Raw genomic sequence first — 72,089 nt, 5'->3', positions numbered from 1 at the left:
AAAAAAAAGGGTTGTCTCAAAGAAAGCCATGGCAAAAACTTGAACATTTGACATTCATTGGCAATGAAAGGGAATAAGTAACCTATAGTGGGAAAAATAAGTATTTGATACGCTGCCGATTTTACAAGTTTTCCCACCTACAAAGAATGGAGAGGTTTGCAATTTTTATCGTAGGTATGGGTCGCCCTCCCAGGGCTGTGGGGTACTCGGTACCGGGCCGGTGTCAGGGGAATGTGTCACAGCAGCGGTGACCTGGTCCGTGGCCCTGGGCACCCAAGTAATGGGGGAATGTAAATGGTGGAATGGAATAGTTCGTGACGCCACCTGTGGTGTTCGGCAAGTAGGATGTTAGGCCGACGCCACATGCAGATCCTCTGGGGCTGGTGGTGTGTTGCAGCCTAAATGGTGTAGTTCCCCACAGGTGAAGCTGTAGCCCCAGGGCAGCGTGGACGCAATGGAAGAGGAGAGGTGCAGGCGGTGTGGAGAATGGTACCCAGCTATAGCGGTGCTGAATGTGTTAGCGCACAAATGAATGGAGGACACCGGGGCTTGTAGTTCCAAAGCTTTACTCACAGTCCGTTGTTCACACACACAGGTGCCTGCCTCCGGGCCATGTCCTCCGGGTCAGAGACTCAATCAACCTCCGGGCAAGTCAGGATTCTCCCCTCCAACACTCCGCCAACATGTACCTTTCTGAACGACTCCTCTATAGCGCCTTAAAGTGTGAAGATCTCCTAGTACTGAGTTACACTGGAGTTCCTCCTGTTAGATGTTCCCAAGAACTCTACTTGTACGGCAGACAGCTGTAGACTGCTTCGGGGACTCCCTTCTCCTGAGTCCTGGCTCTCTATTCAATTGCTGTTGTGCCCCAAGTCTTAGATGGGAGTAGTGCATTTACAGCCAACTACTCCACCGGTGTCTGCTGCAGAACCATAAGTGTCCATACAACCTCGGGGACCGGGCCCCGGCCTTGCGCTGAGAACCAATAGGCAGGGTTCCTGTTATGAACTCATTTTCTGGTCTACCAGTTGTGAGTTCTCCTTACGGGCTCCCTCTGATGGTAACAGGAGGTAGTGAGGTTGATTTAATTAGTAGAGATCTGCCACCTGATGATGAGGATAACGATTGGATCTCTGGAATCTCAGACTGGATTTAAGACAGCCGACGCCCTATTCTGGTGCTGGTGATTCCTTCTGGCTTTTCAGGTCTTGGTTTTCAGCTCTGTTCCAGTCATCTCAAGCTAAGTGTTTCTGCTAATGTTCACACTTGATTTTGTTGGTCTATTCAGTTTTTTGTGTGATCAGCCAGCCCCGGCTGGGGCTGTGCTGAATCTCCACTCTTATTTATCTGTATTTGCCAATTTGCTTTTTGTCCCTTATTAGATTGGCCTCTTTTTTGCTCTGTCTTAGAATATTTCAGAGTGCTGATATAGTGGGAGAAGTCTAGTGACTTCAGGGTTAATTTTGTTATCAGAAGTGTTGGACATTATTTTTGTAGGGTTTTTTGGGCAGATTGCAGACAGTGTCTTTCCTTACCTTGAAACGGAGCCACTCCTTAGTTGCCCTGGCTCTGTGTTTCAGGTCATTGTCATGCTGGAAAACACAGCCACGACCCATCTTCAATGCTCTTACTAGGGAAGGAGGTTGTTGGCCAAAATCTCGAGATACATGACCCCATCCATCCTCACTTCAATACAGTGCAGTTGTCCTGTCCTCGTTGCAGAAAAGCAGCTTCAAAGCATGATATTTTCTCCACCACGTTTCATGGTTGGGACGTTGTTCTTGTGGTTGTATTCATCCTTCTTCTTCCTCCAAACACAGAAAGTGGAGATGATGCCAAAAAGTTCTATATTGGTCTCATCTGACCACATGACCTTCTCCCATGCCTCCTCTGGATCATCTAGATGGTCATTAGTGAACTTTAAACGGTCCTGGACATGTGCTAGAATGAGCAGGGGAACCTTGCATGCCCTGCAGGATTTTAATCCATGATGGAGTAGTGTGTTACTAATGGTAATGTTTGAGACTGTGGTGCCAGCTTGGTCATTGACTAGATCCTCCTGTGTAGTTCTCAGCTGATTCAGACCTTTCTCAGAATAATAAGTCAGAACAGCAAGGAACAGAAGAGATGGATATGCTGGACAGTACATGAAACTGCCTGGAAGAGTAGAATTGGATATGCAGGATGGTACTTTGAAACAGCAGAATCAGATTGGCAGACAGGCACCTAGATATAGCAGAGTAGAATGTGCAGACAGCATTTGGAATATCACAGACGGATTTCCAGACAAGCACTTTAATATAGCAGATTTTGCGGAGAGTACCTTATGGAGAGTGACAAGCCAGGCCTGACGTGTGTAAGGAAGAGGACCGGGCTGTAGGTACCTCTAAGACGCCGTATCCAGAATTGCCGAGGCCGCGTTCAGTGTTGCAGGAGTTGAAGCGCAGAGCAGAGGCCCAGGACTGGGTCAGTGAGGACTCCCTGTTATCGTTGGGTGCACAGAGAGACGGACGCCAGGTAAAGCAGCGCAGTGCAGGTGTTCAGGTACCAGCTGGTGTACCGAGGGACGAGTGCCAAGTGAGACACCGTGATGCGTGCATCCAGCTGTTGGCGGGTGCGCAGGGGAGCACATGCCGAGAGACTTGTGCGGAGCCTTAAAATTCGGCTCTGCCGTTCAATGGACTAGGGGCTCAGCGGACAAAACCGCCAGAAGCGTGACCGTGTGTTGAGCAGGAAAACTTGAAGACGCCGTGACGGCCTCTGCCAGCATTACATCATCTATTGGACTACAGGCGACTAAAAGACAGCGAAGTCACGATAAGAGAGTTTATAGAGAGACTGTTGCGTTGAACCACAATTACACTGTTTAACTTGTCTTCCCCCTTCATGTTATCTCCCTGCGGCGAGTTCATTATTGTTATTTAAACTGCACTCCTGTTAACCCTTGTTCTTCGCCTTTGCGTTAATGCATCCGTTTACCTGCGTTACATATATCAGAGTGACAAGACTTATACGTCATGCATGCTCCTTACCATTTAGTTCTTAGTCTTAAGACTCTCACCCAACCAAATCAGTTCTCATACTTTGCACTGATGAAACACCATGTCTGCAAATTGAGATTCTGTTTTGGCTTATATCATAAGTCATATGGCAAGAGTCACTAAAGGCTTTTAGGATTCCTACTTCCAATAGGGTTCTAGTCCTCTTCCTCTCTGAAGAGACAATTTGCATAGAGAGCACCTTGTAACAGCAGAGTTTGATTGGCAGAAAAGGCACCTTGATATAGCAGAGCCGAGTGTGCAGACAGCACCTTGGAAGAGAGAACTTGGTTGATGGAGAAATAATCCAGGAAAGTTGGATTTCCCTAATAAAGTATAGTTTGGGTAACTACTGCTTTCAGAAATGGGTTTTTATGGAATGACTGGCAGATTTGGTAGCGGGGCCTGTCTTTCCCTTCACTGCTTTTCTCTGTAACCCTCAGCCAGTCCAATTGTTGAGGGTTTAGAAAGATATGCACTGTCTGTAGTTTAGTTAAACTGAAGGAACTAACTAAAGGAAGCTCATAAAATGGATCAGCAAGCGTAGCACACGTCCCTCATCATATGATCATCAGACTTTAACATTTCCATTTATTTTCTGACAAATCAGAAAAGGTAGACTTAATGAAGCCATTATTTTAAACATTCCATTATAAATCTAGTAATTTGACTAATGTCTTAGCCATTTTTGACACTTTTTAGGTTATGTTCCCACGGTCCGGAACGGCTCAGGATTTGACGCAGGTGAAATCTGCACCAAATCTGCATCTGAGGTCATTGGCAGGTCACCTGTGTTTTTGATGTATTTTTTTTCACATGCATTTTTGATGCGTTTTTTCATTGCATACTTTTTTTTGTCACTTGAAATAAAGCCAATTGAGGCTATGTGCCCACGTAGCATTTTAAAACGCTCACTAAAAACCGGACTCCTTCCCAGAAATCGCGCTGTTTTTTCCCCGCGCGATTTTACCGCGATTTTCGCGTGCGATATTCAAGCACTTTCCAAGCGATTTGAAGCATCGCTTGGAAAGTGATTGACAGGTTGGTCACACTCGTCAAACATAGTGTTTGACAAGTGTGACCAGCTTTTTACTATTGAGGCCGCCTATGCGGCATCAATAGTAAAAGATCGAATGTTAAAATGCTAAAAAAAAATAAAAAAATTGGGGTATATTTACCTTCCGGCGTCCCGCGCTGCCATCCCGGGCCTCAGCGTTCCCAGTAATGTCTTGCGAGACCTGTGATGTCGTAGTCTCGCATTGCTTTAGCGATCTCGCGAGACCGCTAGAGTCACGCGAGACTACGTCATTACAGGGCCTTGCAGCAAGGCATTACTGGGAACGCATAGGCCGGGAATGCAGCGCGAGACGTCGGAAGGTAAATATACCCTGATTTTTTATTATTTTTTTTTTTTTTACAGGGGTATGGTACCCAGGGCCTGGAGGACAGTCTCCTCTCCTCCACACCGTGGGTACCAACCGCACATAAGACGCTTAACTTCCTGCATGGTGGGCATAGCCACATGCGGGAAGTAAGCGATTCTCATGCATTCCTATGGGTGCGGAATCGCGGCAATTGTTTGCGATTCCGCACAAAAGAATGAGCATGCTGCGATTTTTTTCCGCAATGCGTTTCCGCCACGGAAAAAAGCGCAGCATTAGCACAGCATGTGCGGAATGCCAAAGGAATGCATGGGGGGCGTTCTGTACACGATTTTTAAACGTTTTTGCGCCGAAAATCGCGGCAAAAACGCTTAAAAATCGCTACGTGGGCACACAGCCTGAAAGTTGGCTTCTGGGAAGGAAAAAAAAAGTGATTTCCCATTTGCAGATATATTGGGGTACGTTCCCAAGGTCAGTAAACGCTGCGGGTTGGATGCTGCATACATCCGCAATGTCTAACCTGCAGCATCCAGCTGTTACAGCATAGTGCATGGGATTTCAAGAAATCCCATGCCCACTATGCGTGCACTCACTGGGCTCAAAACTGCAAGATATGTTAACTAATCCCCCAAAATCGGAGCTGCATCCAAAACTAATTGCTGATTTTCCTGCAGTGCCCTCATAGATGTCTATGGCATATATCTAGAACACAAAGAGTAACCACAATTTTATTTATTTTTTTCCATAAATCAATTACACATGTGAAAATACAGGAAAGATGTATATCTTTGTACCGTGTTAGCCAGTAGATAGAAAAATATTCAGGATTGAGAGTCCTCAGTAGTTGATACCTTTTAATGGCTAACTGAAAAGATGGTAACACATTGCAAGCTTTCGAGACTACTCAGGTCTCTTCATCAGGCTAACTAATACAAAATCTGAAGTGAAGTGACTTCAGATTTTGTATTAGTTAGCCTGATGAAGAGACCTGAGTAGTCTCGAAAGCTTGCAATGTGTTACCATCTTTTCAGTTAGCCATTAAAAGGTATCAACTACTGAGGACTCTCAATCCTGAATATTTTTCACATGTGAAAATAAGAAACTTTGTAATATACCTTGTCAGATAAATCTGCTTCTTTCTCCTCTCAGATTGATCTTGTATCCTCAAAATTCGCAATTCATGGGTAAAACCTGCCTTCAGTGAATACAGATTTTCCCATTACTGAGATTGGAGAAGACAGTTGATGCTCATAACGCTCTATGGAGACAATGTCTGCCTCTGGCTCCTCCCTTCTCCGTAGAATTTTCAAAGCACCAACTGTCATTTCAGTAAAAGAAAAATCTGCCTTCACTGTTTGCAGAAGGAGAATGAAAGATCAGTCCAGGAGGAAAAAGAAGCAAATTTCTCTAATAAGATGCATTACAACGTTTCTGATTGTTATGTGTACTATTGATTTGTCTAATAAAAAAATAAAAGTTGACAAAACCCACCAATATAGGCAAGATTAACCAACTATAAAATGTCTATGGGAGCGTTGGGCCAAGTGCTCCCGTGTATTTGGGAGTCGGGGAATAAAGTTGTCGGCCGAACAATTATTATGCCGACAGCTATCTCATGGGTATGGGGTCTTTACTATGATGCAGGTGGTGTTTGGTATCACTTTTTACAAAACAAGGTCTCCAGATTCATATACAGAAAAAAAAACTTTTAAATTGAGAAATATAAGTTTTTGTAAAATGCAGAAACACAGGCAAACATAGTGGCCACTAGAGGGCACCAGTGCACGTCAGACTTTCCCACCGATGTAGGGTTAATGTTTTACATGGAGATTGACCCAAAAAAACCTTCAGATTTCCTACACCTTTCATACACATATCCTTTTTTAAATTCAACACATTGGATCTAATAAATACTGATCTTAAAAAAATTAACATAATACAAAAATAATAAGAAATAAATAAAAGAAATGTAAATTAGCCTAAGGGCATGTTCACAAATTGTGACCTCGCTGCCTTCTCTCCGCCAAATGTTGGAAAATTGGGGGGAAAAAAAATACATCGATTGATTTACGTGAACATATTCTAAATCTGTTGTTTTTGTTGCTTCCTTTTAAATATTTTCATATTTGGATTTTTTTTCTGCTTTTCTCATTGAAAGTAATTGGGGTTATTGATCTTGTGATCGTCACAATCATAGCATCATAATGTAATAGAAAAAAACACAACAAATAAACCTCACAAAAGTCACATTAAACACGTGACAAAAAATGAGATTTTTTTTTTCAAAGGGTCATGAGTGTTATGTTTTCATGTGTCCCCATGATAAAGCGCTGTGGCTGTGGGAACCAACAGTTTGTGACTTTATTTATTTAGTATTATTTACAGATTTAGTATTGTGTAATAATTGAATGTAGGATTGAGCCTATAATCCCATGTAACCCTTTACAAGCAGCGATAATCCAGTAGAGCTGCAGAAGTGGATCATACTTAGGGGACAAGGGACTACGTCATTGTTACTCTCTGAATGATCATGGCATCCATACCTTTACTTATGCAATCTGATTCTAAGACCAAAAAGCCCTTTAAGTGCTCTGGGTGTGATGTAGCTCTTCCCTGGACTCTGCCTCACAGGATCTGTTCCCCTCCCTACCTTTCTGTGATTGACTGACAGCTCACTGGCTTGACTACACAGGACAGTCGTGCAATTAGTTAGGGTATGTTCACACGTGGCATATTTGCCACAGACCTCACCCCTTCCATGTACGCCACGCAAGAGTTATATGGGTGCATTATAACTGCCATGCAGGGGCTCAATGATTGCAGTCAAACAGGATGCAACTGTGGTGCCCCTGAGGCTCAGTCGCCACAGAGGTACTGCACCTTCTCCTAAGGTGTAGTGCCCCACCATCCAGGTAAGGTGGGAACTCCTTTCCACACTCCAACACTCGCACCCCACACAACAGGGTAGCTCTGCATAACCACATTGCGGCTCAGTGCTTAGAGAGTAGCAGAGCACCTCTGGTGGTTCCCTGCATGGAACACTGGATGTGCTGGAAGGTGGGTGGAGTTTAGATATATAAAAGAGTGGGAAAGTGTAGGATTTCAGGTCAGTCGGGGTGCAGTCTGACAGAAGGTCAGTCAGGAAGGAAGCCACTCGGGAGGAGTGGGGATCCCTGGAAGAAGGGATGCAGGAAGGAGTGCTGCAGCTGCCTCAGTGATCTGAGCCAGCTGGCACGGGAAAGGAACAGAAGTAGAAATACGTAGAACTGCAACCTAAGCTTCCATAAGAGAGAGAAGGAACAGTGCGGAACGAAGGATAGGAGAACAGAGAGGAGACGTGGTTTGGAAGAGGAACCCTGCCTATAGGTTCTCAGCGCAAGGCCGGGGCCCGGTCCCCGAGGTTGTATGGACACTTATGGTTCTGCAGCAGACACCGGTGGAGTAGTTGGCTGTAAAGGCACGACTCCCAACTAAGACTCGGGGCACAACAGCAACTGATTAGAGAGCCAGGACTCCGGAGAAGGGAGTCCCCGAGAGAGGCTACAGCTGTCTGCCATACGAGTAGAGTTGTTAGGAACATCTGACAGGAGGAACTCCAGAGTACCACGGTACTGGAGCTCTTCACACCTTAAGGCGCAATAGAGGAGTCGTTCAGGAAAGGTACATGTTGGCGGAGTGTTGGAGTGGAGCTTTCCATCTGGCCTGGAGGTTGGCTGAGTCTCTGACCCGGAGGACACAGCCCGGAGGCAGGCACCCTTGTGTACCGCAGACTGTGAGTAAAGCTTTGGAACTGCAAGCCTTGGTGTCCTCCATTCATTCTCGCGCCAACCCATTCAGCACCGCTACATCTGGGTACCATCTTTTACACTGCCTGCGCCTTTCCACAACCATTACAACTACACTGCCCTGGGACATCAGCCCTGCCTGTGGAGGGCTTTACCATCACTGCTTCATCCTACCATCTGTCCCAGAGGATCTGTCTGCAGCGTCGGCTTAACACCTCCCTTGCCGAGCACCACAGGTGGCGTCACGAACTATTCCATTTCACTTAAACTACATTACATCGCACCATTACTTGGGCGCCCAGGGCCACGGACCGGGTCACCGCTGCTGTGACACATTCCCTTGACACCGACCCGGTACCGAGTGCCCCACAGCCCTGGAAGGGCGACCCACAACCGTAACCGGGCCATGCAAGAGAGGGGCCTGCCGATACCAGTACCTAAATCAGCTCGATATGCATTCAAGGAAGGGGCCAGAATGGGGGATATTATACCAGGAAGAAGGCCAGGATGGAGAACATTATTATAGAAAGGGTCTCGAAATGGGGGGCATTATACCAGGAAGGGTCTCACAATGGGGGACATTATACCAGGAAGGGTCTCAGAATGGGGGGCATTATACCAGGAAGGGTCTCGGAATGGGGGACATTATACCAGGAAGGGTCTCGGAATGGGGGACATTATACCAGGAAGGGTCTCGGAATGGGGGACATTATACCAGGAAGGGTCTCGGAATGGGGGATATTATACCAGGAAGGGTCTCGGAATTGGGGACATTATACCAAGAAGTGACCTGGAATGAGGGACATTAACCCCTTAACCCCCAAGGGTGGTTTGCACGTTCATGACCGGGCCAATTTTTACAATTCTGACCACTGTCCCTTTATGAGGTAGTAACTCTAGAACTCTTCCATGGATCCCGGTGATTCTGACATTGTTTTCTCGCGACATATTGTACTTCATGTTAGTGGTAAAATTTCATTCAAATAACTGGCGTTTATTAGTGAAAAAAACGGAAATTTGACAAAAATTTTGAAAATTTTGCAATTTTCCAACTTTTAATTTTTATGCCATAAATCACAGAGATACGGCAGACAAAAAACTTAATAAGTAACATTTCACATACGTTTACTTTACATCAGCACAATTTTGGAACCAAAATTTGTTTTTGTTGGGAAGTTAGAAGTGTTAAAAATTGACAAGCGATTTCTCATTTTTGCAACACCATTTTATTTTTACGGACCACATCACATTTGAAGCCACCTTGAGGGGTCTATATGATAGAAAATACCCAAAAGTGACATCATTCTAAAGTTTATTAACCCTTCAGGTGCTTCACAGGAATTTTTTGAATATTTTAAAAAAATGAACATTTAACTTTCTTTCACAAGCAAAATAATTCAGGTCCTATTTTTTTCATTTTACCAAGGGTAAAAGGAGAAATTGGACTGCAAAAGTAATTGTGCAAATTGTCCTGAGTATGCTGATACCTGATATGTGGGGGGAGATCACTGTTTCGGCGCATGGCAGAGCTTAGAAGGGAAGGAGCGCCGTTTGACGTTTTCAATGCAAAATTGGCTGGAATTCAGATCGGATGCCATGTCACGTTTGGAGAGCCCCTGATGTACCTAAACAGTGGAAACCCCCCACAAGTGACCCCATTTTGGAAACTAGACCCCCCAAGGAACTTATCTAGATATGTGGTGAGAACTTTGAACCCACAAGGGCTTCACAGAAGTTTATAACGTACAGTCGTACAATTAAAAAATCATATTTTTTCCACAAAAAATGATCTCTTCACCCTCAATTCTTATTTTTCCAAGGGTAACAGGACCCTAAAAGTCATTGTGCAATTTGTCCCGAATAGGCTGATACCCCATATGTGGGTTTAAATGACTATTTGGGCGCATTGCAGAGCTCGGAAAGGAAGCAGCGCCATTTGACTTTTTTGGCTGGAATTGAGATCGGACACCATGTCGCGTTTGGAAAGCCCCTGATGTACCAAAACAGTGGAAACCCCTCACAAATGACACCATTTTGGAAACTAGACCCCCCAAGGAACTTATCTAGATGTGTGGTGAGCACTTTGAACCCCAAGGGCTTCACAGAAGTTTATAATGCGCGGGTGTGAAAATAAAAAAAATCGTATTTTTTCCACAAACATGATCTTTTAGTCCCCAATTTTTTTATTTTCCCAAGGGTACCAGGAGAAATTGGACCGCAAAAGTTGTTGTCCAATTTGTCCTGAGTATGCTGATACCCCATATGTGGGAGAAAACTACTGTATGGGGACACGTCGGGGCTCGGAAGGGAAGTAGTGACGTTTTGGAATGCAGACTTTGATGGAATGGTCTGTGGGTGTCATGTTGCCTTTGGAGAGCCCCTGATGTACCTAAACAGTGGAAACCCTCCACAAGAGACCCCATTTTGGAAACTAGACCCCCTAAGGAACTTACCTAGATGTGTGGTGAGCACTTTGAACCCCCAGTGCTCCACAGAAGTTTATAACGCCCGGGCGTGAAAATAGAAAATCGTATTTTTTCCACAAACATGATGTTTTAGTCCCCAATTTTTTTATTTTTCCAAGGGTACCAGCAAAAATTGGACTCCAAAAGTTGTTGTCCAATTTGTCCTGAGTACACTGATACCCCATATGTGGGGGTAATACACTGTTTGGGCGCATGGCAGAGCTTGGAAGGGAAGGAGCACCAGTTGACTTTTTCAACGCAGAATTGGCTGGAATTGAGATCAGACGCCATGTTGCGTTTGGAGAGCACCTGATGTGCCCAAACAGTGGAAACCCCCCAATTCTAACTCCAACCCTAACCCCAACACACCCCTAACCCTAATCTCAACCCTAACCCTAGCCCTAATCCTAATGGGAAAATGGAAATAAATACATTTTTTCAATTTTATTATTTTTCCCTAACTAAGGGGGTGATAACGGGGGGTTTGATTTACTATTTATAGCAGATTTTTATATTTGGCAGCTGTCGCACGCTAAAAGACGCTTATTATTGTAAAAATAGTTTTTGCATCACCACATTTTGAGAGCTATAATTTTTCCACATTTTGACCCACCGAGTCATGTGAGGTCTTATTTTTTGCAGGATGAATAGACGTTTTTATTGGTACCATTTTCGGGCACGTGACATTTTTTGATCGCCTTTTATTCCGATTTTTGGGACGCAGAATGAACAAAAACCAGCGTTTCATGAATTTCTTTTGGGGGGTGCGTTAACACCGTTCTGCGTGCAGTAAAATTGATAAGGCGGTTTTATTCTTTGGGTCAGTACAGTTACAGCGATACCTCTTTATGTCTTTTTTTATGCTTTGGCGCTTTTATGAAATGAAAACAATTTTATATAAAAAATAATTATTTTTGCATTGCTTTATTCTGCGAGCTATAACTTTTTTATTTTTCTGCTGATGATGCTGTATGCAGCTCGTTTTTTGCGGGGCAAGATGACGTTTTCATTGGTACCATTGATATTTTTATGCGTCTTTTTGATAGCGCGTTTTGCACTTTTTGTTCGGCGGTATGATGATAAATCATTATTTTTTGCTTTGTTTTTTATTTTTATTTTTTTAAGGGGTTCGCTAAAGGGGTTAACTAATGGGACAGTTTTATAGGGCGGGTCGTTACGGACGCGGTGATACCAAATATGTGTACTTTTATTGTTTTTTTTTTATTTCCAAAAAGTGAATTTATTAGGGAATTTTTTTTTAATTTATTTAGCGATTTTTTTTTAAATTATTTTTACACTTTTTTTTTTTTTACTTTATTACGTTGTCCCAGGGGGGACATCACTGTCATGTGACAGATCGCTGATCTGTCACAGGCACTGCACAGGCCTTCCTCAAGCCTGCGCTTTGCAGGCAGTGAGGAATCCAGCTCCCTGCAGGCCCCCAAAGGTCCCGACACCATTTTGGATTCGGGGACCTGTAGGGAAGGAGACCCCTGGAGCAGCGCTGCACATTGCGCTGCTGTGGGGGGCTCAGGGAAGCACAGAGGGAGCCCCCTCCCTGCCGATGCTTCCTTTAACCCCCGGTACACCACGATGATGTTTGATCGCGGTGTGCCAGGGGTTAACGTGTCGGGGGCGGTCCGTGACCGCCCCTGACAGATTGTGTCGGGTGTCAGCTGTGATAATCAGCTGACACCCGTCCGCGATCAGCGGCGTTCACTCTGTGAGCGCCGCTGATCGCTGTGACGTACTATCCCATTCTTGGGAATTAAGTCCCAGGGCACATGGACAGGATAGTATGTCACATGGCAGAAAGGGGTTAATAGAAGAAGGTACTAGGATGGGACATTTTTATGGGACGGTAGAATGAGAGAAATCATTATATGGGGGCAAACACATCTTTATAGGACCTATAATGTTAGAAGGGCCCATACATCTGACCAACATGCAGGTGGGGGCCCAAATCCAAGTTTTGCATCGGGGCCTATGGCACTCTAGTTACGTCACTGCTGCCGCGTACATAATTGGAGGTAGCAATAATACACGCAGGTTCATCAGTCAATACACAAAGGCAGTGAATTATGTACGGAATTAAGTGGAAAATCTTTGCTTATTATCAATAGCTGCTTACGTAACTTTACCCAGAGGATGTTGAGGGTGTTAAAAGTGAGTCACATGTGCAGCATAGATCCCCAGTCAATGATAAACAGGCAGGCACTTGACTCCTGTGAATCAGTGAGCGGGATGATGAGTGCTCCCGCTTCTCTCATTGCAAATTACTTAGAAGCAGAGACATTTCCTGTAAATTATTTTCCATCTTGCATGGTAAATGATTAGATCATGCACAGATTATGGTCGCTCCCTTGAAGTGTTTGCTGCTTTGAGAGTATGGTACGCAGGGGCTAGTTGTGGAAATACCTTAGATGCTAGAGTGCAATTCTCCAGTGTTGGTGTCTGTTCACATGGGATGTATTTGCTGCGGTGGTATCCACGGTGAACTCTGCAGTTTCTACGGTACAAATGCTGCAGATACAACACCTATTTTGCTTTTTACACAGCATGACGTTGGTATTGTCAAGTAGTTTACCTCAGGGGAGACCAAGCATCTTGGCCTTCCCCCGTTACCCCCCCCCCGCGTAACCATAAAAAACCCCACCCCCCTTACCGGCGCCAACTAAGACAAGGACACAAATATTTTTCTTTGGAATTTTTATGGCCACAGCAGCCTTTTATTAAACCAACAAAAACAACAATAAACACTGTATCATAAATAACATAAGTACAATGACTTGAACACTGAAAGGAGGAGTCCTTGAAGCCACAAGATCATGGTGAAGTAGTCCAAAATACTGTGGACAAACCCCATCCATTTGCTCCCAGCCGTTACCCCACAGGCTCAGGAGCACCAGCACACCAATAAATATTGTCCACAAAGTACTTGGAGATCCGCCCACTTCAGATGGAAAACTCCCCAACCACCTTTCACCAGATCACGACCAACATACCATTTAACGGAGGAGACCCTACACACCGAGTCTCCAACACCAATTTCCACCGACTTCAAGGACTCCCCCCTCCTCCAAAACCGCCATGACCCAAAATCCGATAACGCTCCCAGCTGTCCGAAAGAAGGGAGGGAGGGTGGGACTGTTTCGGTGCTGGGAGAGCGGGAACAGAGGGTGGGAACACCCCCGACCCTCTCCTAAATACCCCTTGGCTCCCCCTCCCTGTTAGCAGCTCCCCCCACTAAACCCTCTAACCCCCGCGTCATGAAGGCCTCCGCCCACGCCTCCTATGGGGGGCTGGGAGGCTCACTCCGGCCATTTCTTGACGTTGGTATTGTCAAGTAGTTTACCTCAGGGGAGACCAAGCATCTTGGCCTTCCCCCATTACCCCCGCGTGACCATAAAAAAAACCCACCCCCCTTACCGGCGCCAACTAAGGCACGGACACAAATATTTTTCTTTGGAATTTTTATGGCCACAGCAGCCTTTTATTAAACCAACAAAAACAACAATAAACACTGTAACATAAATAACATAAGTACAATGACTTGAACACTGAAAGGAGGAGTCCTTGAAGCCACAAAATCATGGTGAAGTAGTCCAAAATACTGTGGACAAACCCCATCCATTTTCTCCCAGCCATTACCCCACAGGCTCAGGAGCTCCAGCACACCAATAAATATTGTATACAAACTACTTGGAGATCCGCCCACTTCAGACGGAAAACTCCCCAACCACCTTTCACCAGATCACGACCAACATACCATTTAACGGAGAAGACCCTACACACCGAGTCTCTAACACCAATTTCCACCGACTTCAAGGACTCCCCCCTCCTCCAAAACCACCATGACCCAAAATACGATAACGCTCCCAGCTGTCCGAAAGAAGGGAGGGAGGGTGGGACTGTTTCGGTGCTGAGAGAGCGGGAACAGAGGGCGGGAACACCCCCAACCCTCTCCTAAATACCCCTTGGCTCCCCCTCCCTGTTAGCAGCTACCCCCACTAAACCCTCCAACTCCCGCGTCATGATGGCCTCCGCCCACGCCTCCTATGGGGGGCTGGGAGGCTCACTCCGGCCATTTCTTGACGTTGGTATTGTCTAGTAGTTTACCTCAGGGGAGACCAAGCATCTTGGCCTTCCCCGTTACCCCCGCGTGACCATAAAAAACCCCACCCCCCCTTACCGGCGCCAACTAAGGCACGGACATGAATATTTTTCTTTGGAATTTTTATGGCCACAGCAGCCTTTTATTAAACCAACAAAAACAACAATAAACACTGTAACATAAATAACATAAGTACAATGACTTGAACACTGAAAGGAGGAGTCCTTGAAGAAACAAGATCATGTTGAAGTAGTCCAAAATACTGTGGACAAACCCCATCCATTTGCTCACAGCCGTTACCCCACAGGCTCAGGAGCACCAGCACACCAATAAATATTGTCCACGAACTACTTGGAGATCCGCCCACTTCAGACGGAAAACTCCCCAACCACCTTTCACCAGATCACGACCAGCATACAATTTAACGGAGGAGACTCTACACACCGTGTCTCCAACACCAATTTCCACCGACTTCAAGGAATCCCCCCTCCTCCAAAACCGCCACAACGAGGGGGCCTTGAACACCTCAATGACCCGAGACCCCCCCAACCCGCCATGTGATGGCCCTCTCTTTACCGTCCTGAAGGGCGAGGGCCCAAACATCGGAACCCACTGCATTTAAATGGATCCCGTACGCCAACCAAAAATCACCCTCGCCCTTTTCCAAATCGAAATGACGCACGGCAACTCCCCCATTCCTAACAATGAAAGCAGACACTGCCCTGTTAACTTTTATCCTGGCCCGATTAACCTTCTCGAACGATCTCATAGACCGCCAATGCCTGCGTGGCACAATCTCGGACCACACAATAGTGACCCCCGGTACAACAACCACAACCTTAAGCAATCCTGCTTAATGTCCTTAACCAACTCCCGAAAAGGCCGAACTGCCAGATCGTTACCCCCAGCGTGAATAACGAGAATGTCCGGAACGCGGTCCAACCGTGCGCATTCGTGGATCTCCGGCAACACCCTTTGCCACACCAGGCCCCTGAAACCAAGCCACCGCACCACCGCCACGGCCCTGGGAATCCCCAGCTGTCTGCCTTCGTTCCTGACATTGGCTCGCAGTGCTCCCCAATAAATGAAGGAGTGACCAAAAATCCAGACCAGCAGCGGCTCAGCACCTGAAACAGAAAACGACACTAACAGAAAAATATACTTGCAGCATAAATTTAACACCAACCCACACAGACACCTATTCGTCCCATGTTCAAGACCACCCGTACCCCCCCCTCCCATTCCAAAATTAAGGCCGAACATAACTGCGGTACCGATCGGACCTCCACCCGCCAATCTGCTGTATTAAAGCAGGACCCAAACCACACGCTGCCGCCTCGGTCGCCGCCCCTATCCTGAATGAATGAGAGGCAAAGCGGGAATCATCCAACCCCAAACGCCGAATGGATTTTTTAAAAACCGCGCCGAACTGAAATCGAGACAAACTGCCACCGTCTGCGTGGCACAATAAGGAACCGCTCAAACTGGGACAAAGCTCCCAAAACTCTGCAAACACTGAACAGGGCACATTAAGGAACCAAACACGTGACCCAACACCACTCGGCGGCCTTTTCCAGACTGGTCCGTTTTGGACCGTCGCAGCCAGAATTCAACACCCCGAGAGGTCAATACCACATCCCTGGCTAATAAGCCACCCATCAACTCTTTTTTGGGAGACAAAAGCTCCCCCACTCGCAAAGCCCCAAAAAATGCAAACGAGAAAGCCAGGCGAAACAACAAAACCTCGTATTGAGCCGAACAAACCAACTCCAACTGGTTTGGCCGGCCTTAAGGACTTCCTCCCACATCCGCCACACTGCCCGGTAAGCCTCCCAAGTTTTTGGTGCCAGAGACGATTCAATCAGCGACTCTGCAGCCAGTAAGCCACCCTCCACAGTTCCTCCGGACAGGTTAGACCCTCGATCTCTGCTTCCGGAGCCAAAGAACGAAAACGATCCCACTGCGAACGAGAGAGTCAGCTATCTCGTTCCTGACGCCGGGAACGTGTTTCGCGGTCACATGAGCATTCAAAGACAAACACAAAAGCACCAATTGCTGTAAAACTCGAACAACTGGAGGGGATGACGCAGTAAGGCCATTAATCACGCTCACAACGCCCATGTAGTCGCAATTAAAACGCACACGCCGGTTCCTGAAATCCCGCCCCCACAAATGCACCGCCACCAGTATCGGAAAAATCTCCAACAACATGATATTGTGCACCAGACCCGCCGAAACCCAAGTGTCGGGCCATCGGTGGGCAGCACGGTGGCTCAGCTGGAGTCCTGGGTTCGAATCCCACCAAGGACAACATCTGCAAGGAGTTTGTATGTTCTCCCCGTGTTTGCGTGGGTTTTCTCCGGGCACTCCGGTTTCCTCCCACACTCCAAAGACATACTGATAGGGAATTTAGATTGTGAGCCCCATCAGGGACAGTGATGAAAATGTATGCAAAACTGTAAAGCGCTGCGGAATATGTTAGCACTATAAAAAAATAAATAAAATAAAGATTATTATAAAAAAATAAAGATTATTATAAAGATTATTATTGAGCTGCACACCATTGCCCTCTGAAATAGGCACCAAAGCCGATCCCGCCAGCCGCATCCGTAAACAAATCCAGTGCATCGTTACCTACCACCTCCGCCATTACCAAAGAGCGACCGTTGTACTCCTCCAAAAAAGACTCCCAAACCGCCAAATCGGCCCTGAGCACCGATGACAATCTAACAAAAGGGTGGGGAGCCCGAATCCCCGCAGTAGCGCTAGCCAGCCTACGTGAAAAAATTCGACCCATCGGCATAACATGACAAGCAAAATTAAGCTTCCCCAACAGCGACTGAAGATCGCGCAACAATATTTTCCTCAAACGACGTGCTCGGACCACTTCAGACCGCAAATCCGCCAGCTTGTCCTCAGGCAACCTGAACTCCCACTCAACTGTATCGATGACGATCCCCAGAAAACGCAAACACGTGCTAGCGCCCTCCGTTTTCCCAGGCGCCAACGGGAAACCGAAACGATCAGCCACCCACCCAATGGTTTTCAAAGTCCTAGAACAACGCGAGGAATCCGCCGGACCAACACACAAAAAGTCGTCCAAATAATGAATAACCAAGTCGAAACCAGAAACATCACACATGACCCACTCGAGAAAGCAACTAAACGCCTCGAAGTATGCACAGGACAATGAACAACCCATAGGTAAGCACGTGTCCACAAAAAACCTGCCTTCCCAAAAACAGCCCAGCAGCTTCACGCTTTCAGGGTGAACCGGTAATAGACGAAAAGCGGATTTGACATCAGTTTTCGCCATAAGGGCACCACGACCACATTTTCGCACCCACCGAGCCGCCTCGTCAAACGAAGAGTATACCACCGAACAAATCTCCGGATCAATACCATCATTAACCGACCTCCCCCGCGGGTAGGACAAATGCTGAATAAGCTGGAACTTATTCGGCTCCTTCTTCGGAACCACCCCCAAAGGGAAAACCACCTAGTCCGGAAAAGGAGGGGAAACGAAAGGGCCCGCCATGCAGCCCAACAAAACTTCTTTTCTGAGTTTCTCAGAAACAACTGCGGAATGCTCCATGGCTGAGCGCAAATTTTTCAAAACTAACGGAATTTCAAACGGAGGACCAGGTATACGAAAACCATCCTGAAAACCTGCATACAACAACACCGCTTTTTCCCTGTCCGGGTACCTATTTAGATAGGGAACCATCCTTTCCAGATTCAATGGAGTCTCCCCCTTGCGAATTTCTACCTCCGGTTCTGGGCTTCCCTTTCTTGAAACACTTCGACGCTCAATGTGAGACGCCATTACAATTGGAGCAGAGGTGTTTGAATTTACAATTCGCCCCGAATTTACACTGGCCATCATTAAACTGCCAGCACACCCCCGCCTTGTGCGTTCCTGTCTGCCCTTGACTTCCGCCACCCGTGGAGCTGGAGTTGCCGCTACTGTGGCTGGTGCTTCCAGCCCCCCATGAAAGGAGCTCCCAAACTTATTTTGGGCTATCACGCGCATCCACAATCCAATATCTTTTTGATCCCAGCGAATAGCCGGACGCACAGCCTTCCTCTGACAGAATTGCTCATCGTACCTCAACCACTCCTGGTCGCCATACACTTTGTAAGCCTCCCCTATAGGGTCCAGGTAACAAAACAGCGCTGAACAATTGTCAGGGGCCTTTTCCCCAATAACGCTTGCCAAAATGGCAAAAGCTTGTTGCCAATTCACAAACATCTGAGGAATCAAACGCCACCTGCGCTTTTCCTCCTCCTCCTTCTTGCTGTCCTCCTTCTTGCTTTTGTCTAAATTAAACTTCTCAAGAGGCAGCAACGAAAATATTTCGACATACTCATCCTTCCAAATCCGCTCTTTCACTTCTTTTTTTAAGTGAGCAGCTCGCCATGTGCCCGATCATCTAAATGCACACGACACTCCTTCTCTTTCTCGGTTTGTACCTACACGGACATTGGCTCGCCAGAGCAGGGGCCCGGCTCTGGACCGCTCTGACCGGATGACCCCCTGACCTGTGACGCGACCCAAGCTGCTACGGGCGACGATCCGACGAAGCCCCGCTCCAAGCGCGACAGCAAACTACGCACATCCGCAAGCATATCACACACTCCCCCAGCCGTACCTAGGCCGATCAACCCAGCCCCCACCCCGACACTACTAACTTCCGCCAAGGGCCCCCTTTCCACCACAGATGAAGACAAAAGCAGGTGACACACAAGGGACACGAACACATACTCACCAGGCTGCGAGGGGGCTGTGTGCCCTCCAACTGGAAAGCCTGGATCCCCCGAAGCCTCAAGACCATCACGACTCCCGGTGGCGAACTCGTCGGCGAGTTGCTGACCCCCGAAGCTCCCCGCAGGGAGGACCTTGGTGGGAGGCCTGAGCCCCTGGAACGATCCAGGCTGCAGTACCCCGAACCCAGATGCCGCCTGGCTCCCCCCGCCGAGGGCTCCTGCCGGTGTGCCATCCTGTCGCAGCTGGTCGTCTGGGGCCCCCCACGATAACTGGGAGCCCGAAATCGTCCTCCTGCCACCGTCCCTTCTTGCAGCAGGCGCCGACCCCGCCGTGCTACCTGCCACTCGTGCCGCAGTAGCAGAGCTGAAAGCGGCGATCACCGTGTCCAGGGCAGATGCAGCTGCGGGGCCTGCGCAGCGGTGCCCCCCCACAAGAACAGATGCCCACACCACTGGGGGATGCTGAAACAGGCCCTGCCACCCGGCAGGCTGCCACTCTGCTGGCAGCCGACATCCTCAGAGCTGGGGAGGCAGGCCGCGTGGCATGCCCATCACCACCGCGGCCCCCTGAAGGAGCAGGTGAAATGTGTCGCCCGGCACGTGCTGGCTCCGCCCCCCTCCTGACCAAGGCAGAGGCCCAGACACCGCGGCAGGGCCTCGCCGCACCCGAGGATTCCTCACAGGTCTCGACGCGCTGGAAGGAGGATTGCACGTCGCACGACCTGGAGGGTCCCGGGAGGGGCTCCTGCGGCGACGCGCGAGGCTTGGGGAGCGGTGTCGAGTGAGAGCCGTTCCGGAGGCCTCACCCACCTTGATCTGTGCTCCCTCACCTCGGCCTGCCCGGAGGGACCTGGGAGCAGGCCAGCGACATGTGCCTCCAGCCATCCCGGCGGCTGCGCCAGCGCTGCGGCCCGCAGCTAATCTAATGCCTCTTCCACACCAGCCATCCTGGTAAGTGCAGCTCACTGTTTCGGTGCTGGGAGAGCGGGAACAGAGGGCAGGAACACCCCCAACCCTCTCCTAAATACCCCTTGGCTCCCCCTCCCTGTTAGCAGCTCCCCCCACTAAACCCTCCAACCCCCCGTCATGATGGCCTCCGCCCACGCCTCCTATGGGGGGCTGGGAGGCTCACTCCAGCCATTTCTTTGAGTTAAATATCCGCAGCATGAATTGACATGATGCAGATGTCAAATCCGCTGCGCTCAATTTATGCCGCAGGTTTTCCCTGCAGTGTGCGTGTGAGCAGGGCCGGTTTTAGGCAAAGTGGGGCCCTAGGCAAAGTTTAAAATGGGGCCCCAAATGCTAACACATTGCACATCACACAGCATTTCGGTTGTATTTACATGCGCTGAGTTCAGGACGCTAAATGAGTGCGATCGACAATATTGAAGTCGTTCAACACTTGTTTCCCTGCCTCTTTCCACCGTCTGAGAAAGCATGATGGGGACAGAACAATCACTAATGGATCACTAATAGATCACCATACAGTATCATGTTATCAGCAGCACATCTACAGTTTACACCGGCGATGTGCTGCTGAGAACAATGATATTTGTTTGGGCGTAAACAATCCAATCACTTGATGAATATGCAGCATTTTGCTTGTTTAGTATAATACACCCCATAGTCCTCCATATATTATAATGTGCACCACAGTCCTCCATATTGTAAAATGCACACCCCATAGTCCTCCATATAATATAATATGCCCCATAGTTCTCCATATACAGTAGTATAATACACACCCCATAGTCCTCCATATAGTATAATACACTTCCTATAGTCCTCCATATAGTATAATACACTCCCTATAGTCCTCCATATATTAAAATACACTCCTCAGTCCCCCATATAAGTATTATACACTTCCCATAGTCCTCCATATAATATAATGATCATTTTATTTAAAAACTGACAACTATATGTTACAAAAATATTACATTAAAATCTCAAAGCAATAAATAAAGGAGATAAATAAATAAAGGAGATAAATATTGTGTTGTTACATCACTTAAACAATAGCATTAGCAAACATTACCTGGGTTCCTCTTTATATCCTTCTTATATACAGCCTTGAGACTTTCTAGCATCTTATACCTGACAGTATCACAGGACAGGACTTCCTTACTGATGAGCAGGCAGCACCGCGCACACCACAGATGGTAGATGGTCACAGGCCCGGACTGGGACTAAAATTCAGCCCTGGCATTTGAAGTTACACAGGCCCACTAGTCACATGGTGACTATATAATATCTTTTTACACTTGTAGTTTACAAGAAGTGAGAGGAGATTAACACGACTATATAACATGTAGTCACAGCTGTGCCCAGTATTTCAGCTCAGTCCTATTTATTGCTTTTAGGTACAGTACTCCTCCCAAATCTCTGTCCCCTTTTGTACACACGGTGACAGAATTCCTGGCAGAAGTGCTATCCATTGGGCAACCAGACCCCCCTGGTCATAGCTGCCCCTATCATACCTCCCAACTCTTGAAGAAGGGAAAGATGGACAAAGACTGCGGCGCACATAGCGCGCCGCTGCAAATTTTGACCACGCCCGGCCACACCCATTTCGCAACTAGTCACACCCATGTCCACACCTAATCGCACCCAATTAGCACTGCTGATCACACTGACTGGTACTGAGGGCACAGTGGCTGGCATTATGGGCACACTGACTGGCACTAAGGAAGAGAGAAAACAGAGAGAGAGAGAAAAAAGAAAACAGTGAGAGAGAGAAAGAAAGGGGAAAGAAAGAAAGAATAGTGAGAGACAGAGAAAGAACAGTGAGAGCCAGAGAAAGAATAGAGAGAGAAAGAAAGAGGGGAAAGAAAGAACAGAGGGAGAAAGAAAGAAGTAAAAAAGAAAGAAAGAACATAGAGGAAAGAAAAAGAAAGAAAGAGGGGAAAGAAAGAACAGAGAGAGAAAGAAAGAACAGAGAGAGAAAGAAAGAACAGAGAGAAAAAGAAAGAACAGAGAGAGAAAGAAAATGAGGGAAAGACAGAACAGAGAATGAGAAAGAAAGAACAGAGAAAGAAAGAAAAAGAGAAAGAAATAAAGAAAGATTCTATTAAGATACTATAGCAGCCCTGCTCACATTGTAGTGAGCACCTGAGCCTCCCGGTGCAGGACATATCATGATCCACTCACATGGCCGGCATCCCCGATTCCAAGGTGATCCTGCTGTCTGCGCTGTCGGAGGAGGACATGGTGATGGATCTGAAGCATTCCTAGTTCCGTCACAATCTCCTCAAGAAATTATCTCATTTCCGGTCAGCTTCCAGCACATCACTTCAGGTGGAACATCACGTGTGTGTTTTAAAATGCTCCTCGGGGCTCCGCCGTGTACTCCTGTGTCTGTGGGAAAAGCCCGCTTTGTACACACTTGGCTCTGCTCCGTACATCCCGTACACATATGGCTCCACTCCGTACACGCGTGGCTCCTCTCTCCGTTCACCTCGTACACGCGCGGCTCCTCTCTCCGTACACCTCGCACACGCGCGGCTCCTCTCTCCGTACACCTCGTACACGCGCGGCTCCGCTCCGTACACCTCGTACACGCACGGCTCCGCTCCGTACACCTCGTACACGCACGGCTCCGCTCCGTACACCTCGTACACGCACGGCTCCGCTCCGTACACCTCGTACAGATGGCTCCGCTCCGTACACCTCGTACACACGGCTCCTCTCCGTACACCTCGTACACGCACGGCTCCGCTCCGTACACCTCGTACACGCACGGCTCCGCTCCGTACACCTCGTACACGCACGGCTCCGCTCCGTACACCTCGTACACGCACGGCTCCACTCTGTACACCTCGTACAGACGGCTCCGCTCCGTACACCTCGTACACACACGGCTCCACTCTGTACACCTCGCACACACACGACTCCGCTCCGTTCACCTCGTATACACGGCTCCGCTCCGTACACTTCGTACACACACGGCTCCGCTCCGTACACCTCATACACACACAGCTCTACTACATCCACACTGTAAATCCTGACCCCACACATACTTACCTCAACCAGCACCATGACAACAGCAAAGCAGAGTCTTGCAGACATCAAGAGGCAAGGCTGAGCGCACAGGACCTGTGATGAGGTCACAGGAGGGGCGGAGTCAGGGGTGACATGTCAGGGGTCTGGACAAAGGCTCCTGATCATGTGACCCCTGACTCCTCCCCTCCTGTGACCTCATCACAGGTCCTGCGAACAGAGAGCAGGCAAGCGAATGCGGCACTGTGAGTGGCTGCGGGGGGGAGGGGGTCTTATGCTAAGGCGAGGATGGGGGGCGTGGCGGCTTATATCCCTGCAGTGCGGGAGGAACTTGAAACTATCACCGCCGTGCCCGCAGAGGGCCAGCGGCAGGAGCAACAGTGGCCGCAGCCGCTGGCAAGCGGCCAGATGTTCGGGCGCTGCCGCCCGCGGCCCACGTGACAGCGGCCCAGCGGGAAAATGCCCGGTTGGTTATATTGCCAATCCGGGCCTGGATGGTCACCACATTTATTATATACAGAGAGCTTCTGTTATACACCCTGAGCTCAGGTTGGAAGTCTCCTTACAGCAGCTGACCATATGAATGTCCCACCAGGTGCGGTAACACAGACTCCCATACCTGCATACTAAAGGGACACTCTAACAGCAGATGGTCCATCTTCTCCAGTATATGGGGGTACTCTTCTCTGGGAAAGAATCTGTTTGATACATTCCTGCACTTTAGATATCTCTAACGTACGTTTTACCATGGAGCGCCAGCCACCCTACGTCTCTCATCTGAGGGGGAACTCTGGGATGCAGTACATTTTTTGCAGCCCGTTTTACATCTAGACTCGGAGCACCCCTCAGTTGTACCTGGACATATAGTATAATACACTCCTCATAGTCCTCCATATAGTATAATACACTCCTCATAGTCCTCCATATAGTATAACTAGCTGAAGAGCCCGGCGCTGCCTGTGCATAGTAACTAACTGTGGTTAGTTATAGCAAATAATAATTATCCTCCATCCCATAGTCCCGCGCCCATATACCCATCATACATATCCACGATCCCATAGTCTCATGCCCATATACCCATCACACATCCTCCATCCCATAGTCCCATGCCCATATACCCATCACACATCCTCCATCCCATAGTCCCATGCCCATATACCCATCACACATCCTTCATCTCATAGTCCCATGCCCATATACCCATCATACATATCCTCCATCCCATAGTCCCGTGCCCATATACCCATCATATATATCCGCCATCCCATAGTCCCGTGCCCATATACCCATCATACATATCCTCCATCCCATAGTCCAGTGCCCATATTCCCATCACACATCCTCCATCCCATAGTTCCGTGCCCATATACCCATCATACATATCCTCCATCCCATAGTCCAGTGCCCATATACCCATCACACATCCTCCATCCCATAGTCAACCATTATGACATCATAATGAGCGGCGGGGCTTGCAACCTATGAGGACATCAGCGTCGCCATGGCAACCATTATGACATCATAATGAGGGGTGGGGCTTGATACACACACTTTTTCCCCATTATGTAGATAGGAGCAAAATTGTTTGGTGAATTGGAACGCGTGGGGTTAAAATTTCGCCTCACAACATAGCGTAGGACACTCTCGGGGTCCAGACATGTGACTGTGCCAAATTTTGTGGCTGTAGCTGCGATGGAGCGGATGCCAATCCCGGACATACACACATACATACATACACACATTTGAGCTTTATATATTAGATACACTCCTCAGAGCCCTCCATATATTAAAATACACTGAGTCCTTCATATAGTATAATACACTACTCAGTCCTCCATATAGTATAATACACTCCTCATAGTCCACCGTATATTAACCCCTTAACGACCGCCGATACGCCTTTTAACGGAGGTAATTAAGGGTACTTAAACCACAGCGCAGTGAATTCACGGCGCTGTGGAGTAAGTAAATAGCGCACCCCAGTGTCGGATTTTCTCCAGAGTCTTGGCTGCAGGGGGTAGCCGAGACCCCAGAGAACATGAATCAGGTCGGTTTTTACCGACCCCGCTTTGCGATCGCCGTTTTTAACCCTATAACGGCGATCGCAAAAAAAGCCACGATTTTGCATTTAATTTGTCTTTCTTTGAAGTGATCACACATGAGAGGAGAGAGAAATAGGGTTCCCGATCCCCCGGTACCTCTCCGTGGTCCAGGGTCCCGCCGACATCCTCCAGTGCGCGCCGCCATCTTGGATCCGGGGAAAATGGCGGGCACATGCGCAGTGCGCCCCCTGGGAATCTGCAGGCTCCGGCTGGCAGATTCCATTCATTCATTTTGATCACTATGATAAACTATCATAGTGATGAAAATAAAAAAATAGTGAATAACCCCCCCATTTATCACCCCCTTAGTTAGGCAAACATAATGAAATAAAGAAAACATTTTTTTTCATTTTTCCATTAGGGTTAGGGCTAGGGTTAGGGCTAGGTGTTGTGAGTTCATTCTCTGGTTCACCAGTTGTGAGTTCCCCTTCTGGACTCCCTCTAGTGGTGACGGGAGGTGGTGCGGATGGTTTGATCGGTGGAGATCTGCCACCTGAGAATGAGGATGACTATTGGATCTCAGGATTCTCAGATTGGATTTAAGACAGCCGACGCCCTATTCAGTTGCTGGTGATTCCTTCTGGCTTGTCAGCTCTTGGTTTTCAGCTCTGTTCCAGTCATCTAAAGCTAAGTTTTTCTGCTAATGTTCACACTTGATTTTGTTGGTCTATTCAGTTTTTTGTGTGGTCTGCCAGCCCCCGCTGGGGGCTGAGCTGAATTTCCACTCAATGAGTCGTCATTGATCGGCTCTTGGAAAGTTTGCTGCCAGCGGCGCATATTGATGACTTGTGTGTGCATGAGCATTCAGCATGAAAGAACATTCCTCAGACAGCCATTAATAGCATGCCAAGGCATACAAGTAAATTTATTTCCGCATGTAGTGCTGATACATGATACTTAATAAATTGAGATGCTTTGAAAATTTGCTTTATTTTGCTTTTCAGATTTGCATGTCATCAACATGTCTGTGAAGCCTTAGATTTCAACAATTCAGGGACATAAGTTGGGGGGTAGGTGGGGCATGTGACTTGGAAACAGAAGGGAATCGCTCTCAGGCAGCTTTTACCATGAGGTTACATCCAGATGACATAACCTATAAGATATCTTAATGTAAATGGGTATTTGTAATAATGACTGCATCTAATCAGTACTCTTGATTCTTATATGGTCCACAGTCTGATAATTGCTGGTAAAAATGACTCTCAGTATCTCCTTACCACAGTTACAGACGTACTGAAAGTTGTAGGTTAATGCAATATAAATGTATATGGGGATGACCTGAAATTGCAATTGATTTCTAAGCTTTATGATGTATTCATGCACTTATGGTTGTTGTGTTCCTGTATCCCTGCACTGATACTAATTCTGGGGCTGTATTCATGTATTGATGGTGTTTCTGGTATTACTTCATGCACTGATGGTGGTTCTGGGGCTGTATTCATGTATTGATGGTGGTTCTGATATTACTTCATGCACTGATGGTGGTTCTGGTGCTGTATTCATGTACTGATGATGAATCTGGTGATGTATTCATGTACTGATAGTAGTTCTAGGCATATGATCACTTACTGATAATAGTTCTGGTGGTGCATTTCTGTACAGAGGTTGTGGTTGTAGCGCTGTATTCCTGTGATACAATTGATTCTAATCTTGTATACATGTAATAATCCATAACTTGTTAGATAAAATGCTACATTGCCATATTAGTAAAGTACTGTCCCAGCTGATAAGTTCTGAACTGCTACATCTGTATTTATGTAAAGTCTATTAAAGGAAACCTGACAGGCCCCTTGTGCCCCCAGAACCACCAGCAGTTATGTCTACCTATCTAAATTGCATGCATAATAGCCCCTTTATGACATTGGATTTATAAATAGATATTTAGAAAAAATATTTCTAAAGTGCCTTTATGATATGTAAATGAACCCTTTGACTAGTAGATGGGGCGTTAGCTTCCCCAAACTAGTTGGCCTACTTAGCATGTTATTACACCATTGTGGGTGTGATAAAATGACTTATCAGAGACTGCGTGATCACTAGCGCTATACAAATCTCTCACAAGCGCCATCATTGAGCCTCTGAAGCAGGGTGTACATGGCCTGGCTTTAGAGAGGAGCCCTGCGCATGATTAGGAAGGCAGAAGTCTGTATGATGAATCCACAGAAGTCCCGCTCGATATTGAAACAGAAGATGCTACCACACAATGCCCTTGGTAGGTGCGCAGCTTTCCAACATGACATAGGTGGCATTTATGAAGAGCAGAGTGAATGTTATTCAGTGGTCAAGTATGTCTCCTGATCTGAATCCAACCGAAGCACCTATGGAGAGCTGTGAAGAAACCAGTTGAGCATCACTCTCCAACAAGCATTCAGACCGTAATAGAGGTCTTTCTTGGAAAATGAAAATAGAGAGTTGTTGCAATATGTCACCAGTTTGTTCATTCTTTGCCTAGAAGACTTGGTGCTGTTCTTAAAAATCAGAAAGTTCGTATAGCACAAAGTACTAGATGCAGTAGTTTGTATTGTGGGGTGTGTTCATTTTTTCATCAACTAGTTTGAGTAAAACTGAATATTTAAAAATGTTCTATGGCTCAGTTCTGTCAAAATGTCGTGTTCAGTGTGAAATGGATTAAAATCTTCCTTCTCAAAGAGGGTGTACTTACTTATGCTGGACACTGTAAATATATAAAAATATGTAGGCATTCATGCACTGTGTCCAGTTTGGTATATTCTAAATTCTGACTAACAATATGTAAAATATTATAAATCAAGAATTACCAAAGTATATAGCGTGCATACTCTAATATTATTGTCAATGTTTTCAGTGTTTGATCTTCATGTGCATAGTGTGGTAAAATGGATCCCATTATTTACATATATTTATAAATCCTCCAATACTTTATTATACAGGATTATACTGTCCTCTCATTGGCTGCAGGGACATTCTAAAATGCTGTGACCTCACAAGATCGGCGCTATGGGCAACCGCTCTACCAGAACTCCTTTGAGGGCTGCAGTAGGCGATGAGAGTGAGTATGCGTGTCTTGTGCTCCTGCCCTGTCCTTATTATTCCCCATTTCCTAGCTATATAAGTTTTTGATTTCTTGTGATAAGCTTCCTCCACTTCCCAATACTCATATTCAATACTTAATTAATGAGAAAACCTTATATTTGTTCATTAGTTATGGCAATATTTACCATTGATAAAATCTGTATTCAAGATTTAGCTATTTACATGGAAACCTCTCTATTTGTGCTCCTCAGGATTGTGCGAATAACACTAGGAAAATGTGGAGCAAAACTTGGACACCAAATCATGTAAGTCTGAAATAAATAAAGTCATGTAATTCAGAAAAGTGATCATCCGTCTATATAAAAATGAATTTCTATTATGTGATGTCCATTCTTTATGCATGGACCAATCAGGTCAGTACGATTACGATTTTTTTTTTTCATTTATTTGTGATGTCTGGGACTTTGTAAAAAAAAGGAAGTCCCCAAACACTAACTGTTAGGTAGTTGCTCCCTACCTGGCTGTTGTGCCCGGCGCCGTTCTTTGCTGGCATAGATCAGTCACAGACCCTTCCAGCCGGCGATTCAGCTGCTTCTGCTGACCTTCACAGATTGGCGGTTTATTCTCTGCCCTGCTCTGCTGACGATGCCATGTTGATTGACAGTTAGGCAGCGGGGATCCAGCCGTCACCCAGAATGATGTCGGCAGCCCCACTCTGTTAACCGAGCAGGGTGGAAAAGGTACAACAGGCAGATAGGTAGCAACAACTACCTGTCTGCTAGTGCTTAGGCATGTTTATTCTTCTTTTTACAGAGCCCTGGATAGGCCCTTTAAGTGCTGCCAACATTTCAGAAATTCATTAAAAAAAAAAAGTTAGCTTGAGTGACCATTTTCAAATACCCGTAACATGTTTATTTTTTTGTCAATGGAGCTGTGTGACAGCATATTTTTTGTGCGGTGACCTAATATTTTTATTGATCGCATTTTGGGTTAGTTATGATGCTTTGCTTGCTTCTTAATGCATTTTTTGTTGAGTTGTAGCAACCAAAAACCTGTAATTTTGACCGCTTTAACAGATTGAGTCAATTAATTTTATATTTTCCTAGAATGGACTTTTCTGTACACGCTGATACCAAATATGTTTTTTTTCTTTTATGCAATGTTAACTGGAGAAAAAGGGGGTGATTCGAATTTATGTTTTTTTTTTCATTAAAAAAATTCTTTACTTTTTACTTTACTTATTTATCAAGTATTGTCTGTTTGTGGAAAAGCTGGCAATTCATATCCTAATACAAACACAAATTCAGGCTTACATAATCATAGCCGATGAAGAGGACCAGAGAAAAAAATAGGTTTAATCCCACACAGGGTATCTGTAACCTTTTTACTAAGTGAGCACAGTTATACCTCCACCTTCTACATATTATTGATGGTAAACTCTTCCCACTTCTGGGCACTCTGCTTTTTTTATAGTTGTTTCCTATGTATGATTTTATTAAAATATGTAATAAAAAATTGATTTTATATTTTTTTCTCTGGTTCTCTTCTTTGGTTATGATTATGTAAGCCCGAATTTGTGTTTGTATTTTTAGGAAAAGGAAGGAGAATTATCAGACACATCAGACTTGTGAAATAAAAATCAAAAAACTTTATTTGGCATGTCACGCCATATTAAAAGGATGAAAAAACCTTTTACGTTTTTAGGTTTTTTTTATCCTTTCAATATGGCATGACATGCCAAATAAAGTTTTTTGCTTTTTGTTTCACAAGTCTGATGTGCCGGGTATTCTCCTTCCTTTTCCTGTTGTGGCTGGGCTTCTCAGCGAGATCGGCACTCATTTGGATGGGTTACAGCAATTTGTAGCTCCCTGACCGCCTCTCATCTTCCCTGTTTGCATTTTTACTTTATTTGTTAGTCCCCTGAAAGGGAAGATGCCGCGATATTAATTTTTGTATTAAGATTTACTGATTATATGATCTACTATTTGTAATACTAAACTAAATATACTGTTTTTTTTATTATTTATTATTCACTATCTGGAGGCTCACATTTCCATTTGATGGTATGTAACGACACTTACATACTTCAAATACAGCAGCCCCTGTACATAGGAGTGAGTGGTTGCTCACGACCGCATTTCTTTCACTGTGGCTGACTCCTGCAGTGACTTGGGTACGTCCCCGGGGCTGTCAAGGTAACACCTGTGGGAGGAAATCGGCGTCATTCTTGTGACGCCCACAGCATGGACTACATTTTCCCCCTGAACGTGGATGGTGGAGGATGGTGGATGGTGATGGACCGGGGGGGTCACACATTACACTACTGCTCCCATATACGTAGACAGAGCGGGGTCACACATTACACCACTGCTCCCATAGACGTAGACAGAGCAGGGTCACACATTACACTACTGCCCCCATAGACGTAGACAGAGCGGGGTCACACAGTACACCACTGCTCCCATAGACGTAGACAGAGCGGGGTCACACATTACACTACTGCTCCCATAGACGTAGACAGAGCAGGGGTCACACATTACACCACTGCTCCCATAGACGTAAACAGAGCGGGGTCTCACATTACACCACTGCCCCCATAGACGTAAACAGAGCGGGTCGGGGTCTCACATTACACCACTGCCCCCATAGACGTAGACAGAGTGGGGTGGCACATTACACCACTGCTCCCATAGAAGTAGACAGAGCGGGGTCACACAGTACACCACTGCTCCCATAGACGTAGACAGAGCGGGGTCACACATTACACCACTGCCCCCATAGACGTAGACAGAGTGGGGTGGCACATTACACCACTGCTCCCATAGACGTAGACAGAGCGGGGTCACACATTACACCACTGCTCCCATAGATGTAGACAGAGCGGGGTCGCACATTACACCACTGCTCCCATAGACGTAGACAGAGCAGGGTCACACATTACACCACTGCTCCCATATACGTAGACAGAGCGGGGTCACACATTACACCACTGCTCCCATAGACGTAGACAGAGCGGGGTCACACATTACACCAGTGCTCCCATAGACGTAGACAGAGCGGGGTCGCACATTACACCACTGCTCCCATAGACGTAGACAGAGCGGGGTCACACATTACACCACTGCTCCCATAGACGTAGACAGAGCGGGGTCGCACATTACACCACTGCTCCCATAGACGTAGACAGAGCAGGGTCACACATTACACCACTGCTCCCATATACGTAGACAGAGCGGGGTCACACATTACACCACTGCTCCCATAGACGTAGACAGAGCGGGGTCACACATTACACCACTGCTCCCATAGACGTAGACAGAGCGGGGTCGCACATTACACCACTGCTCCCATAGACGTAGACAGAGCAGGGTCACACATTACACCACTGCTCCTATAGATGTAGACAGAGCGGGGTCACACATTACACCACTGCTCCCATAGACGTAGACAGAGCGGGGTCGCACATTACACCACTGCTCCCATAGACATATACAGAGCAAGGTCACACATTACACCACTGCTCCCATAGACGTAGACAGACCGGGGTCACACATTACACCACTGCTCCCATAGACGTAGACAGAGCGGGGTCGCACATTACACCACTGCTCCCATAGACAATGAGATACAACAAGAAAACACAGAATGACAGATGTGAGGTCTCCCAAAACATGCTAAGCAAGGAAAAAAATGGAATAAAAACACACATGTGACATGCACAAATGTGAACACGTCGATCAGACAATGCTCACACCACCCACTAACTGAGATACAACAAGAAAACACAGAATAACAGATTTGCAAAAATACTCTGCAATAAAAAATTGCAGTAATCAGCAAGTGCTGGATAACAAATACAGGGTATTTAGTCGAAACGTTTTTTGAGCAAAAAAATGTACACCAAGCTGCTCCACCACGTTAAGGTAACCTCTATTGAAGCAGTCCCTATCTAATGTATTAAAAACCTGAACATGTGAACAGTGTCTAATATGAACAGGATTCAGACAGGCCGCTCCCTAGTATGGACTTGTGGTCTGAGACAGCTCTTATGTGCATGTCACACAAGAGAGGGGTGGGGTCTCCCAAACCATGCTAGCAAGGAAAAAAATGGATTAAAAACACACATGTGACATGCACAAATGTGAACACGTCGATCAGACAATTCTCACACCACCCACTAACTGAGAGTCAGCATAAGGGGGTCAGCATAAGGGGTTCTTTATGGATATGAGACAGCATAAGGTGTCCTTGTAGAAATGGGGCCGCATAAAATGTCCCTATGGAGATGGGGCAGTATAAGGGGTCCCTATTGAGATGAGGATGCATAAGGGGTCCCTATGTAGATGGGGCTGCATAAGGAGGTCCCTATTGAGATGAGGCAGCATAAGAGGTTCCTATGGAGATGGGGCAGTATTGAGATTTCTAGTTGGAGACAGGGCAGTATTGAGAGCGCTATATAGAGATGGGACAGTACAATGGCTCTGGATGGAGATGGTTCAGTGTAGCAGTGCTCTGTTTGTCACTTTCTGGATAGAGATGGGGCAGTCTAGCGGGCTCTAGATATAAATGAGGCAGTCTATTAAGGCTCTCTATAGTAATTGGTCAGTCTATGGGGTTTATGGATGGAGATGGGGCAGTCTAGGGGGGTCTCTAGATGGAGAGGGAGCAGTGTAGAGGGTTTCTGAATGGAGCCAGCATATGGTGGTTCTATATAGATATGGGGCAGTGTTGGGGGTCTCTGTGTGGAGATGAGGCAGTATGAGGGGGACTCAGTGTGGCACTGCAGCAGTATGAAGAGGGTCTCTGTATGGACATGGGGCAGTATAAAGGGGCTGACATCTACCCAGTGCGGAGTCAACTTTGCTTCTGACCCTGCGCCAAAGTCCTAGTGTAGCATACAGTAGGCTGGTATACACACAACTCTTTCTTACATTAAGTTTTCCCCATTTTTTAACAGAAATAAGTATGGAAAAAAAGACTTAATGATTCATAATACGCAACTAAGTTCTACATACAAGTGCATCTCAAAAAATTAGAATATTATCAAAAAGTGAAACTCTTATTATATAGAGTCATTACACACAGAGTGATCTATTTCAAGTGTTTATTTCTGTTAATGTTGGTGATTATGGCTTACAGCCAATGAAAACCCAAAAGTCATTATCTCTGTAAATTACAGGGTGGGCCATTTATAAGGTTAGACCTGTGTGGGCCATTTATATGGATACACCTAAATTAAATGGGAATGGTTGGTGATATCAACTGCCTGTTTGTGGCACATTAGTATATGGGAGGGGGAAAGCTTTTCAAGATGGGTGGTGACCATGGTGGCCATTTTAAAGTCGGCCCACCCAGGTGTATCCATATAAATGGCCCACCCTGTATCTTGGGCGATAATGTAACAGCCCATTCATGATCCAGTGTAATGGAAGCCTATGAGTGTGTGATGTACAGGACAATGTAAGAAGCTGGAATATTTCATGGACTTTTTATACTTCTCTGTTTTACTTTTACAGCCTGCAGACAGCGACATTGCATGTAAGTAGTCACATTCTTACACGTATTTATACCTTGCCGCAGTGGCGTAGCAACTGTTTGTGGCGCCCGGGGCGGTCGAAAAATTTGCCGCCCCTTTGGTCGTTGATAATTCGGAAGCATCCGAAGAGCCCACACTACACTCAAAGATCTAATTTTTAGTCTGCTACTAACTCTGCTATTATTTCTAAATTTCTAGACTTTCAACTTCTTGCAGTTCTCTACACTCACTGGCCACTTTATTAGGTACACCTGTCCAACTGTGTGTTAAGACTTAATTTCTAATCAGCCAATCACATGGCGGCAACTCAGTGCATTTAGGCATGTAGACATGGTCAAGACAATCTCCTGCAGTTCAAACCGAGCATCAGTATGGGGAAGAAAGGTGATTTGAGTGCCTTTGAACGTGGCATGATTGTTGGTGCCAGAAGGGCTGGTCTGAGAATTTCAGAAACTGCTGATCTACTGGGATTTTCACGCACAACCATCTCTAGGGTTTACAGAGAATGGTCCGAAAAAAAAAAAAAATCCAGTGAGCGGCAGTTCTGTGGCCGGAAATGCCATGTTGATGCCAGAGGTCAGAGGAGAATGGGCAGACTGGTTCGAGCTGATAGAAAGGCAACAGTGACTCAAATTGCCACCCGTTACAACCAAGGTAGGCAGAAGAGCATCTCTGAATGCACAGTGCGTCGAACTTTGAGGCAGATGGGCTACAGCAGCAGAAGACCACACTGGGTACCACTCCTCTCAGCTAAGAACAGGAAACTGAGGCTACAATTTGCACAAGCTCATCGAAATTGGACAGTAGAAGATTGGAAAAACGTTGCCTGGTCTGATGAGTCTCGATTTCTGCTGCGACATTCGGATGGTAGGGTCAGAATTTGGCGTAAACAACATGAAAGCATGGATCCATCCTGCCTTGTATCAACGGTTCAGGCTGGTGGTGGTGGTGTCATGGTGTGGGGAATTTTTTCTGGGCACTATTTGGGCCCCTTGGTACCAATTGAGCATCGTTGCAACGCCACAGCCTACCTGAGTATTGTTGCTGACCATGTCCATCCCTTTATGACCACAATGTACCCAACATCTGATGGCTACTTTCAGCAGGATAATGCGCCATGTCATAAAGCTCGAATCATCTCAGATTGGTTTCTTGAACATGACAATGAGTTTACTGTACTCAAATGGCCTCCTCAGTCACCAGATCTCAATCCAATAGAGCATCTTTGGGATGTGGTGGAACGGGAGATTCGCATCAGGGATGTGTAGCCGACAAATCTGCGCCAACTGTGTGATGCCATCATGTCAATATGGTCCAAAATCTCTGAGGAATGCTTCCAGCACCTTGTTGAATCTCTGCCACGAAGAATTGAGGCAGTTCTGAAGGCAAAAGGGGGTCCAACCCCTTACTAGCATGGTGTACCTAATAAAGTGGCCAGTGAGTGTATATATATGTATGTATTAGCTTGATGATGCTGGATGAAGACCTAATGGCTTTTTTAATAATAATTTTTAATAATGTGACAGAAAAAAAAACAGAAAGTACAAATTATTTTGGCGGACAGGGGGAGGACACTGACAGCTTGGGGTCCCTGTGCAAGAAATGTGTCCGGGCCCCCCTCCTTTTATGGCGTCAAAGCTACGTGTGTGTGTATATATATATATATATATATATATATATAGATAGATAGATTATTGATATTATATAGCCACACACACACATACAGGTATATATTACATAGTCTCCTTTATTATGTATATTGCTGTCCCATACACAGTGCCTTCTCTTGTTATGTACAGTTCCGTCCCTTACATATTGGATTATATAGAGCCCTGTTTTTTATTACATACCGTCCTGTCTTGTTAGCTGTATAATGCAATGATGGCTGATGGAGCATGGGAAAGCTTCCTTTCTAATGGAGGAGCTGATGGACTGGTCGTCTGGTCACCGGCTCCTCGATCAGCAGTCATTTTATATCTAACAAGAGAGGGGACCATGTAATAAAAGAGGGCGCTGTGAATAACAAAAATAACAAAAATACACTATGTAAGAGACAGCACTATACATAACAGCAGAGGAAGCTATATAATAAGGGACGGCACCATATATAACTAGAGAGGATGGTAGGTAATAAGGGGCGGTGTTATACATAATAAAAGAGGAAACTATGTAACTAAGGATGGTGTTATACAGAATTAGTGAGTACACTATATACTAAGGGACTGTGTTAGACATAATAAACGATAATGTCTTCCTCCACCTCCCCCTGTTCCTAAGGCCATTATAAGTCCCCCTTCCTCCCATCCCAATCCCCCACACCCCTCATTGTCCTCCTCCCCTCGCATCCCATTATTGTCCTCTCCCCCACCTCCATCATTTTCTTCTCCACCACTATCTTTGCTTTCTCCCCCACCACTCCCATCATTGCCCATTCCACCACCTCCATCATTTCCTCCTCCTCCACCACCCCCATTTATTGCCCTTTCCACCACCACCATCATTGCATTCTCACCCACCACCCCATCATTGCCCTCTCGACCATCACCCCATCATTGTCTTCTCCCCATCACTGCCTTCTCCATCACCCCATCACTGTGCCTTCTCCCCATCACTCTCATCATTGCCTGCTCCATCACCCCATCACTCCCATCATTGTCTGCTCCATCACCCCATCATTGCCTGCTCCATCACCCCCATCATTGCCTGCTCCATCACCCCATCACTGCCTTCTCCATCACCCCATCACTGCCTGCTCCATCACCCCATCACTCCCATCATTGTCTGCTCCATCACCCCATCACTGCCTGCTCCATCACCCCCATCATTGTCTGCTCCATCACCCCCATCATTGCCTGCTCCATCACCCCCATCACTCCCCTCATTGCCTGCTCCATCACCCCATCATTGCCTGCTCCATCACCCCCATCATTGCCTGCTCCATCACCCTATCACTGCCTTCTCCATCACCCCATCACTGCCTTCTCCATCACCCCATCACTGCCTGCTCCATCACCCCATCACTCCCATCATTGTCTGCTCCATCACCCCATCACTGCCTGCTCCATCACTCCCATAATTGTCTGCTCCATCACCCCATCATTGCCTGCTCCATCACCCCCATCACTCCCCTCATTGCCTGCTCCATCACCCCATCATTGCCTGCTCCATCACCCCATCATTGCCTGCTCCATCACCCTATCACTGCCTTCTCCATCACCCCATCACTGCCTGCTCCATCACCCCATCACTCCCCTCATTGCCTGCTCCATCACCCCATCATTGCCTGCTCCATCACCCCCATCATTGCCTGCTCCATCACCCCATCACTCCCCTCATTGCCTGCTTTATCACCCCATCATTGCCTGCTCCATCACCCTATCACTGCCTTCTCCATCACCCCATCACTGCCTGCTCCATCACCCCCATCACTACCCTCATTGCCTGCTCCATCACCCCATCACTGCCTGCTCCATCACCCCCATCATTGTCTGCTCCATCACCCTATAATTGCCTGCTCCATCACCCCATCATTGTCTGCTCCATCACTCCCCTCATTGCCTGCTCCATCACCCCATCATTGCCTGCTCCATCACCCCATCATTGCCTGCTCCATCACCCCATCATTGCCTGCTCCATCACCCCCATCATTGCCTGCTCCATCACTGCCTGCTCCATCACCCCATCATTGCCTGCTCCATCACCCCATCATTGCCTGCTCCATCACCCCATCATTGTCTGCTCCATCACCCCATCATTGCCTTCTAGACCATCACTCCCATCATTGCCTGCTCCATCATACACACAGACACACACACACACAGACATACATACATACATACACACAAGACACCACCTCTCTCCTCTCACCTGTCCGCAGCATCGCCCGCGCTTCCTCCCTCACACAGCAGCGGCCGCTGAATGATGACGTCATTCAGCGGCGCTCCTCTGTGTGAAACAGGAAGCGCGGCCTCCGGGCAGGAAGCAGGACGGACCCTTGCCGCTCCGCTCCTGCTATTCACTCTTGCAGGCAGCGGAGCTGCCGTGATCGCATCGCTCCCTGCCCGCCGCTGCACTGCACTGCAGGGTGGAATTGCTGCTGCCGCGCCGCCCCCACACACATGCCGCCTGGGGCGGGCCGCCCCCCCCACGCTACGCCAGTGCCTTGCCGTGTCCCCCAGCACCCTGCTCCGGTCTCTCAACTCCCTGTCCGAGTAACATGTCAGTTTTGGGGCAAATTGTGGATTACGTTCAACTGTTGACCGAATACTAGGAGAAACTTGGGAAATAGCATTCAGGTTTTTTTTTGCATACAAGAGAATTGGATGACATACTGATGGCAAAAATGGACAAGGACCAAAAAAAAAGATGAAAATCGGAAGCAGCGCAAATTAGGTTACTTGGCTTTGTGCAGATGAGAAAAAAAAATTGACATGTGAATACGACCTAAAAATAAGTCGTCCGCTGCAACTGAGGGTCTGTTATTAACTACTTCAGTAAATCTAATTGTAAACTGTTGTTTGTTTTTCAGCTGCAGGCGTACATCCCAGGTAAGAGTCATTCTCCTCATTGTACAGTGTGTGGTGCGCATGCGCCATCTCAGCTCCATCCTACAGGGGAATCTCATAGGTGGAGGGTCCGGCGGACGGACACCCAGCAATCAGCAGCTTATTCCCTATACTGTGGAGAGGGGAGAACTAAGTCCTAGTTTAACCCTTACCTAATATATATATTGATGTGTTTTCCTTGTACGACAGGCCTGGGATCCGTAGACTACTGAAATTAAATCAGAAAAAGAGAAGAGAGAATAAGGAGATCACTGCGTAAGTGAAAAAATGTAACAATCTAATATAAGCAAACCTTATGGATTATATAATGATATACAGTAGATGTTTCCTTATCTCTGATGACTGATTATTTTATTCTGGTGCTTATGTTACACTGTAAATCCTGTCTACACACAACAGTGAACAGGACTGAGCAGCCTGCAGTGTATTAGAATGTATGGAGGCTGCAGAAGACAATACATGAAATTAGTAACGTGTGGAATAATCATCTATTGTAAATTTAATTAAGAGAAATAATATGGACAAGATAGGCAATCTGATCTTTCTCTGCCAACAATCTTCTAGCTCTCTAGATCAGGGTTCCCCAACTCCAGTCCTCAAGGCCCACCAACAGGTCATGTTTTCAGGATTTCCTTTGAATTGCACAGGTGAAGCAATTATCACCTGAGCAATACTCAGGAAATCCTGAAAACATGATCTGTTGGTGGGCCTTGAGGACTGGAGTTGGGGAACCCTGCTCTAGATAGCCCCATACAGAATCGTCTTCTATTGGCAGCTGCTGGCAGACAGAATTTGAGGATTTCAAGGGAATCAATCACCAGGTTTTTGCTATCGCATCTAAAAGCAACAATTCTAATGATGTGTTGCTTACTGAACTGTTTGTTGCAGTTTTGATAAAGTCACTGTTGCATCTGCTGCAGATTTAGCAGTTCTCTGAATGCTGAGCCCTTTATAACGCCGCCTACACCCCTGATTGGCAGCTTTCTGTGTACACGGTGCATGAGCAAAACACTGCCAATCAGGGGTGTGTGCAGAGTTACTCAGAGCTCATGAATATGGAGGACTTTAGACAATCTCCTGCTGATAAAAGTTATTTTATAATAAAAAAAACCTACAGCAAATAGCCCAACAAGGCACACATACCTGGAAGCAAGGTTTCCATCCCTACATTATGCTGCTCCCAGATAAGGTGGCAAAAACCTGGTGACAATTTCTCTTTCAAGAGAATCTGTCACCACATTTTTGCAATGTAATCTGAATACAGCATGATGTAGGGACATAGACCTTGATTCCTGCATTCTGTCACTTACTGGACAGTTTGATACAGCTTTAATAAAATCACTATTTTCTCTGCTATAGATCTAATTGCTGAACTCTGTATTACCCCACCCACAGCAGTGATTGACAGCTTTCAGGGTAAAGATGCCAATCAGTGGTGGTGGCGGGATACACAGAGTTCATGAATATGGAGGACTGCATGGCAGAAGGTTTTCTTGTCCTCTAATGATAATCTCCTGCTCACAAAAGAGCAAGCAGCCCAGTAAGTGACACAGTCAAGAATTTAGGGTCTGTATATCATGCTGCTCTCAGATTTCGTGTAAAAACCTGGTGACAGATTCCCTTTAATCCCTTTACCACCTTGGGTTTTTCCATTGTTGTTTTTCGCTCCCCTTCTTCCCAGTGCCATAACTTTTTTTTATTTTTAATATGGCCATGTGAGGGCTTGTTTTTTGCGTTACCACATCGTGTACTGGAAAATGGGGAAAAAAATTCCAACTGCAGTGAAATTGAAAAAAAAAAGTGCAATTCCACAACTCCACATCACTGGCTTTTAGAGGCACATCAGATCTGATCTGATCAGATCAGCTGTCAAGTGCTGGAAAAGGTGCGTGCTCGCACCACAGAGAGGGAGGTGACCTATGACGTACCTATACGTCATAGGTTGTTGTAAATGGGGATAAATCAGATTTGTGTATTGTAATATAATAAATAATGAATGAGTCATGATAGAAGGCCTCATGTATGAAAACTGTTTTCTGTTACAGATCTGATGAAAAAGAAACAGAGATATGGCTTTACCGGCGCCCAGCCATCACGTATGTATATTATATCAGAGAATAAAGTATTATATGTAAATTAGGATGCAAGTGCACCGAGGGTGGAGCGATTTCGGCCTAGTGCATATAATCTCCGCACTATTTCCTGCCTAGTACATACAAGTGCATCTCAAAAAATTAGAATATCATCAAAAAGTTAATTTATTTCAGTTCTTCTATCCAAAAAGTGAAACTCATATATTATATAAAGTCATTACAGAGTGATCTATTTCAGGTGTTTATTTCTGTTAATGTTGATGATTATGGCTTACAGCCAATGAAAACCCAAAAGTCATTATCTCAGTAAATTAGAATACTTTATAACAGCAGCTTGAAAAAATGATCATAAAATCTGAAATGTTGGCCTACTGAAATACATATTCAGTAAATGCACTGAATACTTGGTCGGGCTCCTTTTGCATCAATCTCCTCATCATTGCGGCGTGGCATGGAGGCGATCAGCCTGTGGCACTGCTGAGGTGTTATGGAAGCCCAGGTTGCTTTGATAGCAGCCTTCAGCTCGTCTGCATTGTTGTGTCTGGTGTCTCTCATCTTCCTCTTGACAATACCATATAGATTCTCGTTGGGGTTACGGTCAGGCGAGTTTGCTGGCCAATCAAGCACAGTGATATTGTTGTTTTTAAACCAGGTATTGGTACTTTGGCAGTGTGGACGGGCGACAAGTCCTACTGGAGAATGAAATTTCCATCTCCAAAAAGATTGTCGGCAGAGGCATGAAGTGCAAAATTTTGCATTTCCATGCTGTCGCCGCACACATCAAATCGCCGCATGCGGACGCATCCGCATACAACGCATGTCCCTGCATACCCAATGTTAAAGATAGGTATGTAGGGAAACACTGGACGCATGCGGCAGTAGGCGGAGCTTCACGGACTAAGGAAAGAGGAAGTAGGCCGCCATCCACAGCCCTCCTCAACACAAGTGTGACACTAGCCTTGCTGAGTTGCTTGCAGCAGTTTTGATAAAATCAGTTTTATCTGATGTAGATCTAGCAGTTCTCAGAATCCTGAGCCCTATTTACCCCGCCCACATCACTGATTGGCTGCTTTCTGTGTACACGGTGCATGGGCAAAAGACTGCCAGTCAAGAGTGTGTGCAGAGTTATCAGTATGGAGGACTACATGACAGCAGGTTTACTAGTCCATTATTGATAATCTACTGCTGAAAAAACAGCAAGCAGTAAGTGACCCATCCCTGGATTTAGGGTCTCTATAAAACACTGCTCTCAGATTAGGTGTCGAAAACCTGGTGACAGATTCCCTTTAAGTCAAATGTATGTACTGTAATATAGCGTATAATGACTAAGACATGATATGTGGCCTCATGTATGAGAACTGGTTCTGTTACAGACCTGAGGAAAAAGGATCAGGGAGAAAGAGATGGCTTCCCCGATGCCAATCCATAAGTTATGTATATATCAGGGAATATAGTATTACATGTAAATGAGGATGCAAGTGCACCAAGGGTGGGATGATTTCAGCCTAGTGCATATATTCTCCGCACTATTCCCTGCCTAATACATATATTCTCTGCACTATTCCCTGCCTAGTACATATATTCTCGGCACTATTCCCTGCCTAGTACATATATTCTCTGCACTATTCCCTGCCTAGTGCATATATTCTCCGCACTATTCCCTGCCTAGTACATATATTCTCAGCACTATTCCCTGCCTAGTACACATATTCTCGGCACTATTCCCTGCCTAGTACATATATTCTCTGCACTATTCCCTGCCTAGGCATATATTCTCCGCACTATTCCCTGCCTAGTATATATATTCTCTGCACTATTCCCTGCCTAGTGCATATATTCTCTGCACTATTCCCTGCCTAGTACATATATTCTCCGCACTATTCCCTGCCTAGTGCATATATTCTCCGCACTATTCCCTGCCTAGTATATATATTCTCTGAACTATTCCCTGCCTAGTGCATATATTCTCGGCACTATTCCCTGCCTAGTGCATATATTCTCTGCACTATTCCCTGCCTAGTACATATATTCTCCGCACTATTCCCTTCCTAGTGCATATATTCTCTGCACTATTCCCTGCCTAGTACATATATTCTCCGCACTATTCCCTGCCTAGTACATATATTCTCGGCACTATTCCTTGCCTAGTAAATATATTCTCTGCACTATTCCCTGCCTAGTGCATATATTCTCCGCACTATTCCCTGCCTAGTGCATATATTCTCTGCACTATTCCCTGCCTAGTGCATATATTCTCTGCACTATTCCCTGCCTAGTGCATATATTCTCTGCACTATTCCCTGCCTAGTGCATATATTCTCTGCACTATTCCCTGCCTAGTACATATATTCTCCGCACTATTCCCTGCCTAGTGCATATATTCTCCGCACTATACCCTGCCTAGTATATATATTCTCTGAACTATTCCCTGCCTAGTGCATATATTCTCTGCACTATTCCCTGCCTAGTGCATATATTCTCTGCACTATTCCCTGCCTAGTACATATATTCTCCGCACTATTCCCTGCCTAGTGCATATATTCTCCGCACTATTCCCTGCCTAGTGCATATATTCTCCGCACTATTCCCTGCCTAGTGCATATATTCTCCGCACTATTTCCTGCCTAGTATATATATTCTATGCACTATTCCCTGCCTAGTGCATTTATTCTCCGCACTATTTCCTGCCTAGTGCATATATTCTCTGCACTATTCCCTGCCTAGTATATATATTCTCTGCACTATTCCCTGCCTAGTATATATATTCTCTGCACTATTCCCTGTCTAGTACATATATTCTCCGCACTATTCCCTGCCTAGTACATATATTCTCTGCACTATTCCCTGCCTAGTGCATATATTCTCTGCACTATTCCCTGCCTAGTACATATATTCTCCGCACTATTCCCTGCCTAGTGCATATATTCTCCGCACTATTCCCTGCCTAGTGCATATATTCTCCGCACTATTCCCTGCCTAGTATATATATTCTATGCACTATTCCCTGCCTAGTGCATTTATTCTCCGCACTATTTCCTGCCTAGTGCATATATTCTCTGCACTATTCCCTGCCTAGTATATATATTCTCTGCACTATTCCCTGCCTAGTATATATATTCTCTGCACTATTCCCTGTCTAGTACATATATTCTCCGCACTATTCCCTGCCTAGTGCATATATTCTCTGCACTATTCCCTGCCTAGTGCATATATTCTCCGCACTATTCCCTGCCTAGTGCATATATTCTCTGCACTATTCCCTGCCTAGTACATATATTCTCTGCACTATTCCCTGCCTAGTACATATATTCTCTGCACTATTCCCTGCCTAGTGCATATATTCTCTGCACTATTCCCTGCCTAGTGCATATATTCTCTGCACTATTCCCTGCCTAGTGCATATATTCTCCGCACTATTCCCTGCCTAGTGCATATATTCTCCGCACTATTCCCTGCCTAGTGCATATATTCTCTGCACTACTGCCTGCCTAGTGCATATATTCTCCGCACTATTCCCTGCCTAGTGCATATATTCTCCGCACTATTCCCTGCCTAGTGCATATATTCTCTGCACTATTCCCTGCCTAGTACATATATTCTCTGCACTATTCCCTGCCTAGTATATATATTCTCCGCACTATTCTCTGCCTAGTACATATATTCTCTGCACTATTCCCTGCCTAGTACATATATTCTCTGCACTATTCCCTGCCTAGTGCATATATTCTCTGCACTATTCCCTGCCTAGTGCATATATTCTCTGCACTATTCCCTGCCTAGTACATATATTCTCCGCACTATTCCCTGCCTAGTGCATATATTCTCTGCACTATTCCCTGCCTAGTGCATATATTCTCCGCACTATTCCCTGCCTACTGCAAATATTCTCCGCACTATTCCCTGCCTAGTGCATATATTCTCTGCACTATTCCCTGCCTAGTGCATATATTCTCCGCACTATTTCCTGCCTAGTGCATATATTCTCCTCACTATTCCCTGCCTAGTGCATATATTCTCCGCACTATTTCCTGCCTAGTGCATATATTCTCCGCACTATTCCCTGCCTAGTGCATATATTCTCCGCACTATTCCCTGCCTAGTGCATATATTCTCTGCACTATTCCCTGCCTAGTGCATATATTCTCCTCACTATTCCCTGCCTAGTGCATACAGTGGGGCAAAAAAGTATTTAGTCAGTCAGCAATAGTGCAAGTTCCACCACTTAAAAAGATGAGAGGCGTCTGTAATTTACATCATAGGTAGACCTCAACTATGGGAGACAAACTGAGAAAAAAAAATCCAGAAAATCACATTGTCTGTTTTTTTTTCATTTTATTTGCATATTATGGTGGAAAATAAGTATTTGGTCAGAAACAAGCAATCATGATTTCTGGCTCTCACAGACCTGTAACTTCTTCTTTAAGAGTCTCCTCTTTCCTCCACTCATTACCTGTAGTAATGGCACCTGTTTAAACTTGTTATCAGTATAAAAAGACACCTGTGCACACCCTCAAACAGTCTGACTCCAAACTCCACTATGGTGAAGACCAAAGAGCTGTCAAAGGACACCAGAAACAAAATTGTAGCCCTGCACCAGGCTGGGAAGACTGAATCTGCAATAGCCAACCAGCTTGGAGTGAAGAAATCAACTGTGGGAGCAATAATTAGAAAATGGAAGACATACAAGACCACTGATAATCTCCCTCGATCTGGTGCTCCACGCAAAATCCCACCCCGTGGGGTCAGAATGATCACAAGAACGGTGAGCAAAAATCCCAGAACCACGCGGGGGGACCTAGTGAATGAACTGCAGAGAGCTGGGACCAATGTAACAAGGCCTACCATAAGTAACACACTACGCCACCATGGACTCAGATCCTGCTGTGCCAGACGTGTCCCACTGCTTAAGCCTGTACATGTCCGGGCCCGTCTGAAGTTTGCTAGAGAGCATTTGGATGATAAAGAGGAGTTTTGGGAGAATGTCCTATGGTCTGATGAAACCAAACTGGAACTGTTTGGTAGAAACACAACTTGTCGTGTTTGGAGGAAAAAGAATACTGAGTTGCATCCATCAAACACCATACCTACTGTAAAGCATGGTGGTGGAAATAATCATGCTTTGGGGCTGTTTCTCTGCAAAGGGGCCAGGACGACTGATCCGGGTACATGAAAGAATGAATGGGGCCATGTATCATGAGATTTTGAGTGCAAACCTCCTTCCATCAGCAAGGGCATTGAATATGAAACGTGGCTGGGTCTTTCAACATGACAATGATCCAAAGCACACCGCCAGGGCAACGAAGGAGTGGCTTCGTAAGAAGCATTTCAAGGTCCTGGAGTGGCCTAGCCAGTCTCCAGATCTCAACCCTATAGAAAACCTTTGGAGGGAGTTGAAAGTACGTGTTGCCAAGCGAAAAGCCAAAAACATCACTGCTCTAGAGGAGATCTGCATGGAGGAATGGGCCAACATACCAACAACAGTGTGTGGCAACCTTGTGAAGACTTACAGAAAACGTTTGACCTCCGTCATTGCCAACAAAGGATATATCACAAAGTATTGAGATGAAATTTTGTTTCTGACCAAATACTTATTTTCCACCATAATATGCAAATAAAATGAAAAAAAAACAGACAATGTGATTTTCTGGATTTTTTTTTCTCAGTTTGTCTCCCATAGTTGAGGTCTACCTATGATGTAAATTACAGACGCCTCTCATCTTTTTAAGTGGTGGAACTTGCACTATTGCTGACTGACTAAATACTTTTTTGCCCCACTGTATATTCTCCGCACTATTCCCTGCCTAGTGCATATATTCTCTGCACTATTTCTTGCCTAGTGCATATATTCTCTGCACTATTCCCTGCCTAGTGCATATATTCTCCTCACTATTCCCTGCCTAGTGCATATATTCTCCGCACTATTCCCTGCACTACTCCCTGCCTAGTGCATATATTCTCTGCACTACTCCCTGCCTAGTGCATATATTCTCTGCACTATTTCCTGCCTAGTGCATATATTCTCCTCACTATTCCCTGCCTAGTGCATATATTCTCCGCACTATTCCCTGCCTAGTGCATATATTCTCCGCACTATTCCCTGCCTAGTGCATATATTCTCTGCACTATTCCCTGCCTAGTGCATATATTCTCCTCACTATTCCCTGCCTAGTGCACATATTCTCTGCACTATTTCCTGCCTAGTGCATATATTCTCTGCACTATTCCCTGCCTAGTGCATATATTCTCCTCACTATTCCCTGCCTAGTGCATATATTCTCCGCACTATTCCCTGCCTAGTGCATATATTCTCTGCACTATTCCCTGCCTAGTGCATATATTCTCTGCACTACTCCCTGCCTTGTGCATATATTTTCTGCACTATTTCCTGCCTAGTGCATATATTCTCTGCACTATTCCCTGCCTAGTGCATATATTCTACTCACTATTCCCTGCCTAGTGCATATATTCTCTGCACTATTCCCTGCCTAGTGCATATATTCTCTGCACTATTCCCTGCCTAGTGCATATATTCTCTGCACTAATCCCTGCCTAGTGCATATATTCTCTGCACTATTTCCTGCCTAGTGCATATATTCTCTGCACTATTCCCTGCCTAGTGCATATATTCTCTGCACTATTACCTGCCTAGTGCATATACAGTCATATGTAAAAGTTTGGGCACCCCTATTAATGTTAACCTTTTTTCTTTATAACAATTTTGGTTTTTGCAACAGCTATTTCAGTTTCATATATCTAATAACTGATGGACTCAGTTATATTTCTGGATTCAAATGAGGTTTATTGTACTAACAGAAAATGTGCAATCTGCATTTAAACAAAATTTGACCGGTGCAAAAGTATGGGCACCCTTATCGTTTTCTTGATTTGAACACTCCTAACTACTTTTTACTGACTTCCTGAAGCACTAAATTGGTTTTGTAACCTCATTGAGCTTTGAACTTCATAGCCAGGTGTATCAAATCATGAGAAAAGGTATTTAAAGTGGCCACTTGCAAGTAGTTCTCCTATTTGATTCTCCTATGAAGAGTGGCATCATGGGCTCCTCAAAACAACTCTCAAATGATCTGAAAACAAAGATTATTCAACATAGCTTTTCAGGGGAAGGATACAAAAAGTTGTCTCAGAGATTTAACCTGTCAGTTTCCACTGTGAGGAACATAGTAAGGAAATGGAAGAACACAGGTACAGTTCTTGTTAAGCCCAGAAGTGGCAGGCCAAGAAAAATATCAGAAAGGCAGAGAAGAATGGTGAAAACAGTCAAGGACAATCCACAGACCACCTCCAAAGACCAGCAGCATCATCTTGCTGCAGATGGTGTCACTGTGCATCGGTCAACAATACAGCGCATGCATAACGCCTTTTTGTATGACCAAACAATTCAATCTTTGTTTCATCAGTCCACAGGACCTTCTTCCAAAATGTAACTGGCTTGTCCAAATTTGCTTTTGCATACCTCAGGCGACTCTGTTTGTGGCGTGCTTGCAGAAATGGCTTCTTTCGCATCACTCTCCCATACAGCTTCTCCTTGTGCAAAGTGCGCTGTATTGTTGACCGATGCACAGTGACACCATCTGCAGCAAGATGATGCTGCAGGTCTTTGGAGGTGGTCTGTGGATTGTCCTTGACTGTTCTCACCATTCTTCTTCTCTGCCTTTCTGATATTTTTCTTGGCCTGCCACTTCTGGGCTTAACAAGAACTGTACCTGTGTTCTTCCATTTCCTTACTATGTTCCTCACAGTGGAAACTGACAGGTTAAATCTCTGAGACAACTTTTTGTATCCTTCCCCTGAAAAGCTATGTTGAATAATCTTTGTTTTCAGATCATTTGAGAGTTGTTTTGAGGAGCCCATGATGCCACTCTTCATAGGAGAATCAAATAGGAGAACTACTTGCAAGTGGCCACTTACCTTTTCTCATGATTTGATACACCTGGCTATGAAGTTCAAAGCCCAATGAGGTTACAAAACCAATTTAGTGCTTCAGGAAGTCAGTAAAAAGTAGTTAGGAGTGTTCAAATCAAGAAAATGATAAGGGTGCCCATACTTTTGCACCGGTCAAATTTTGTTTAAATGCAGATTGCACATTTTCTGTTAGTACAATAAACCTCATTTGAATCCAGAAATATAACTGAGTCCATCAGTTATTAGATATATGAAACTGAAATACCTGTTGCAAAAACCAAAATTGTTATAAAGAAAAAAGGTTAACATTAATAGGGGTGCCCAAACTTTTACATATGACTGTATTCTCTGCACTATTCCCTGCCTAGTGCATATATTCTCCTCACTATTCCCTGCCTAGTGCATATATTCTCCGCACTATTCCCTGCCTAGTGCATATATTCTCCGCACTATTCCCTGCCTAGTGCATATATTCTCCGCACTATTCCCTGCCTAGTGCATATATTCTCCGCACTATTCCCTGCCTAGTGCATATATTCTCCGCACTATTCCCTGCCTAGTGCATATATTCTCCGCACTATTCCCTGCCTAGTGCATATATTCTCCGCACTATTCCCTGCCTAGTGCTGCCATCATGCACTTTTAGATCTAAGATAATTCTTTGCTAAAAGCATTTTCCCAATTCAGAAACTAACGGTGACTTACGATCTCTAAGATATGCCAATATTTTCAGTTCGGTGACAGTCTAAAATAATGCTGACTCTACAGCCAGGATGGACAATTAATTTTCCCAATGGGCCACATGAAAGACCGTGACTGTTGGGAACGGCCGGTTCAATAGGCCAAAATTAATTCTGCTCAATATTAATATCGAGATTTTATAATTATTATATTATTGATAATTTTATTAATAGTAAGTGTATCAGAATTGTATATTGAGCAGAATTAAGCATGCTGACATCCCCCTATATATCGTTTGAACCCGAGCACAGCCCCTTCTATATATCGTATGGGCCCCTCAACAGCCCCTTAAATGCGGAATGAGCCCCAAACAGCCTCCACGATATGCGGAATGAGCCCCACACAGCCTCCCCTTATACTGCACGAGCCCCACACAGCCTCCACCATATGTGGAATGAGCCCCACACAGTCTCCCTATATACTACATGAGCCCCACACAGCCTCCCCATGTGCAGCATGTCGCCCCATATGCAACACCATGTGCAGCATGTCACTCGCATATGCAGCACCTTGTCACCCCTCATGTGCAGCACCATGTCATCCCCCCATGTGCACAATGTCACCCCCTCATGTGCAGCACCATGTGACCCCCATGTGCAGCACCATGTCACCTCCCATGTGCAGCACCATGTGCGGCACCAGGTCATCCCCCATGTGCAGCACCATGTCACCCCCTCATGTGCAGCACCATGTCACCCCCATGTGCAGCACCATGTCACCTCCCATGTGCAGCACCATGTTGTCACCCCATGTGTGCAGCACCATGTTGTCACCCCAAGTGTGTAGCACCATGTTGTCACCCCTTGTGGGCAGCACCATGTTGTCACACCTTGTGTGCAGCACCATGTTGTCACCCCTTGTGGGCAGCACCATGATGTCACCCCATGTGTGCAGCACCATGTTGTCACCCTATGTGTACAGCACCATGTTGTCACCCATATAGCCTCCCTATGCCCGCCCAAATAGCCCATACACATAAGGAAAAAAAAACCACTACATACTCACCTCGTCCCATTCCCTGGCACTGTGCTTCTCTCCCTCACTCCCTGCCTCCGGTGCGCGGACTCTCCGGAGGAAACAGCTGACACCATGACGTCATTTCATTTCGTCAGCTGTTTCACATGCTGATTGGTGGAGGAAGTGGCCAAAGGCGCCTCCTCCCTAAAGGAGTCAGCAGCGCCGCACAGAGCCACGGTGCACATGGAAACAGTGAGCGGCCAGGCTGGCATCGTGAGGCTGTGGACCTCTGATTTCCAATCCCACGGCTGTCTCGGTCTGCGGGTCAGACTGAGACAGCCAGAGGGCCGGAGGTGGCCCATGGGCCTCACTTTGCCCAGGTCTGCTCTACTGCATACCACAAATCCCACCAAAAAACAAGTAAGGTGAATAATAACACAACACAGGATGAAATTAGATTTATTCCCCTGGCACGATTCAGCTTGCAGTCGTAGGGTTTGGGCCGGCACTGCTCCAGTCACCGCTCAGTACATATTCAACAGTGGCTGTAACCACACCCCGCCACTGACTGACAGCCGGATCTGCACTGATGCACTCCTGAGCAAGCTGTCAGTGAGTGATGGGGCGTGGTTACAGTGCTGTGATTGGTGACTGTAATTGACTGAAAGGTGGCAGCTCCCATGAGAATTAAAATTCATTTTCACCCGGATGCTGCACTTTCAGTATTGCGACCAAGCACCTTCATAACCCTATTAAGCTGCAGATTAACCCTAAATATGCAGGTAAATAATGTTTTAGGACCTGACGATTCTTATTAACTTGTTATTTTTCTCTTTTTCACATAAAAGTGAATGGTGAGTTCAGGACACAAGGGGAAGTAGAAATGTCTCATAAGTCTAAAATGAAGCATATTTCTCTGATAGGATGATAATTTTTATTACAAAGCTTCTTTTCTTATATTTGCTCGTACTATTGAGTTTGTGACCATTTTAACATAAATTGATGTATCTTCCTTGTGCAATAGTGAGGACACCCCAGAGAAAACAGAATTAAAGAACGAAATAGAAGATAAAAAGAAGAGAATCCTGGCTCTGTAAGTGCAGAGAATTACTGATCTAGTATAAGTGAACCTTATAGATTACAGAATGATATAGAAGTTTCCTTATCTCCGATGTGTGATTCTCTGTATTCAGGGACAGAAGATATACATCCTGTCTGCACATGATATACAGTATATCTATTACACACATAGCTGCCATTTACTGGGTGCCGCTCATGTAGCAGATTTTATTTACAAGATGGCAATGGGACACAAACATTAGATAAATTGTTATTTGACTTGTAAGAAAAAAAGAAAAATGTGCCAATATATTACTATGGCTTCCATAGAAATATATCAGATATACAGTATATTTTGAATGTCATCTGCCAGGAGCCACGGACTTTTCAATCCTAAATTTCAGTCCAGCAAAAGCAAATATAATCCCATAAGAGTTCATATTTATTCCATTATTGACAAAATATGGTATAAAAATACAGGAGATAATGGGTTATTCCAGTAGATGAAAAAAAAACATTTTTGCATTTTGGTTTTATTGCAAATTTTGCACCATTTAGCTTTTACAGGCGCTTTGTTTCCCTGCACATTGATGTGATCTATTGGCATAAATTGGCTGAGAGGAGCTAAAAAAGGAGAACAAAAAAAATAGTTACAAACTCTCCCATTGGAACATTAGAACATGCTGAGTGACAGATTTTCAGTTAGCTAATTACAGCTATGCTCAAAAGTTTACATACCCCGGAAGAATTTTTGCTTTCTTGGCCTTTTTTCTAAGAATATGAATGATAACACCAAAACTTTTTCTCCACTCATGGTTAGTGGTTGGGTGAAGCCATTTATTGTCAAACTACTGTGTTTTCTCATTTTAAATCACAATGACAACCCAAAACATCCAAATGACCCTCATCAAAAGTTTACATACCCTGGTGATTTTGGCCTGATAGCATTCACAGAAGTTGACACAAATGGGTTTGAATGGCTACTAAAGGTAACATCTTCATTGTGTCTGTGTACATAAAAGCTGAGTGATTTTCTGGAATCCAGACAGACTCTTGCATCTTTCATCCAGCCACTGATGTTTCTGGAATGTGAGTCATGGGGAAAGCAAGAGAATTGACAACGGATCTATGGAAAAAGATAGTTGAACTTTATAAAACGGGAAAGGGATACAAAAAGATATCCAAGGAATTGATAATGCCAGTCAGCAGCGTTCAAACTGTGATTACCAAATGGAAAATCAGGGGCTCTGTAAAAACAAAACCACTGTCAGGTAGACCAACAAAAATTTCATCCACAATTACCAGGAAATTGTTTGGGATGCAAAGAAAAACCCACAAATAACATCAGTTGAAATACTAGACCCTCTGAAAACTAGCCATGTGGCTGTTTCAAGATGCCCAATAAGGAGGTACTTGGAAAAAAAATGGTCTGCATGCTTGAGTTGCCAGAAGAAAGCAATTACTGCTCACATGCTACAAAGTATCTCACCTACAATACATAAAACAGCACAGAGACAAGACTAAAAACTTCTGGAACAAGGTAATTTGGAGTGATGAGGCCAAAATTGAACTTTTTGTCCACAACCATAAACATTACATTCAGAGAGAGGTCAGCAAGACCTATGTTGAAAGAAACACCATTCCTATTGTAAAGCACAGAGGTGGATCACTGATGTTTTGGGGTTGTGTGAGCTACAAAGGCACAGGAAACTTGGTCAAAGTTGAAGGAAAGATGAATGCAGCATGTTATCAGCAAATACTGGAGGCAAATTTGCAATCATCAGCCTGGAAGCTGCGCATGGGACGTACTTGGACATTCTAACATGACAACGATCCAAAACACAAGGCCAAGTCTACCTGTTATTGGCTACAGCAGAACAAAGTGAAGTTCTGGAGTGGCCATCTCAGTCTCCTTACCTCAACATCATTGAGCCAGTCTGGGGAGATCTCAAGCACGCAGTTCATGCTAGACAGCCCAGGAATTCTCAATTGAAGGCTTTTTGCCAAGAAGAGTGGGCAGCTTTACCATCTGAGAAAATAAAGAACTTCATCCACAACTACCACAAAAGACTTCAAGCTGTCATTGATATTAGAGGGGGAAATACACGGTATTAAGAAATGGGATATGTAAACTTTTGATCAGGGTCAATTGCATGTTTTGGGTTGCCATTATGATTTAAAAAGAGAAAACACAGTAGTTTGACAATAAATGGCTCCACCCAACCACTAACCATGAGTGGAGAAAAAGTTTTGGTGTTTTTATAAGGTATCAGGCTGGATTATGCACACTGTTCTATGGTGGAGTGAAATATCCCCCACTGCTGCTCTTAGATGGATCATCCCAGAGAAGGGGGAGTGTCTCAGACTTTCCAATCACACTGTGCTTTGAGAATCCTGGCAATAATACTTGACAGCAGGTCTAGAAATCAGAGTAATAGTGTGAGCAAGATCATAAAAAAAGAGAGCACCAGGTATGTTAGCATTATCCAGGTATTGTGATTATTTTATTGTGAGTTGGAAGGTTGATTTTACCCAATGATGACGGCATGTGGTCACATCAGGAGCATGGAGCCCGCACCATATCACGTAACTACTCGTTACACAGCGGTCATCTGCCTATAACAGCTGCAGCCCGATTAAGCTTCACATGCGGCTGTTTACCTATTTTTACCTCCTTAGCAACACTGTAATTTTTTATTTTTCTCTCCCCTATTTGCAAAAAACACATTTTTTTTTATTTTTTATCAACATAGCCATATCTGGGCATGTGTTTAGCGGTATGAATTGCATTTTTTAATAACATTATTCAATTCATCATGTCATGTACTAGAAAGTGGGAAAAAAGTTCCAAGTGTGCCAAAATAGCAAAAAAAAAAAAAAAAGTTTTTTTAAAGGGTTGGAGGGATAACTTACAGTGTTCAATATATGGTAAAAATGACCTGGCAATTTCATCCTCCATATTCTGCATAGTTTCTTTTTTATTTACGTGGTAAAACAATAAATAAAATCACAATCTTTCAAGATATAAAAAAAATGTCATCTCATGTTAGACCAAAAAGAAGAGTCGAAATGCAAGAATATATTTTTTTTTGCGGTTGCTGCACTGCCCACAAGAAATGCAATAAAAATAGATTGAAATATTGTAAAATGGTGTACATAAAAATAAAAGCTCAGGTCTGCAGTTACGAGTCTCAGAAAATGGTGTTACAAAACATATTATTTTGTTTACAAAGCTTAAGTATTTTAAACCATTAAATTGTAAAAAAAAAAATTCTTAAGTTTGTTATCACCATCCTCTAACTGACCTAAAGAATAATACTGCCGGGCGATTTTTACCAAATAATAAATTGTATTTTTTTCACTATTTTGACACTTTTGGAATTTTTTTACGGTTTTCAGTAGATTATCTGGTAAAATAATTGGCGCCATTTAAAACTACAACTTTATCCGGAAATAAAAATCAAGTCCTCTAATGACTATGTAGACCAAAAGAATAAAAGGATATTGGATAGAAGGGGGTAAAAAAAGAAGGCTCAAAAATTGAAAATTAAAGCTTCAAATAAGTCTGAGATAGACGAATATTAAAAGTAAATACTTTGGACCATGAGGTCTAATAATGCAGCCAGCCTTCTAGGTTTCTTCTGTCCCTATACAGTGAGCACCCTTAGTGGTAGCTTCACGCAGACAAAATTGTATCATTTATGTGATGTGATGTAGGCGGAATGTGTTCACTAATGATCTTCAAATTCCTGATATTTATACATTTACATATGAGATGTTCCATGTACAACAGGATGGACCTCCAAGAAATGGATGAAAAGAACATACAGGAGAATATGAATCAACTGAAAAATTTGTAAGTGCTTTTTATCCCAGGTAGAGATGATATAAAACCTGTACCCCCATACTATATATCTGATTATGGTAATAGTTGTCATCTAGTGTGTGAAAGTCAATTCTCCCTTTATGAGGTTTATTATTATCTAACGGCCTTCTTCTCGATCTTGAGCGATGGTGACTTGATGTATGAACGCTCTGTAGGAAGGTCAATCTTGTGCAAGCCTAGATAGGTCCACCAGGGTCTCCCACTGGGGAGGGCATTCTGAGACACTGTACTGAGTGTGAATGAGCACCTTGGGGCATTATACTGTGGGGCATCATTGTGAGAGGGGGAATACCTTACGACAACATACTGTGTGGGGTGCACCTTTTTTAAGGCATTATAATGTGTGTGGTAATACACCATTGGGCCATCACACTGTATGGACGTACAGTGCCATGCGAAAGTATTCGGCCCCCTAGAACTTTTCAACCTTTTCCCACATATCATGCTTCAAACATAAAGATACCAAATGTAAATTTTTGGTGAAGAATCAACAACAAGTGGGACACAATTGTGAAGTTGAATGAAATTTATTGGTTATTTTAAGTTTTTGTGGAAATTCAAAAACGGAAAAATGCGGCGTGTAATATTATTCGGCCCCTTTAACTTAATACTTTGTTGCGCCACCTTTTGCTGCAATTATAGCTGCAAGTCGCTTGGGGTATGTCTCTATCAGTTTTGTATATTGCATATTCCCATATGTGGGAAAAGGTTGAAAAGTTCCAGGGAGCCAAATACTTTCGCAAGGCACTGTATAGTGTGTATAAGTGTAGACTATATTGTATGTATGTAGTATTTAGGGTTTGTATGTAAACGGTATATAGAGTGCATATGTATATATTCAGTTCATACACACAGTGTATATATATTTATATACATACAGTGTATATATATATATATATATATATATATATATATATATATATATATATATACAGTATATAGTTAAAATTAATTATTAGTATAAGGCTGCATACTCCGGTCTTGAGTGCTGGCGGTATTGTTGTGTATTGAGACGCGAGACTCGTGCGAGTTTCTCACAAGTGTGACCCCGGCCTTACAAAAAGTTTCAGTGTAACATTCAACTAACATATAAGATGATATCTGTTTCATGTTCTATAGGAAGAAAATCCTAGAGCAAACAGAAGAATACACAACAGAGGAGATCGTAGTTATGTAAGTGCAGATATTTACATTTTACTGTAACTAAATATAGATGTGTTCCCATATATGAAATGGAACATAGTGGTGAACATTATTTATTCTCATTCCTTCACGAACCAATATATAAAATTGGCCAAAGAAGGGAAATGGCAGAAGGACAGTGATTAGCGGCAGCGTCACGTGGGTAGCCATTAACGTAATTGCTGCAGTACAGGTTTTATCATGGGAGCAATGGATCTTTTATTATTTTACACCATTTTCTCCATTTGGTCCAATTATACAAATCCTCCTGAAAATGTCCTGGTCTCCACAGTCTTATGTTTGCTTATGAGGTGGTCAGGTTTGGGACAGTCAGTGATCGGGGTCTGTACTTGGACCGCGCTTCACGGACATCTGACCGAGGCATTAATGTGTTCTAATAAATTGTATAACCCAACCCCTTGTCTGCATGGCCGCCACTAGGTAATGGTCAGTGTCAGCTAATCAGCGGGGTCTCCATCTGGATTCGGACGTCCGCTTCGCTGGTATAGGGGGTAGATCCTAACGACTGTATTCTACTCCTGGAAAACCCTTTATCTGTGATGGAGGAAATGGACAGATTCTGCTAAGAAAGTATTTGGGTTGGACTTGACTTGTGACTTGTACATTTACATGAGATCATTTGTTTCATGCACTGTAGAGAGGAGAATACTGGAATCAAAGTGAAGACCACCAAGAGCAGGTAACAGCAGAGACCACTGAGTAGTATACTCGCTACTGGAGATTTCCGGAGCATGCTTGGGTGGTCTCCGAGTATTTGGATGTGCTCGGAGATTTAGTTTCTATCGCACTAGCTGCATGATTTGCGGCTGCTAAACAGCCTGAATACATGTGGGGATTTCCTAACAAACAGGCAATCCCCATATGTATTCAGGCTGTCTAGCAGCCGCAAATCATGCAGCTACGGTGACATGGAAAGTAGACGCATGGCCATATTGGTGCTGTGATACTGACTTAAACAATACGTGTGATGAAGAAATCTGGTTTGTAGATTTTGCATAAGGGTTTGGTGTTTTCTTATAATAGCTTTGTGTAATGGGGCAGGACTGTGGGTAGGGTATTCTTCCGCTCTGCCACGGCCCCTCCATGGCTCCTGCTCACTTCATCGTCCTCCTGGTTTAGATTTTGTGCCAGCGCTGTCCTAGCCATGGGTGGCTCTTTTGCACATTAATGTCCTGGCAGTCTTCAGGAAAATGGCAAGATTTCCTCTCAATAGAAGACGAAAAAAAATTCCAAGTCCGGAGAAATTGCAAACAAAATGCAATTGTGCCTTCGGTTTTTTTACAGCAAAGTTTATGAAGTAAAAAATGACCAAAAGGAGTCTCCTCATTAGTATGATTACGACAATGCCAATCTTGTGCAGTTATTTTAGTCATTTTAGTGGTGAAAACAAAAAATCAGACATTTATAAAAGAAAAACCATTTTTAAAGCTCATAATGTTCATTTTTTGGTCGATAGAGCTGTGTGAGGACTTATTTTTTGCGGAGTGAGACATCTCTTTCATTGATACAGTTTTTGACATATGATGTTTTGATTGCTTCTTACATCATTTTATTCACAGTGTAGCGTAAACCAAATAAATCAGTAATTTTGTCATATTTTATTTTTTTCAGTTTATGCTGTTTACTAATTGGATTAGTTAATTTTATCCTTTGATAGATTGAAGTGATGTGTATTTTACTATCTTTATTTTTCAATGGAGGATAAAATCAGTGATTCAATCTTATACGATTTTTATTTTTTTTTATAAAAACCTTTAACTTTCTACTGTATTTGGTAGTCTACTTAAAGGACTTAAACATGTGATAGACTGATCACTTGGCAGTTTTCTTCACTTAAATGGTGGAGCTCAGTACCAGCCCTTCCATTCATTCGGATGATGACCAAGACAGACTAGAATCTGTGCAACGTGTCTACTATCCCAGAAGTTCAGTAGACCTCCTCACATTCCATGAGTTTTCTGGACATTTGGAGAATAAGCGAGTAATATCATGGTATCTCTGGAAATGGAGGCTGTCTTTTCTTAACACTCATGATACCTTATTTCTATCTATTTTTTAGGCTTCACTCATTCTTACGTTTCTTCAGAAAAAACTAAAACAGTGAGTATATAAGATCCTTTCTCTACATGTACACCGCCAGGTCTCACCGTCATTCTGTAATGTGCTGTCTCCAGCTTCAAGATTGAAATTCCTAGTACGCTGAACTTTTACTAGCTAGTATAATTTATAGTAGTCCATATAGACATTGAAACAGCTTTCTATGTCTACCGTTCTTTGTCTGCATTTGGAAATGTAAAACATCATTCTTCCGAATCGCACAAAGCTCTAAATCTGAGTAATTATAATTAATATAGACCAGCCCAACATGCGATTTCTTTTTTGCATCTTTTTGCTTTTTTTTATTCTCCTTCAGCCCCTCTGTGTATCCAGCTTAGCAGGGCTGAATGGTTCACCTATTCTTCCAAAGTTTAATTTCCCAGGAGCACACGGCTTCTCTGTGGTGCTTCAGGCCAGTTCACCTTGTATAATCGGCCAAACAGCCTATGGAGAAATATAGAGACAACGGGGGCATGCTCGACTGACAGCACTGGAATCGTGGGATGGCAACATGAGGGGAAATTTGCCAGAAAGGGGTTTGCCATACACAAACATGGTCTTAAGTTTGTACATACATATGAAGATTTTGAGAGTGCCGTTTTATGTGAATGGTTATTAAAACAAATATTTTTACAGTTAAAGAAGTCGCAAATGACATATATTTATACATATAATTTAAAAGGCATTCCCTTAATGTGTTTTCTGCTAAATTGTGTACCATGAAGCCATTGCATGCAGGAATGTTTTTAGTATTAAATGACATGCGTGTAGTTCTTACAAATCAAGTAGCAAATAATGTAATCATTATTTACCAGGATGGTTAGATGTTAAAAAACATAAAAAGTAGCTTATCTGTTACATCAGAAGATATCGATTACCTATGTTTATATTTCCACTTTATAGGCAATTCTACCACCATCTGGCAATACCACCACCCGTTACCATCTGGCAATACCACCACTTGTTACCATCTGGCAATACCACCAACCGTTACCATCTGGCAATACCACCACCCATTACCATCTGGCAATACCACCAACCGTTACCATCTGGCAATTCCACCAACCGTTACCATCTGGCAATTCCACCACCCGTTACCATCTGGAAAACCACCACCCGTTACCATCTGGCAATACCACCACTTGTTACCATCTGGCAATACCACCAACCGTTACCATCTGGCAATACCACCACTTGTTACCATCTGGCAATACCACCAACCGTTACCATCTGGCAATACCACCACTTGTTACCATCTGGCAATACCACCAACCGTTACCATCTGGCAATTCCACCACCCGTTACCATCTGGCAATACCACCAACCGTTACCATCTGGCAATTCCACCACCCGTTACCATCTGGCAATACCACCACCCGTTACCATCTGGAAAACCACCACCCGTTACCATCTGGCAATACCATCACTTTTTACCATCTGGCAATACCACCACCTGTTACCATCTGGCAATACCACCAACCGTTACCATCTGGCAATTCCACCAACCGTTACCATCTGGCAATTCCACCACCCGTTACCATCTGGAAAACCACCACCCGTTACCATCTGGCAATACCACCACTTGTTACCATCTGGCAATACCACCAACCGTTACCATCTGGCAATAACACCAACTGTTACCATCTGGCAATACCACCACCCGTTACCATCTGGCAATACCACCACTTGTTACCATCTGGCAATACCACCAACCGTTACCATCTGGCAATTCCACCACCCGTTACCATCTGGCAATACCACCAACCGTTACCATCTGGCAATTCCACCACCCGTTACCATCTGGCAATACCACCACCCGTTACCATCTGGAAAACCACCACCCGTTACCATCTGGCAATACCATCACTTTTTACCATCTGGCAATACCACCACCTGTTACCATCTGGCAATACCACCACCCGTTACCATCTGGCAATACCACCACCCGTTACCATCTGGCAATACCACCACCCGTTAGGATCTGGCGTAACCACCACCTGTTACCACCACCCATTACCATCTGGCGTTACCACCACCCGCCGTTACCATCTGGCGTTACCACCACCCGCCGTTACCATCTGGCGTTACCACCACCCGCCGTTACCATCTGGCGTTACCACCACCCGCCGTTACCATCTGGCGTTACCACCACCCGCCGTTACCATCTGGCGTTACCACCCGTTACCATCTGGCATCACCACCACACATTACCACCACTCGTTACCACCTGCCATTACCATCTGGCTTTACCACCACCTGCTGTTACCATCTGGCGTTACCACCACCCGCCGTTACCATCTGGCGTTACCACCATCCGTTACCATCTGGCATGACCACCTGCCGTTACCATCTGGCATGACCACCACCCGCCGTTACCATCTGGCATTACCACCACCCGCCGTTACCATCTGGCTTGACCACCTGCCGTTACCATCTGGCGTTATCACCATCCGCCGTTACCATCTGGCATTACCACCACCCGCCGTTACCATCTGGCTTGACCACCTGCCGTTACCATCTGGCGTTATCACCATCCGCCGTTACCACCACCCGCCGTTACCATCTGGCGATACCACCATCCGCCGTTACCATCTGGCGTTACCACCACCAGCCGTTACCATCTAGCATTACCACCACCCGCCGTTACCATCTGGCTTGACCACCTGCCGTTACCATCTGGCGTTACCACCACCCGCCGTTACCATCTGGCGTTACCACCACCCGCCGTTACCATCTGGCGTTACCACCACCCGCCGTTACCATCTGGCGTTACCACCATCCGCCGTTACCATCTGGCGTTACCACCATCCGCCATTACCATCTGGCGTTACCACCACCCGCCGTTACCATCTGGCTTGACCACCCGCCATTACCATCTGGCGTTATCACCACCCGCCGTTACCATCTGGCGTTACCACCACCCGCCGTTACCATCTGGCGTTACCACCACCCGCCGTTACCATCTGGCGTTACCACCACCCGCCGTTACCATCTGGCTTGACCACCCGCCGTTACCATCTGGCGTTACCACCACCCGCCGTTACCATCTGGCGTTACCACCACCCGCCATTACCACCACCCGCCGTTACCATCTGGCTTGACCACCCGCCGTTACCATCTGGCTTGACCACCCGCCATTACCATCTGGCGTTACCACCACCCGCCATTACCATCTGGCGTTACCACCACCCGCCGTTACCATCTGGCGTTACCACCACCCGCCGTTACCACCCGCTACCATCTGGCGTTACCACCTGCCGTCACATCTGGCGTTACCACCCATTACCACCTGGCGCTACCACCACCCGTTACCAACACTCGTTACCATCTGGCGTTACCACCACCCGCCGTTACCATCCGGCATTACCACCACCCGCCGTTACCATCTGGCGTTACCACCCATTACCATCTGGCGTTACCACCACCCATTACCACCACTCGTTACCATCTGGCGTTACCACCACCCGTTACCATCTGGCATTACCATCCGCTGTTACCGTCTGGCATTACCACCACCCGATGCCATCTGGCCTTACCACCCGTTACCATCTGGTGTTACCACCCGTTACCTGGCATTAACACCCGTAACCACCTGGCATTACCACCCGGATTCATCTGGCGTTACCACCCGGAACCATCTGGCGTTACCACCCAGAACCATCTGGCGTTACCACTCAAAACTATCTGGTGTTACCACCCGGATTCATCTGGTGTTACCACCCGGAACCATCTGGCGTTACCACCCGGAACCATCTGGCGTTGCCACCCAAAACTATCTGGCGTTACCACGCGGAAATACCACTCTTTACCACCCGGCAACATTGTAAAACACCCCAATAAATTTTGGTTTTTGACTCCTACCTTTTATTCCTCCTGAATTTCACTTCATTGCTTGAACTGAGTTTCATTATATGGTACTCTCCACACTAGGAAACCCCATGTGCTTTTTTTTCCAAGCTCACAACCAGAACTAGCACTGCCTTGCCTAAGTGTCCAGCACTGCTTTCTGCCTGCATACTACATAATCATTGGTTGTTAGTATTTTTCAAAGCACTGACATCCAGCATTGGAACTGACTGAGTAAAAATCCTGTGCTTCCATCTGTGGCAGTGCAGCACTGATCACTACACCTCACACCACATTCACAATGGTAATAGCGGTCACATATCCTCTATATTACCCATGGCCATAATAATTGCAATCGCAAAGGGTTTGACTGGGCCCGTGATGGGGGGAGAGGGCGCAAGTACCTGCTGGATGTCTGTCTGAGGACGCACAATCACCTGAAGTATTGTTGTGGCGCAGAGACGCACTGGGTCCCTGCACTGCTTCACCCACCACCGGTCAATCAGAGGCCAGCAGCTGACATTGGTGTGCAAGGTATTGTTGTTCCATGGTAGAAACGTTATCCCACCCACCCTGTATAGCCTATATTCGGGCTACATGATGCTTGGTCACAACATAGATCAAGCTGACAAACTTCAGTCCTTGCCACTGCTACATGGTAGCGTGAATGCAGGTGAGTATTATTATTATTTATTGTTATAGCGCCATTTATTCCATGGCGCTTTACATGTAAGGAGGGGTATACATAATAGGCTGCGACCTGTGCGGTGATGTGACTAGTCCAATTTTTTTCAATCTGTTTGTCACAGTACCCAGGGGATGTATTGTGACCCTATTCACTTTATTTCTGCTGCTATGTAATGTAGCAACAACTTGCAATGATTATATGCCGCACAACCTGTGCCATGGCCAAACACTGTGTAACTCAGAATCAATATATAAAACAGTGTAATGTAAAGCCGAAAAAAAGATTCACAGGACTCCATGGAAATCCAATTAGGGTCATGCAAAGTTACACATTCGGTCAAGAGATATTACACTGTCGCCGAAGAAGTTTGCGGGACCTTGGCTCGACTACAAAAGATCCTGCTGATCGATTGTCTCGAGTCTGTAAATTATACACTTCACATGTATGAGGACACATGCATGCAGTTATTGCTTCACATATAAAAATTGTAACCATAAGAATAGAGAATGATGTAGATACACATTTATTTATAGTGATATATGGCAAAAAAATGGCAGCACTCCAAACGTGACATAGTAAAAAACTGATCTTTATTCACCCATGTATGCACAACATTTCGGCTCTTCAAACTGTGAACCTTTCTCAAGCCATGAACATTCACAGTGTATAAACACGGTACATATAGGTTACACTCTGTAATCAGTGATTAATCACTATACATCAGGAAAGCATAGTGCATATATATATATATATATATATATATATATATATATATATACAGTCCAATAATATCAATCTCCTTATGTGTCAATATGATATCACAATAATTCATTTTTATTCTGTGCCAGTTCACATGAATTATGCAAATAATGTTAAAAATTCTTAATTGCATCATAATGGTAATGTGCTAACACTTGTGTTATAATTAAAGACTGTTCACGCTACTGGCAATGTTAGTAATGTACATGTTAATATACATAGTATGGCGTCCAAGGGACGGCCTTGTCTGTGCTCTAGGCTCAGTGATCCCAGCTACTCACTGCTCCAGGGGCTGACATAACGCCGTTGCAGTTGTATTGTGGCCCAGAGGTGGAGGGGCACACAGACACCAGTGAATTTCAGCTGAAACATGTTGTGGTGCAAGGGACACGCCGGCTCCCTGAGCTGCAATATGGCGACTAATCAGAGGCTGGCAGCTGACGTTGGAGAACAGAACAGGGCACATTATCCCAGGAAGGGCACATTATACAAGGAATGGTCCCAGTATGGGGGACATTATCTGAGGAAAGGGCGTCCCTTATTATGTGCCATCCTCTCTAGTTATGTATGGGAAGGTCCCCTATTATGCAGTGTCCTCTGTTATGTACAGTGTTGTCCCATTATTACAAAGTATTATGTTTTCTTATACAGTGGGGAAAAAAAAGTATTTAGTCAGCCACCAATTGTGCAAGTTCTCCCACTTAAAAAGATAAGAGAGGCCTGTAATTGACATCACAGGTAGACCACAACTAAGAGTCAAAATGAGAAAACAAAACCAGAAAATCACCTTGTCTTATTTGGCACGATTTATTTTTCAAATTATGGTGAAAAATAAGTATTTGGTCATTAACAAAAGTTCATCTCAATATTTTGTTATATATCCTTTGTTGACAATGACAGAGGTCAAACGTTTTCTGTAAGTCTTCACAAGATTGGCACACACTGTTGGTGGTATGTTGGCCCATTCCTCCATGCACATCTCCTCTAGAGCAGTGATGTTTTGGGCCTGTCGCTGGGCAACACGGAATTTCAAATCCCTCCAAAGCTTTTCTATGGGGTTGAGATCTAGAGACTGGCTAGACCACTCCAGGACCTTCATATGCTCTTACGAAGCCACTCCTTTGTTGCCCTGGCGGTGTGCTTGAGATCATTATCATGCTGAAAAACCCAGCCATGTTTCATCTTCAATGGCCTTGCTGATGGATGGAGGTTTGCACTCAAAATCTCACGATACATGGCCCCATTCATGTACATGGATCAGTCCTCCTGGACCCTTTGCAGAGAAACAGCCCCAAAACATGATGTTGTCTCCCCCATGCTTCACAGTAGGTATGGTGTTCCTTGGATGCAACGCAGCATTCTGTCTCCTCCAAACACAATGAGTTTTGTTTCTACCAAACAGTTCTACTTTGGTTTCATCAGAGCATATGACATTCTCCCAATACTCTTCTGGATAATCAAAATGCTCTCTAGCAAACATCAGACGGTCCCAGACATGTACTGTCTTAAGCAGGGGGACATGTCTGGCACTGCAGGATCTGAGTCCCTGGCGGCATAGTGTGTTACTGATGGTAGCCTTTCTTACGGTGATCCCAGCTCTAAGCAAGTCTTTCACTAGGTCCACCAAGTGGTTCTGGAATTTTTGCTCACCGTTCTGGTGATCATTTTGACCCCACCGGGTGAGATCTCACGTGGAGCCCCAGATCGAGGGAGATTATCAGTGGTCTTATATGTCTTCCATTTTCTTATTATTGCTCCCACAGTTGATTTCATCACACCAAGCTGCTTGCCTATTGCAGATTCAGTCTTCCCAGCCTGGTGCAGGGCTACAATTTTGTTTGTGGTGTCCTTCGACAGCTCTTTGGTCTTCATCATAGTGGAGTTTGGAGTGTGACTGTTTTGAGGTTGTGGACAGGTGTCTTTTATACTGATAACAAGTTCAAACAGGTGCCATTACTACAGATAATGAGTGGAGGACAGAGGAGCCTCTTAAAGAAGAGGTTACAGGTCTGTGAGAGCCAGAAATCTTGCATGTTTTTAGGTGACCAAATACTTAATTTCCACCATAATTTGAAGAATAAATCTTGCCAAATCACACAAGGTGATTTTCTGGATTTGTTTTCTCATTTTTACTGTCATAGTTGTGGTCTACCTATGATGTCAATTACAGGCCTCTCTAATCTTTTTAAGTGGGAGAACTTTCACAATTGGTGGTTGACTAAATATTTTTTTCTCCACTGTATATAACTGCCATATTGGAGTGGGGAATGCCCACAGTCCTGCACAAGCTGTACAAGCTGGTAGATAATTTGAAGATAGCTCTGGTTTCTCAATAGTAAAATATAGACAAAAGGAATTACAGATATATCCAATATATAAAAAGGTTGGCATGGTAGTAATAAATAGTATAGGAAGCAGCACATTGTGTGAACAGGGACCTATGTGAACCAAAGGCAATGGTCATATCTCACCTATTATATGTATTACCACTTAGTGCCAGCTACCAAATTGACAGACACCCATCTATGGGTCTTTCAACACTTGAAGGATACTTTGTTGATTCTCTGAGGCTTTCACCCATTTGCAATATCAGTTTTGTATAGCGCTGCTTTCTTTAGAGAATACTTATATAGATCTCTATGTGTAGGAGTGCAGAAATACTAATATATATTATATACATGCTCTACGGTTTCATACTCAGGTAGGTGTTAGGTAGCATTCACACAGGTAACGGATTCTTTTGAAACAGTGCCGGGTAACGAGGCGAGAGACTCATACGAGTTTCTCGCATTACACATGCAAGTGTGACGCTGGCCTAAAAAACAAAATCACAACTACAAGGGAAAAGTTCCCTTTTAATATTATTAGCTTGGTCATGTAGTCAATCACAATTTTACCTCTGAGGCTAAGTTCACACTGGGCGTTTTTGCTGTGTTTTTTTTAATGCATTTTTTCATGCTAATTTTGCAGCTGCGTTTTACAGTACCAGCACAACCTATGAGATTTCTAAAATCTCATGCACACACATTATTTTTTTTTGTCATCAGAATTTTGTGCTTTGCATATTTTTTTGGACATGGAGCATGTCATTTCTTTCAGCATTTTTTTCAGTTTTTTCAGTGTTTTTCACCCATTGACTTGAATGAATAGTGAAAAAACCCTGAAAAAAAACGCAGGTATCATGTTTTGCACTGTTTTTTTTATGCCAAAACCAGATTCTATGTAATAGGACTGTTTTTTTCAACACTAAACTTTATCAGCATGCATAAGAGACAAATTTAGCATGTCAGAACAGCCGCCAAAAAAAAAAAAACGAAAGAAAAACCAAGGAAAATATGCTTTTTTTCTGCAGCTTCTCTCCTGCCAAGAGATCAGGATTTGCTGCAGAAAATTTGCTGTATTTTCTATAACCAGCCAGGAAAAACTAACAGCTGGGGAGTGCAACCCTCAGCTGTCAGCTTCAGCAAGGCTGGATATCAAGAATAGAGAGGTTCCCACGCCATATTTTTCATTTACTAATAGCGCAGGCGGTGGGTGATCTCACTGTTATTAGCGACATCAGGTGTAGGCTGATGGGAAAAGTAGTCCCATCAGCTGCTGCCTGCTGTCGCTGTTGTCAGTTGAATAACCGGATTACTTACCGGTAATACTCTTTTGTAGAGTCCATGACAGCACCCACTGAGAGAGGGGATCCGCCCCTAGGAACAGGAAACCTACAGAGAGATAAATGGGGCGGTCCCCCTCGTTCCCTCAGTTTGTATTACAGAGAACAACAGAGAAACCGCCATACATGTTTTAGTCAATTTGTTTAGACAATTCATCTATCCTTATACATATATACTTCTATGCTTGCTATAGTTATCCACATCTTAAGTCCTAATTCTAATCTCCACCACCAAGGAGAACCACTTGTGAAAATTTTAAGGGCGGGAAGTGAGCGGGTGCTGTCGTGGACTCTACAAAAGAGTATTACCGGTAAGTAATCCGGTTTTTCCTCTTCGCCACGACAGCACCCACTGAGAGATTTTCAGAGATAATCACCTGGGAGGGCACACCGTGTTAAGGACAGATCTACCAAAAGTCAAATCCTTGGTAGAGGACAAATCTAGTCTATAGCGACTATAGAAGGTAGACGGAGAAGACCAGGTTGCAGCCTTACATATTTGTTCAATTGGGACGTTCGCCCTCTCAGCCAGGAGGATGATATGGCTCTAGTAGAGTGCGCCTTAATACCCTGTGGAGGGTCCTCTCCTTTTGCAGAATATGCCATTGTGATCGCATCTCTGATCCACCTGGACAACGTGCCTGTCGTAACTCTCGCCCCTTTCTTGTTACCCTGGAAGGGAGACAAAAAGAGACCTACTCTGCCTCCAGGGACTGGTCCTATCTAAGTAGGCTAGCACAGCTCTTTTTACATCTAAGGTGTGATATTTAACCTCCTCCTGTGTTGTTGGGTTCTCATAGAAGGAAGGTAGGCAGATCTCCTGAGACCTATGAAACTTAGTAGCCCGTTTGGGAAGGTAGGACGGGTCCGTTTTCAATACTAGTCTGTCCCGGGTTACTGACAGGAACGGGGGATCTACTGACAGGGCGTGAAGATCACTTACTCTTCTAGCCGATACTAAGGCTACTAGCGTAGCAGTTTTTAATGAAAGGCATTTCATTGAAGCGGAATTTATGGGTTCAAACGGGGCCTGAGTGAAGGCATCCAAAACAAGGCTAAGGTTCCATGCTGGTAGCTGAGGAATATGAACTGGCTCTGACCGCTGACAAGCTGAAATAAATCGGGCCACCCACTTATTACCTGCCACGTTGTGGTTAAACAAGGCTCCTAGGGCCGATACATGGACCTTTAGAGTATTTACTGAGAGCCTCAATTCTCGGCCCTTCTGAAAGAATTCCAGAATGTCTGTAATGGGTACTTCACCGGACAATCTTACTGGGTGAAAGGCCAGGAATTTCCTCCACACTTTAGCGTAGATTCTTGTTGTGGATTCCTTCCTACTTTGCAGAAGGGTATTAATCAGGTTTTTTGAGAAGCCTCTCTGCTTCAATAGTTCCCTTTCATATTCCAGGCCGCTAGGCGCAGGGCTTTGACCTGTGGATGGTAACAGGGTCCCTGCGAGAGATGGTCCTGGTGTAGCGGCAGAATCCATGGGTTGGTTATTGACATGGCTCTCAGCCATGAGAACCACGGCCTCTTGGGCCAAAACGGGACTATCAAGATGACCCTCACTTTCTCCGGTCTTATTTTCTTGACCACTGTTGGTAACAGAACCATTGGAGGGAAGGCATAGGCTTGCCGGAACGTCCAGGATGCTTGAAGGGCATCTAACACGTCTGGGTTGTCTGCTCTGTAGAGAGAAGCGAACCTTTCTACGCGCCTGTTGGCTCTGGTCGCGAACAGGTCTATTTCCGGTTTGCCCCATCTTGCCGCTATCATCTCGAAGATGTGCCGGCTGAGGACCCGTTCGCCCTGATACAAGGTTTGGCGGCTGAGGTAGTCTGCCCGAGAATTGTCTACTCCTCTTATGTGGAGTGCAGATAAGGAGTGGAGATGTGCTTCGGCCATCTCTAAGATTTTTTCTGCGATAGACATCAACGGTCCTGATCGCGTTCCCCCTTGCCGGTTTATGTACGCCACTGCGGTGGTATTGTCTGATTGGATCCTTACGTGGGTTCCTTTTAGCTGCGGGAGAAATTGAGATATAGCATAATAAATTGCTGTTAGTTCCTTTATAATAGAGGAGCTTTCTGCTTCATGCTTCAGCCACTGGCCCTGCACCATCTCCTCCTCCAGGTGGGCCCCCCACCCTGAGGGGCTAGCGTCCGTGGTGAGTACCGTAGAGGGAGTAACCCACCATTGAACTCCTTTTGACAAATTGGTAGGATCCAAACACCAACCTAGGGAGTTAATAACTTCGGGCGATAGGGACATCTTCCCTTCCAACCGTCCCCGCAGTCTGTCAGTCTCCTGTAAAATAGCCCACTGCAATTTTCTGGAGTGGAATTGGGCCCATTGCACTGCCGGTATGTATGATATTAGGGACCCTAGCAAGGACATACCCTGTCTCAATTATATCACGGGTTTTTCAGTAATTTTCCGTATTTTACTAACTATGGCCTGCGCCTTAGCATCTGGTAGAAAGCATTTCTGACTTACGGAGTCTACTTGAAGGCCTAGGAACATCTGACAGGTTACCGGTTTCAGCCTGGACTTTTCCCAGTTGATTAGCCAGCCTAATGTCTGTAGGGATGAGACAATATCAGCTATTCTTTTTTCACATTGGGAAACTGAATTTCCTACAATGAGCAGGTCGTCCAAGTAGGGGACCACTAGGGTGTCATTCAGCCTTATATATGACATCACCTCTAGCATCAGTTTGGTAAACACTCGAGGAGCCATAGATAGTCCGAACGGCATTGCCGTAAACTGGAAATGTTGAATCCGACCTTTGAACCAGACTGCTACCCGCAGGAACTTCTGGTGCCCTTGGTATATGGGGAGATGGTAATAGGCATCCTTTAGGTCCAAGACTGCCATATAGCACCTGGGGAACAAGAGTTTTATTGCTGAACGTATTGACTCCATCTTAAACGGCCTCAGCCTCAAGAATCTATTAAGCTTTTTAAAATTTATTATAGTCCTAAAAGAGCCATCTGGTTTAGGGACTAACTAAAAATAGGGGAGAATAAACGCCCTTTCCCTTTTCATCCCCCGGGACCTCTATCAAAACACGCTTAGTTAATAGTGCTGCAATCTCCATCTCCAGTGCTTCCTGCTGTGTTTGGGACTTCATAGAAGTCAATAGGAAGGAGTTCGGTGGGTGCCGAACAAATTCTAGTTTTAGGCCTGATGAAATTATATTAATGGCCCAGGGGTTGGATGTAATTTTTCCCCATTGGTGGCTAAATTTCAGTAGCCTGCCACCTACCGGTGTACTGGTGCTAGCGGAATCTGTCCCCTCTGAAGGGACGTTTTCCAAATAGGCTGCCCCTCTGTTTGGGATCCTTATTGCCCCAGCGCTCCTGAGGTTTGAAATGCTTCTTTTTCCCAAACGGAGGCTTCCTGAAGGCTCTCCTGTTAAAGGGAATATACGGGTTAGGGAAACCTTTTTTCCTCTCACCCGCCTTTATTAGGATCTCCTCCAGCTCCGTGCCAAATAGGTACTTACCCTGGCAGGGTATAGCACAAAGCTTAGTCTTTGTCTGTGTATCTCCTCTCCATCCTTTCAACCATAAGGCCCGCCGGCCTGAATTAGTTAGCCCTGCTGCTCTAGCAGATAATCGGAGAGAGTCCGCTGAGGAGTTGGACAGGAAAGCAGCTGCTCCTTTAATCAGGGAAATAGAGGAAAGGAGCTTGTTTCTAGATACTCCGCTTTTAATTTTTCCCTCTAGGTCATCCAGCCATACCAACATTGACCTTGCTGTGCACATGGCTACTATTGCTGGCTTAAAAGCTGCCGTGCACGCCTCCCAGGATCGTTTAAGGTATCTGTCTTACGATCTAATGAGTCAGCCAACGTCCCTGAATCTTCCACCGGCAGGGAGGATCTACGAGAGGTAGAGGCCACTGCTGCATCTACTTTGGGGACTCTCGACCAAGATGTTAACTCCTCCTCGTCAAATGGATATTTGCGTTTTGAAGTTAAGGGGTGGAAGGTTCTCTGACCCTGTTTCTGACCACTCCCTCCTCACCAGCTCCTTTATAGCTGGGACTACTGGGAAAGCCCGGATCTTTCTCCGGGAAATGCCTGCGAACATCATATCTTGCGGAGTTTTGGGGTCCTTAGTCTCGGGTAGCCCCATGGTATTTCGGACAGACTTAACCAAGCTATTAACACTGTCCGTAGGGAAACAAGTCTGTTCCTCCTCATCTGAGGAAAAGTATTCCTGGGATCTATCCGAGTCTAGTTCCCCAGTTTCTGACGGCGATCCTGACGCCGGTGAAGCTACTCCCATCTGTGAAACTATTCCTCTGACAGAGGAGTGACCCCCCAGACTACTAGAGCTGCCCAAGGCCCGTAGCTCCTCTCTAATTATTGCTCGGATATCCTCTTTCTTCTTTGAGG

General features: G+C 45.1%; 1 long non-coding RNA gene across 1 annotated transcript; it reads left to right on the top strand.

Moving 5' to 3' along the window:
- Window positions 1–40,814: 40,814 nt before the first annotated feature.
- LOC141084946 (uncharacterized) lies at window positions 40,815–57,307 on the top strand. Its single transcript, XR_012231177.1, has 5 exons — window positions 40,815–40,861; window positions 51,504–51,572; window positions 55,332–55,394; window positions 56,544–56,597; window positions 57,265–57,307. It is a non-coding gene; the product is annotated as an uncharacterized lncRNA (long non-coding RNA).
- Window positions 57,308–72,089: the final 14,782 nt, after the last annotated feature.

This window comes from Dendrobates tinctorius, unplaced genomic scaffold (genome assembly GCF_039654945.1).
Source record: "Dendrobates tinctorius isolate UK_male_01 unplaced genomic scaffold, ASM3965494v1 ptg000028l, whole genome shotgun sequence".
In the NCBI taxonomy this organism is placed as follows: Eukaryota; Metazoa; Chordata; class Amphibia; order Anura; family Dendrobatidae; genus Dendrobates; species Dendrobates tinctorius.
Note: the sequence above shows the minus strand (reverse complement) of the source record. Positions and strands in the feature narration are given on the sequence as shown.